Source organism: Scardinius erythrophthalmus (genome assembly GCF_964197995.2).
Source record: "Scardinius erythrophthalmus genome assembly, chromosome: 7".
Taxonomy (NCBI): domain Eukaryota; kingdom Metazoa; phylum Chordata; class Actinopteri; order Cypriniformes; family Leuciscidae; genus Scardinius; species Scardinius erythrophthalmus.
In genome coordinates this window covers 2896561-2968649 of record NC_138227.1, presented here as the reverse complement: position 1 = coordinate 2968649, position 72089 = coordinate 2896561, and the positions used below count along the sequence as shown (strand labels likewise).

At 39.3% G+C, this 72089-nt stretch overlaps 2 protein-coding genes across 5 annotated transcripts in view; both read left to right on the top strand.

Annotated features, from left to right (window-relative positions):
• Window positions 1–13347: 13347 nt before the first annotated feature.
• On the top strand, window positions 13348–52472 carry LOC308694109 (NLR family CARD domain-containing protein 3-like). Of its 2 annotated transcripts, XM_081371412.1 has the most exons (12): window positions 13348–13480; window positions 16007–16103; window positions 16459–16572; window positions 19831–19956; window positions 20242–20337; window positions 20538–22265; window positions 23196–23267; window positions 23749–23919; window positions 25680–25853; window positions 39239–39412; window positions 46030–46203; window positions 51793–52472. In XM_081371412.1, the coding sequence occupies exons 2-12, from the start codon at window positions 16054–16056 to the stop codon at window positions 51806–51808; spliced, it is 2895 nt and encodes a 964-aa protein (XP_081227538.1). In that variant the 5' UTR covers window positions 13348–13480; window positions 16007–16053; the 3' UTR covers window positions 51809–52472. The 2 variants fall into 2 exon arrangements, with proteins under 2 accessions (XP_081227538.1, XP_081227539.1); XM_081371413.1 differs by lacking the exon at window positions 46030–46203 and having other exon boundaries at window positions 51793–52471.
• A 13686-nt stretch (window positions 52473–66158) lies between these two features.
• LOC308694110 (protein NLRC3-like) overlaps window positions 66159–72089 on the top strand; it is a 54410-nt gene continuing 48479 nt past the window's right edge. The window contains exons 1-4 of one of the 3 annotated variants that reach the window (XM_081371414.1): window positions 66159–66439; window positions 69874–69970; window positions 70177–70290; window positions 70641–70754. In XM_081371414.1, coding sequence (XP_081227540.1) covers window positions 69921–69970; window positions 70177–70290; window positions 70641–70754 — 278 coding nt within the window. In that variant the 5' untranslated portion in view covers window positions 66159–66439; window positions 69874–69920. Of the gene's footprint in view, window positions 66440–69850; window positions 69971–70176; window positions 70291–70640; window positions 70755–72089 lie in introns of all 3 variants that reach the window. The other 2 variants (XM_081371416.1, XM_081371415.1) reach the window with 2 other exon arrangements.

Sequence of the window (72089 nt, the reverse complement as noted above, 5' to 3'; positions counted from 1 at the left end):
ACTCAACTGTTGACAAGGGCTCAAAGGGAGGACTTTGAATAGCTCTAAGAACCAGAGCTAGGTCCCAAGAGGGTACAGAGTGCAAAACACAAGGTGGATTTAACCTCCTAGCACCCTTAAGGAATCTGATGATCAGGTCGTGCTTCCCCAAGGACTTACCTTCTACTGCATCGTGATGCGCTGCTATTGCAGCGACAAACACTTGAGAGTGGAGGGAGACAGCCTTCGCTCCAACCCATCTTGCAGGAAGGAAAGCAGGACTCTGATCGGGCAAGTTCGGGGGTCCTCCTGAAGGGAGGACACCAATCGACGAACAGGTTCCACTTCAACGCATAGAGGCGCCTCGTAGAGGGGGCTCTAGCGGAAGTGATGGTATCTACCACTGCCTGTGGCAGGCCATCTAGAACCTCCGCGTCCCGTCCAGGGACCAGACATGGAGTTTCCAGAGGTCTGGACGCGGGTGCCATAGAGTGCCCCGTCTCTGAGAAAGAAGGTCCTTCCTCAGAGGAATCGGCCAAGGAGGGGCTGTCGCGAGGAGCATGAGTTCCGTGAACCAAGTCCTGGTGGGCCAATACGGCGTCACTAACAAGACCTGCTCCTCGTCCTCCCTGACCTTGCACAGAGTCTGTGCAAGAAGGCTCACTGGGGGAATGCATACTTGCGTAGGTCCCGAGGCCAGCTGAGAGCCAGGGCGTCCGTGCCGAGGGTCCCCTCGGTCAGGGAGTAAAACCACTGGCAATGGGTCGTGTCTGGAGAGGCAAACAGGTTTACCTGTGCGACTCCGAAGACACTCCAATCAAGCTGGACCGTCTGGGGATGGAGTCGCCATTCTCCTGGCAGGGGAGGCAACCGTGAAAGCTCGTCTGCCACACAGTTGAGCTCCCCTGGAACATGAACGGCACGAAGCGACCTCAGATGCTTCTGACTCCATAGGAGGAGGTGGGAGGCGAGTCGCGACATACGACGGGAGCGTAGACCACCTTGATTGTTGATGTACGCAACGGTCGCAGTGCTGTCCGTACGGACCAGTACATGCTTGTGTCTGAGAAACCCCTTGAGGCGACACAAAGCTAAACGTACTGCTAGCAACTCTAGGCAGTTGATGTGCCAATGCAGCTGGGGCCCCGTCCACAGACCCGAGACTGCATGCCCTTTGTACGTGGCCCCCAACCCATGGCAGAGGCATCCGTGAACACCACAGCATGCCTGGAAACCTGGACTAGGGGCACTCCGGCCCGTAGAAACCCAGGGTCCGACCAAGGGAAGAAGGTTTGGCGGCAGCGCGGGGTAACTTTGACCCGGAGCGTACCGCTCTGCCACGCCCACCTCGGGACTCGATCGTGAAGCCAGCGCTGAAGCGGTCTCATATGTAACAGGCCGAGCGGCGTTACTGCGGCTGCGGCTGCCATATGCCCCAGGAGCCTCTGAAACTGTTTCAGTGGAACCGCTGTCCTGCCTTGAAAGGACTTGAGGCAGGTGAGCACTGACTGGACGCGCTCCTCTGTGAGGCACGCAGTCTGGGCGACCGAGTCCAGTTCCATACTGAGATAAGAGATCCTCTGCACGGGGCAGAGTTTGCTCTTGTCCCAGTTGACCTGAAGCCCCAACTGACTGAGGTGCCAGAGCACCATGTCCCTGTGATCGCACAACATATCACGCGAGTGAGCTAGAATGAGCCAGTCGTCGAGATAGTTGAGAATGCGAACGCCTTGTTCTCTCATGGGAACAAAGGCCGCCTCCGCGACTTACGTAAAGACACGAGGCGACAGGGCCAGCCCGAAGGGTTGGACTTTGTACTGATACGCACGACCCTCGAACGCAAACCATAGAAACGGTCTGTGACGAGGAAGAATCGAGACGTGAAAGTACGCGTCCTTCAGGTCGATCGCTGCAAACCAATCCTGGGGACGGATGCATTCGAAAATGCACTTCTGCATGAGCATTTTGAACGGGAGTTTGTACAGGGCCCGATTCAAAACTAGCAGGTCCAGGATTGGCCATAACCCACCACCTTTATTGGGTACAATGAAGTATGGGCTGTTAAACCCGGACCTCATCTCGGCAGGAGGGACCGGCTCGATCGCGTCCTTCGCCAGCAGGACGTCGATCTCGTTCCGCAAGACAGGGGCACCCACTGACTGCACACAGGTGCAGTGGACGCCCCTGAACTTGGGAGGCCGGCGTGCAAACTGAATTGCATAGCCGAACCGGATGGTGCGGATGAGCCATCGGGACAGACCCGGAAGCGCTAGCCAGGCTTCCAGATACCGTACCAACAAGCCCACCCAAACCACCGGCGTACCCGCGGAGGGGCAGCGAGGTGGAAGACAGGGACCCGGCTCTGGTGGCATTGTAGCGACCGAGAGCGGGGTCTGGCGTTTTAACTTGACACCAACCTGCTTCCACCTGTGGGCAGACGGCAGAGAAGGCCCGTGGGCATTCTGCTGCGGGCTGCCCGGTGGCGAGGGGAGGGGGAGAGACGAGGAACGAGGCCCTGACTCCTCGTGACCTGGTCTCTGCGCCTCCGGGCCCAGCTGCAGACAGGAGCGACGCAGCCGAGGCTGTCACTGCTATCAGCGAGCTGGAGAGAGGGGAACGAGAGTGGCGCCAATCGTGGGCGGCGCGCACTGCCATTCTGACCCTCTCGGACGGAGGAGACTGGTCTTACTGGTCTGCCAGACTCGACCGTGAGGGGAAACGAGGAGCGAGGCCCGGGGGCATCGAGTCCTGGTTCCCGCCTCCTCACCCAGCGAGAGACGAGAGTGACAAGGCCGAAGCCCTCACTGTCATCTGAGCACTGGGGGCCCGTGAGTGACTCAGAGGAAGTGGACTGCTCAAATTGGGGTACCGCTGACTGGATGACCAGCGGCGGAACAGAAATGAAATTCTCCACCCGGCCCTCGCCCGGGGGACGAAGAGCAGACATCACATACTCCGGGTCGCTCCTCTCAGGGTCGTTTCCCTTACCCTTTGCGGGGGGAAACGAACTCCGAGCGGGCGGTTTTGAGGTGCTTCTGGACCACCAGTGTGGACATCGTCTGACTGAGGGCCAGCGCTGTGACTAATCACGGTCAGTCACTAAGCACAGCTCCACCCCGAATCAGAACTACCCACATGCACTGAATGTGCAGGGGTAGTGAGAGAGGAAAAACTTCAGCAGATTTAGGCATGTTTGGCTTGCCATATTGGCACCAAAATGCTTCCATACTACCAAAATTTTTCACACGCATCTAGGCACTTTAGACCCAGGAAGTGTGGCTGTCAAGTCTGAATCTTCAGCATGAGAACACACCATTACAGTAGGAACTCAGCATCATTTTCAGAGTATAACAGCCCTCTCTCCGATGTAGCGATTGACATCTGTCCTCCCCTGGGGCCCCAAATGAAATGATTGGTCCCTCATGAGAAGGACCAAAATCCCATTCAAAGCCTCGACGGCACACGGCACGCTGAGCGGCTCAAGCCTTTACGAGAAAGGGGAGACGAACAACGTGCCGACGTGGTCATGCACTCATGAGAGAACATGAACCACCCATGAACGCGGTCTCAACACACTGATTAGGCATGTGAAACAGCGATCATGGCCGTCAACCAGGCATGCAAGGCAGTGAACGTGGCCATCACTGGCACACGGCACGCTGAGCGTTCAAGCCCTCAGGCAAGACGAACAACGTGCCGACGTGGCTATGCTCTCATAAGAAAGCATAAACCACCCACGAACACAGTCTCAGCATGTTTGCGATGCGCTAGAGGAGTGAGTGGTTCGTGCTCACTGTAACCCTCAGATCACCAATGTTATTTGCCAAAGTAGCCCTCCTCTGGTGCACCAGAAGAGAAACTAGATCGGGAAATAAACAAAGGGACTCACCTCATAGAGGCACGCGAGTCTTGATCATGACCACGCATCTTGAGCGCCGAATGACGCGCGCTGGGTTGCCGTGACAACCCCCGCTGTCAACCGGCACTCGACGGCACACGGCACGCTGAGCGGCTCGAGCCTTTAAAAAGGGGAGACGAACAACGTGCCGACGTGGTCATGCACTCCTGAGAGAACATGGACCACCCACGAACGAAGTCTCACACACTGATTAGGCATGTGAAACAATGAACGTGGCCGTCATATGAGGACAGGAAACGATCGCATCCAGAAACACACGAGTGAAACGTCATCCTGAAAAGGACGCGATCTTCACTCGTGTTGCTCTTTCAGGAAGAAAGTACTCTCCCTATTGTGCTGAAGCACACAGGGACGCAACGCGGCAACACAGCGGGGAAACTGCAAGCCCGCTGTGCGCACTCAACTGTTTACCAGCTGTGAAAACAGCTTTTGAATTAACAAGTGTGTAGACGCAGCCGGCAGACAGGAAATCGCGCGGTCGCTGAAGCGCCGTCACGCCAACACAGAGAGAGATCTCTTCCCGAAACAGCAGACTCGTAGAGCGTAAGATAGATACAATCTTAACGCTCATTCACTCAAAAGGACACAATCGGTCGGCTCCGAAGCAAAAAGCGATGATGCAATGTTTGCTTCCGGGCTTTATACCCGCGCTTGGTAGGCGGGCTGCGGAATGCAAATGTTGCATGCCAATGTTCATTGGCTCGTTTTAATTCACTCGTAGGCAATTGGTCTCCCTAGCGTGATCCCAATTCGTCAGGGAACTCCCCCGACGACACGTTGGAGTTCCCAGGACGAAAGGGAACTGCATTTTTCCATCTTAAAAATATATCTAAATTACGTCATATGCTCTCATTGACAAATGCGGAACAATTAGTTCATGCGTTCATGACCTCAAGGCTAGATTATTGTAATGCTCTACTGGGTGATTGTCCTGCACGCTTAATAAACAAACTACAGCTAGTTCAAAACGCAGCAGCTCGAGTTCTTACCAGAACCAGGAAGTATGACCATATTAGCCCGGTTCTGTCAAAACTGCACTGGCTCCCTATTAAACGTCGCATCAATTTTAAAATATTGCTGATCACGTACAAAGCACTAAATGGTTTAGCTCCGCAGTACTTGAGCGAGCTCTTAACGCATTATAGTCCTTCACGTCTATTGCGATCTCAAAATTCCGGCCAGTTGATAATACCTAGAATATCAAAATCGACTGCTGGCGGTAGATCCTTCTCCTATTTAGCACCAAAACTTTGGAACAGCCTTCCTACCATTGTCCGGGAAGCAGACACACTCTGTCAGTTCAAAGCTAGACTAAAAACACATCTCTTTGACCTAGCATTCACATAATACATTATAGACTTCTATAATTCAATGTTGGCTTGGTTTGTAGGTGTGGCGAGGTGGTGGAAGGGCAAAAGTTACACTTATGAGAAAGTATAGCAGAATAAAGAGCAGACTACGCCACCTCGTTTCACTGAACGGGGAAATTTCACAAGAACACACAGGTTCGCTACTACAGAGGACAAGAGACGTGGATCTGAATACAAAAATACTTTATTTTCACAATAATAATTATTTTAAATATATAAAAAGCTATTGACTCCAGGGGAGACAAGAGTTTTACACCACTTTGGTGTGCATCAAACAAAAGACACTTTCAGGCTGAGGCTTACCAGTAGGGAGCTAGCTGGACAGTGAGTATCCTAAGACCACACCACACTCCACACAAACACTCTCACACTTAAGGCGAGACACGGCAGGCAAAAACATATTTTTTTTTTACTGGTCAATTTTGAGATTTTTGGATATTTGTCTTCAATAACATGTCTTCTTTCAGACTTGTGTTGAAAAAAAGTCCAAAATACACATTTAGGTCTTTATTTTATTACACTTTGTCTGTTTGCGTCTGTAGATTTCTCATAAATTCAACAAAAGTTCGCGTTCTAAATCAACATGCTGCTCCGCGATCTCTGCCGGCAGCCTGTCATCACAAGCACCGTTAGGAAGCTCTCTCTCTTGTGTACAATCCTGTCAGATCCAAATATGGTCATTTCCTTTTTATAAGCAACCAATCGTGAAAGTAAAAGGGCTGAATGCGCAATCTCATTGGCTTATGAAAAATCTTTAAAGCCTGTTTTCTCAAAATGACTGTTCTCTCATACTCCAAGTCCGAAATCTCCACTTCAGTAGCACCTATATACACCAAACTTTCCAGTCTTGTACCTAGTTAAATTATGAAGACATTTACAGAGGGATTTGTAAATATATTATTCCTAGCCTGATTTATATAACATTTTATTCCAAAAAACATGGTGAAAATAATTTTTTTAAGGCTATTGACAGTATTTTCTGATTTACAGGATAACAAAAGTAGATATCCATAAATCCCTCTGTAATTTTTTTCCCATCTAATATGTGAACACATTGAAAAAAATAATTTTTAACCTGGCTTTATCCAATACTCAGATTTCTGAGTAAAAAATCTGCGCCGCGAAGCGGTTTTCTATTATCTATCATTTCACTGTGTGGGGAATTGGCAAATTTGCGCCCCTGCTTGCTGAGAAGATGCCGTGCACAGAAACTTTGTTTGAGAAGGGGAAAGGGGAGGGGGCGCGGGCGCGGATGACAGTTCACCTCTGGGTCTCTCCCAAATGGAACGGACAAGGGGGGGGATCCATATAGTTATCGAAGTCAGTCACACCTCGACTTTCTTCCATATAACGCACATTTCATTTATAATATTATAAATACAGGCCTTTATATTTCCTGCACAGTTTTGTTTTTCTGAATGGTCTGAATGGCTAATAAAAATAGGTAATACAAAACGATTACTTGGTCACCACCACCCAGGTGAATTGGTTTAGTCTTGACTTCTGGTCGTGACTCGTGAGTGACAGTTATGGGGGGATCAGGGGATCTGTCGATTGTCAATGTCGAGTGCCAAATAAGAGATGGACAAGAAAGGTCAAAGCCATCAGGTGCCCAATTTAGAAACGAGCAAAAGATAAAGGTATGCAATGCAACTATGTTTTCTCTGTATGATTACGGTATCCATGTCATGAATGAAGGGGCAATATTAATTGGTGGGTATAACTCTTATTTGGTAGCCTTTTTGCTATGATTCTTGCTATGCTTAACAATAATTCGGGGGGAAAGGGGTCTCGCCCAGGGTGTAATTTAATGTAGAACCGCCACTGCCAACGGCAAAACACTCGGTGAAGGAAACACCACCACCAAAAAGGCACAAACAGCTAGCTTCCCTACACCGGGGGCCTTCAGCTTCTGAAAGAAACAAAAAAACACAATATAATTTCACAATTAGCTGCAGGCACATGTATTAACAAATTACAGTAGAACAAATTCTAACTATAAAAGAGGCCAACACTTGGCAATTTACTGGCCACAGAAGTTAAGCTGGCTAGTGTTTCCCAAGGAGTTCACATCAGATTGCCATTTTGGCATAAACAGAGCAGCCAAATGCTAGGCTATATAAAACAGAAAAATAAAGTGAAATAATACAAAATGAGAACAAATTAATTGAATCACAGAAAACAAATCCAAAACAGAATGTAGCTCACTTTTCACAGTCCTTAAGAAAAGCACCGATCAAAGAGCAAAATAACCAAACTGCTGGTGGCAATATAACCAAAAGGTAAGGGCTAAATTACATTGTTGCTAGTACATCTCACATTGAATGTGTGACGGACTGAAAATATTACAGTGAAAGATAAGAGTATTGAGTTATAATAGGTACCCCAAAATTATTATTTTTTTCTCTCTTTCTTCAGTTTAAGTATTTACAAGAGTCTAAAAAAGTTATTCTAATGTTATATAGATTTAAGTTTATTCTGAAATAGGCCTGTAGGTGGCGCATTGCACTAAAGCGATGAGAAATGACGTTCTGGTCAAAGGGCAAAATCATTAAAAGAAAGCGCCAGAACGCTGCAGACACTAATGTGTGTTTCTCATCATTTTATACAGGTTTGTAAAATGTTTGTATGGATCAATATCGATCAGTAGTGATACTTGAGACATTCATAAATGCTGTTAGACTCTGTTTGTTCAGTTTAACTGATTGTGAGTGTTCAGATGATTATTTTATGTGTGATTCCGTCGATGCAATCTCCAGCTGAGTAAACAGTCCAAATTCACGATGCTCGTAGAAAATGTGATGTGTAAGTAAGAGAATTTAAACAATTATACAACAACTATATTTCCTGTGTAATCTTGATAGATTTTCCAGGTTGAGTTGTATAATGTGCTATATTGAGTTAGTCACGCCATTTTGTTTATGTGGAAAAGTGAAATTCAAAATGATGTTTTCTTTAAAAATGTACACTAGTAAGTGTACAAAAACATATCTACATCAAGTGAGACTGTTAATCATTATTGATTGGTTATTCCATCGAAGTTATTCTGTTTGTTTCATAGAATGTATTCTGATTTCTCTTTGTTCAGAACTTCAATATATATGTAAAATAGATAAAGCAAAACTTGAAAGTGTTGAGTGGAAACACGGTGTGATGGTACAAGACAAAACACATGTAAAGTTGTATCCAGATGTTTATTGAAGTTGCTTAAAAGTCTAATATAGAAGAGAAATGGGCAAATATATTACATTAGCTGACTCAATGGACATACATTTAAATGCTGTGAGTTGAATTATGTATGCATGACCTGTTTTGAATGATTATGATGTGTCTTTTTGAGGTTTGTTTGGTATTTTGTATGTTTCTTCAAGCATTAAAAAAAAACATCTTACTCCAGGGCAGGGATGGGCAACTTCTGTCCTGGGGCCTATACCATGAAGCCGGTTTAGGTGGCTAGCCAGCTATGTTTCAGTTTAGTTTCCGCCAACCCTGGGTTTTAGGTACTATGAAAGTAGCTTGGCTTTAATCGGTGTTCGTTGCCATGGTATCTTATGCTGCACGGCTAACCTGCTCCGGGGCAGGTTATGTTCTGGATTCAAGATCTCAGACTGAAGTTTGACCAATCAGCTGAGAGCAAAGAAACATATAGGTTATGCAACTTATTCCCAGTGTCTGTTGCAATGACTTCACCTTTTCTTCCAAATCCTGTGACATCTCAGCGCAAATTGTTAGACGAGCACTTCGTAAAGAAAGAGTTTTTAGCATGACAAAATCCCCTTGCCTTTCCTGATAGTTATTTGTATGAAAGATACAGATTTTCCGTGGAAGGAATGTCTTATCTTTGCGAACTTCTTGAGCCGCACATAAAGAATTTAACACGTCGAATTCATGCACTTACTGTACCGCAAATATTGCGTCGTGTTTTTTTGCATGAATTACATGAATTTCATTAATAGTGTTCCCTGGACATTTATCGACCATGTCCATAAAAGAGGGCTTTTATAAAATTGCCGGTAAGATATATTGATAGGGTGACATCACATGAACACTTTTTTTTTTTTTTTTTTTTCAAAAAGCAAATTTCACAAATGTACTATACAATACATGTTAAGAATTATTTTAAATCTTTTTTTATTATTATTCTGTTAATCTTATGATAGGATTCCCTAGAGTCATTGCAACATGTATGCAGTCTATTGCTCCAATCTCCACTGCTCTAGGGGAACATGAGGCAGATTATGTTAATAGGAAGTCATATCACAGCCTTAATGTTCAGGTAGAGATGATGTGAATATGTGAGATGATTATTTTCTGTGAGATGAATCTTTAAATTAATAGTAACATTAACAGATATAACAATGATCTTCTAAACATTTCATCTGCAGACGACTTGTGGTCATGAACGTATGATCACAAGTTTGGATGCCAAATGGCCTGGCTCACGAATTTTCCGTGAGTCTTTGTTGTGTCAGCGCTTTGAGGAAAGCAAGTTAAATTTGGTAGCCTACAGTACAAAACACTGTTAATTTGAACTGAGATAGAAAAACCACAATAACCCCCTATCACGACCTTCAGACAGGGCCACAGCACCGCTTCAATGTGGCCCTCAGTAAAACCAAAGTGAAGATAGAGATGACCTTTGGCATCCTAAAGGCACGTTTCAACTGTGTTCGGCGCTTCAGAGTCACCAGATCGGACCACCCAGCTGGTGCAGATGTAGATGCAATCACCATACAATATTACACTTAATAAAAGAACATTGAAACTGCAGATAGGTCTCAAACTGTTTTATTGGTTTTGTGGGATGGGAGGGAGAAAGAGGGCAAGAGAAAGTTGCATTAATAAATATTCATACTAAAGTGCTACTTGGTTAAATAAGTTCACATACTGAGATCAGTTTTATCCAGCTGCATGTTTGATCTCCAATTTTATTTTTTTTATTTTTTGAGCCTCCTCAGCTCACAGTCCAATTCCTTTAGTGAACAGTCTAGTTCAAGTTTCCTTTAGTGTGCAGTCTAGTTCAAGACTCCTTTAGTGTGCAGTCTAGTTCAAGTTTCCTTTAGTGTGCAGTCTAGTTCAAGACTCCTTTAGTGTGCAGTCTAGTTCAAGTCTCCTTTAGTGTGCAGTCTAGTTCAAGTCTCCTTTAGTGTGCAGTCTAGTTCAAGACTCCTTTAGTGTGCAGTCTAGTTCAAGTTTCCTTTAGTGTGCAGTCTAGTTCAAGTTTCCTTTAGTGTGCAGTCTAGTTCAAGACTCCTTTAGTGTGCAGTCTAGTTCAAGTCTCCTTTAGTGTGCAGTCTAGTTCAAGTCTCCTTTAGTGTGCAGTCTAGTTCAAGACTCCTTTAGTGAACAGTCTAGTTCAAGTCTCCTTTAGTGTGCAGTCTAGTTCAAGACTCCTTTAGTGTGCAGTCTAGTTCAAGACTCCTTTAGTGTGCAGTCTAGTTCAAGTCTCCTTTAGTGTGCAGTCTAGTTCAAGACTCCTTTAGTGTGCAGTCTAGTTCAAGACTCCTTTAGTGTGCAGTCTAGTTCAAGTCTCCTTTAGTGTGCAGTCTAGTTCAAGTCTCCTTTAGTGTGCAGTCTAGTTCAAGTCTCCTTTAGTGTGCAGTCTAGTTCAAGACTCCTTTAGTGTGCAGTCTAGTTCAAGTCTCCTTTAGTGTGCAGTCTAGTTCAAGTCTCCTTTAGTGTGCAGTCTAGTTCAAGTCTCCTTTAGTGTGCAGTCTAGTTCAAGACTCCTTTAGTGTGCAGTCTAGTTCAAGTCTCCTTTAGTGTGCAGTCTAGTTCAAGACTCCTTTAGTGTGCAGTCTAGTTCAAGTCTCCTTTAGTGTGCAGTCTAGTTCAAGACTCCTTTAGTGTGCAGTCTAGTTCAAGACTCCTTTAGTGTGCAGTCTAGTTCAAGTCTCCTTTAGTGTGCAGTCTAGTTCAAGACTCCTTTAGTGTGCAGTCTAGTTCAAGTCTCCTTTAGTGTGCAGTCTAGTTCAAGTCTCCTTTAGTGTGCAGTCTAGTTCAAGACTCCTTTAGTGTGCAGTTTAGTTCAAGTCTCCTTTAGTGTGCAGTCTAGTTCAAGTCTCCTTTAGTGTGCAGTCTAGTTCAAGAGTCCTTTAGTGTGCAGTCTAGTTCAAGACTCCTTTAGTGTGCAGTCTAGTTCAAGTCTCCTTTAGTGTGCAGTCTAGTTCAAGACTCCTTTAGTGTGCAGTCTAGTTCAAGTCTCCTTTAGTGTGCAGTCTAGTTCAAGACTCCTTTAGTGTGCAGTCTAGTTCAAGTTTCCTTTAGTGTGCAGTCTAGTTCAAGTTTCCTTTAGTGTGCAGTCTAGTTCAAGACTCCTTTAGTGTGCAGTCTAGTTCAAGTCTCCTTTAGTGTGCAGTCTAGTTCAAGACTCCTTTAGTGTGCAGTCTAGTTCAAGACTCCTTTAGTGTGCAGTCTAGTTCAAGACTCCTTTAGTGTGCAGTCTAGTTCAAGTCTCCTTTAGTGTGCAGTCTAGTTCAAGTCTCCTTTAGTGTGCAGTCTAGTTCAAGTCTCCTTTAGTGTGCAGTCTAGTTCAAGTCTCCTTTAGTGTGCAGTCTAGTTCAAGACTCATTTAGTGTGCAGTCTAGTTCAAGTCTCCTTTAGTGTGCAGTCTAGTTCAAGACTCCTTTAGTGTGCAGTCTAGTTCAAGTCTCCTTTAGTGTGCAGTCTAGTTCAAGTCTCCTTTAGTGTGCAGTCTAGTTCAAGTCTCCTTTAGTGTGCTGTCTAGTTCAAGTCTCCTTTTGTACAGGGCCCTGACTGAGTCTGTTTCCACCTGAAACACAATTCCACCACAAACATGATCATTACAAGTTTTCTGGAGGCTCATCAAATCACAAAAAGTTCATTGACTTCCTACAAACACAGGACTGACTGTAATTTATGTCAAGGGTTTTAAATCCTTACCTTGTTCACATTTCTTCTGAAGCCCATTGAGGTAGAGGTCTCAGTGTCTGGGGCAGGTTGTGAAAAATCCTACAATAAAAGAGATGTGTAAGGGCCAGTCCCTTTTTTATGCCACACATTCAAATGTTTGCCATAATAAAAAGCCCAGAGCATTCACATCAGCAACTGTCTGAGAACACACAGAGTGTCTTCATTTCCTCCACCCTAATAAATAAAAATAGGCCAATGTAAAGCATAACTGTTGTAAAGCAGGTTATGTTTGGTGTTCTGTCTGCTGCACACTGACCTCTGTGTGGGAGACTGTGTGTATGTGTGCTGGCTTCAACAGGGACACTGTATTTCCCTGCAGAACATACAGTCAGCCATATTTAAAACTTAAAAAAAGTAGTAATGTATTGCACACGTATCCAGTGTTACTTGCTTAAAGGAGCCAGCACCAGGGTCAGATTGTACAGCACCTGTAATCCCATCCATAATCGTCCGTCCCTTATTGCCTACTCAGAGCCAACTCCTCCGCCGGTGTATTCTGGTTTTCTGAATTTAACTCTATTTCTGTTTGCTGCAAACAAGTGTTTGTGATAAAATGTTCACAAAAGTAATAAAAGGTTGTGGTAAATACTCACCACTTTGAATTATATTTTATTTTGTCTTTATCTGCTACCAAGAACATTTGGAGTTGGGGTTGCATCTAAAAATCAATGAATATTAATCTTTCTTAGTACATACATGCACATTTTTTATATATTATAAAAATAAGCTATAGGCTATATTACACATATAGGCTACACATACATAATTTTACATAAATATAGAACGTATTTGTTTAACTTACACATTAACAATCAGCAATCTTTCTCCAACAGTCTTCTCTTGCTTTGGCAGCAGAGACCGTATTGTTTCGAGCTTGAAATACATATTTAAATTCATCGTAATTCTGGTGATTTTTTTCAGGGTTGGAGCTAAACTCTGTAGGACAGTGGCCCTTCAGGACCGAAGTTGCCCATCCCTGCTCCAGGGGATCTCATTCAATCTTATCCTGTATTTTACAGAGTATGTGTATGTTTTGATTTGAGAACATGAATAATAATAATTTTTCCGCAGGATTCATGTGATTTTCAGGGACTGATGGGGCTGTTCTGTGGATTATTTTCTCTCTCCAGTCAAAGTAGGTCATGTGCCGAATCCAGAAAAACCTGTTAGACTACATACTCTTTTCTGAACACAAAGTTCAGTTCAACTGAAGGTGTTTTTCAGGATGTGCCGTGAAGGAGAAAACATGATATATTAACGAAGAACAAACGGCAAAATAGTAAGTACTTACTTGAAATATTTCAGTGCACTGGGACACATGGATCATATTTGCTTTCGAGGTGAAGTGAATGAGTGAAATTAAATATGCCTTGGTTTATAGATTATTACATTATATATTTAACATAGACTTAACATCATTCTCTGAGAGAGTCCATCATTTTTTATCTGCCTGTTTAATGTTGTGATTTTGAGAAAACAAATTATCTGCAATAAAATATAAATAAAAATGGACATAAATCTAGTAATACGGACATAAATCCAGTTACATGTGACTGTGTAATGCAGTGGATCTAAAAAAAAAACTGAAGAATAAACAAAAGAACAAAAATATATGGCAAAAAACAAACAAACAAACAAACAACAAACAAAAAGAGCACAAAATATTTTTTAAACAAAAAAAACTTTAGCTTGCAAGGTTCTCTCAAAGTTCTGATCAAACGTTCTTCCAGTGACATCATCTACTCCACATGATGACATTACACATGAAAACATCTTGGGGAGGAGTCCAAGATGGCATCATGCTAACTTAAATTTCGCAGAGCTCTGCTGAAAAACGTTAATAACGGCACAAATATCACTCCCTAAAGTTACTTTTTTGAAAAAACACCCACAGTTTTCTTTCCGCTTTCTCTGAGATTCGAAATATGAAGTCGACCGCTGACTAAAGGAAAGAAATCAAATCAAATCAAATCAAATCAAGTATATTTGTATAGCGCTTTTTACAATACAGATTGTATCAAAGCAGCTTCACAGTATTAAAATAAAATAATACAACAAAGTTTGTTTCTAGTGGAATTTATTGATTGATAGAATAAAATTAAATATCCCCAAAATATCCCCAACTGAGCAAGCCAAAGGCAACAGTGGCAAGGAACCGAAAAACTCCATCAAGTGACCTAATGGTGTCCTAAAACTCCATCAGGTGACCTAATGGAGAAAAAAAAAACCTTGGGAGAACCCAGGCTCAGTCGGGGGCCAGTTCTCCTCTGGCATTTATGAACTAGAGGCCGGATTGTAGTTTGAAACTGTGAGATTAACAATATTATATGAATGCCTGGCTGAAAAGATGTGTCTTTAATCTAGTTTTAAACTGGGAGAGTGAGTCCGAGTAACGAACAGTATCAGGAAGGCTATTCCAGAGTTTTGGAGCCAAATGTGAAAATGCTCTCCCTCCTTTGGTTGATCTGGATATCCTAGGTATGACCAAAAGCCTCGAATTTATTGATCTTAAAGAGCGCGATGGATTATAGGGTGATAGAAGATCCGTTAAATAGACTGGAGCTAAGCCGTTTAGGGCTTTATAAGTCAGTAGCAATACCTTATAATTAATACAGAACTTTATAGGTAGCCAATGTAGTGATGATAAAATCGGTGTTATATGATCATATTTTCTTGATCTAGTAAGAACTCTAGCGGCTGCATTTTGGACTAACTGTAGCTTGTTTATTGAGGATGCAGGACAACCGGCTAATAAAGCATTACAGTAATCTAGTCTCGAGGTCATGAATGCATGAACTAACTTTTCTGCATCAGAAACTGATAGCATATTACGTAGCTTAGCAATGTTTCTAAGGTGGAAAAAGGCAGTTTTTGTAACATACGAAATATGATTTTCAAAAGACAGGTTACAATCGAGTATAACACCCAGGTCTTTTACTGTAGAGGATAAAGTAACAGGACATCCTACGATGTCAAAGTTGTATTGTGAGAGGTTCTGTGGGCGGTTTTTTGAACCGATAAGTATTACCTCTGTCTTGTCTGGATTTAATAAAAGAAAATTACGCGTCATCCAATCTTTTATATCTTTAACACACTCTGTCAATTTGGATAAATTAGCGTTTTCATCCGGCCGTGATGAAATATATATTTGAGTGTCATCAGCATAACAATGGAAACTAATTCCATGTTTCCTTATAATGTTTCCAAGTGACATCATATATATTGAGAATAACAGAGGGCCTAACACAGATCCCTGCGGCACTCCATAGTTTACTGGAGTTATGATCGATTTTTCTCCATTTAAATAGACAAAAGACTGCTGTTGACAAGACTCGAAAGGAGGGAAAGAGGGCTCACTTTGTGGGAGGTTGTGCCTTTGTTGATGGGTCTGAAATTAATCCTTCATAAGCATGGTAAACCTGTTTATTTTAGTGGATGTACTCGTTCAGTTTAAGAACGCTTTTTGTGAGTGAATGCAACACAATCGCGAACATAAATGGACAACTTTAAAGGCAATTTTCTCAATGTTTAGATTTTTTTGCACCCTCAAATTCCAGATTGTCCTATCCTAACAAACAATAAATGGAAAGCTTATTTATTCAGCTTTCAGATGATGTATAAATCTCAATGTCGAAAAATTTACCCATGTGACTGGTTTTGTGGTCCAGGGTCACATATGTGTAAACATGAATGACTGAGCTTGAGTTAACGCAGTCACATGATCCTTTTGTTCACACACTCAAGATATGTTAAAATTATGACGGTTGTTTAATTTAATCTAGTGTGTGAATGTTTCTTCATTCAGAGTCAGTGGAGGAGATCAAACTCATCAGATTCTCCTGCAGCTTCATCATGGCTGATTCACAAGGATCCAGAGATGAAGATTTTTCTCCAGGATGCAGGTACTTTCAACAAACACTGTTAAATATTGTGTTACATCACAGAAAAAATATCAGAAAACACACACGCATGCACACACACACACACACACACACACACACACACACACAGAGAGAGAAAGAAAGAAAGAAAGAAAGAAAGAAAGAAAGAAAGAAAGAAAGAAAGAAAGAAAGAGAGATCAAATAAACATTTACAGAAAAAAATATTAATGTTTTGCCTGTTTTTGTTTCAAACTAACATGAAATATTAAATAAAAAATGTTTTAATGAAAGATGAATGTTTATACTATATGGTTCCTCTCATAAAGAATGAACACCGTAATCTAAAGGATTAAACTGAATCTGTTCTTTGTTACAGTTCAGTCCAGCAGAAGAGCTCAAACCCAGAGTCCAGCTGTGTGTCTATGAAGAGTAACTGCTCTATGGAAGAGCCAGAAAAGTTTAAGAGTGGAAACACACAGTCTGATCTCAGGTAAATGGGTAAGCGGGGGCACAACCTAATGCAGGGCTAGTTGTAACACACTTGTTTTAAATACTTCCACACATGCTAGCACAATGAAACTTGAGTGTATTTACTAGTTGCCATTTCAACACAATATAGAGAAAAAAACTGCACCAAAATTCAAAAATCTTTGGAAGATATCACCGAACATTTATTTAAAGGTATAGTGGAGGATTTTCCTGAATTTTAGAAAAGAACCGCCCTCTCCACTTTTTGAAAAAATGCACATGGGCAACACTCTACCTGCTCCCAAGAGGGAACGCCTATTAAATGGAAATATTCTCCCAAAAACACTCTGGTCTTGTTTCTTTCTTCAGAGGCCTTTCTCTTCTTGTCATACAATTCGTAGACACTTTTTCTCTTGCGACCCTCAGACATTTTGAAAAAAACCCAGTGAGAACGGCGAGCTTCAATGAATGGCTGAAACCGTAGCTCACCACACATATACACCTGAAAGTGCGCATGCGCAGAAAGCGAAAACTACCTAGGGACGAGCACGTACGACGGCCTTACATAAACATATCACCAGAATGATTGACAACTAGGACAACCAATAGTCTTGATGATCCACCCGGAAAAAGAAAATCCTCCACTATACCTTTAACCATAGCGGAAGTAAATTTCCATCTCCGTTTTTAGTGTATATACAGGGGTTATACAGGGGTTAAAGTGGGCCGGAACGGTCCGGAACTGCGTTCCGGCACCTCAGATAAATTAATAAATAAATAGATTAAAATCAAATCAAATATTCTCATCAAATTCAATAATTTTCATCATTCATCAAATCAAAACTGAATATCACCCCCTGGCCCCGCATTCTCAAACACGCTTCCCGACGTTATGTTCTCAGTCACGGTTCTCCTGTCTGATTTTAGTGCATCTAAGTTACACCGGTTCATGCCTCCCCTCCCCGCTGAACGCCAGCGATTACTAATGCGTGAATGCACTCATGGGGGTTGAGCACGGTAAAGTTAGTTTTAGGTTCGATATTCTCCGGACATTTGTTTTCCCTTGTAATATATTTTATTATTTATTATTATATTATATATATTATATTTAAACCTGAGAATGCTTTGACGCGTTTCCACAGCGCATGATGCCTAGGGAACGTCTGCCAATTCCACTAACTGCGTTAAACGTAGACAATAAATTGTATTATTTAAAATTACTTTTAACATTTAAAAACAGACGTTTTCAAATTCCAAAGCTTGTAGAAGGTTCCTATTGGCAATACTGACTTAGACTACAGCTTTCCTGGCAGCCTTGAGTAAATTAACTTGTCTCAGAAAATGACTCATAAAACATATAAATATCAGTTGAGCCTATGTTTACTTTCTTCACTGACACAGACGAAAGTGAAAAGACTATCAGTCAAAGTTCAGCTTTAGGAGGGGAAGAAATAGGACAGGATAAGAAGACTGAGAGAAAAAGAAAGATGAAGATGAGGAGAGAGCAGGTATTGACAAATAATCTAATGACAAGGTTTTAAATTGATACATTTCTTATACATTTTTTTGGCCTTCAAAAGCCCTAAATTGCACATATGCAGGTCAGAGAAATCCAAATTTTCCTCACATTTGAGTCAGTTTTGGACTTCCCATTTTTATGTTTAAATTTACATTGTGAAAAACAAGGTTGTGTTCCATATTGCGGTGTGATACTTGGTGCCACAGTGACACTCTTGTCCCAAAAAGTATTGCTATACCACGATACTCAATATGTAGTCCCACGTTAAGTCATTTTCCCCTGTTGCACCTACACAAAATTTGAGGGTTCCCCCACCTGCCAAATCCCACTTTAACCACTGTGTATATATATATTAGAAGGCAAATTTATCTCCAATCTGTTATTTGGCAGATCTAACCAGCAGAAGACACTATCCGGGTGTAAATCCCAGTTGCATAGGTGTTGTAACACTGCGTTACAATGAGCCCCAATTAGAACTATGATATTTTATGATGTTAGCAATATAAATCACATTAACAACTTTTATGAAATATATTGAGAAACCACAAGAAAAAGGTGAATAAAGACTTAATTATTATTATGTGTGGAACTATGCTGTAAACTGTGTTTTGCAGTGTGTACATTGTCAGACTCAAAATTGTGTTTATTTTTTTTATTATTAAAAAATGCCATTATTTTACATGAAAAAGGTAATAATTGTAGCCTGGATGCCAGCCTAACTTGGCCCCGCCCACAGTATTTTTAGGTCGGGAAGTTGATTTAGTTGACTTGATCCGTTGTGGAGCAATTATGCTCGAACCAGAGCTGTTCGGACCAATCAAATTGTCAGGGCGGGCTTTATATACGATGATGGACAGACGATCAACAGTAACGTAATCATCCACGTAACCAAAGAGCGTTTGGGTTGAATTCGTTTACAACAAAGATGACTGCCACTGGAGAATTGAAATTTCACGAGTTCACACTTACAAATAAGTCAGATAGAATAAATGCATATTTGGCGTGCTGTCCGAGGTGAGGCTCCGGGCTCTGTATTCGGCCCGAACCCAAAGTACTCCCCCGTATTCCTGGCTGTGGAAGAACAAGCCAAGAGTGAGTGGGGGGATGCTGAAAACTGTCAAGGAATGTTAGGTGAGTGACAGAGTTAATAAATATATGCTTCCTCTCATGCTGATAGGGTATACATGGTAATTGTTTGATGACAAGTTGATTGGACTGATTATTTGAACGTGCTCCTCCCGAACTTTGTTTATGAAACATCATGTGTAGATTCTGCCATCGCGTCTGTTATAGAAGATATCGACAGCGCATTCATTTTAAAAGAGGAACAGAGAACCGCGATCAAGGCATTTGTCGATCGGAAAGATGAATGAAGAACATACATCACTCACTCCATTGCTCTGATTGGTTGTAGGTCTATCCAATTGAGTGCAGAGGCATTTTCTTTCCTGGTTCGGTTGAAACACGCCTCATAATCACAGCCCAATGGAGCAGATCAGACTCACATTCTGACTAGAACCTGAGTATGACGACGTCAGGCTATAATAATTGTATTTTATTGACAAAATATTTTTAAGTTTGTTTGGTTTGTTGAAAGCTACACAGTGATGTTTCACACCAAAATAAAACATTTGCAAAACACCACTGAGTTACAGACGTTAATTCAGAAGTGTAACAACACTCCCTGGTCTTTCTTAAGACAGAAGATTCCAGTAAAAGTGCACAACATTTATAAGTCTGTATGCTTTTTATTTTACTTAGTTTTAAAATCAGTTCAGTCCAGCAGAAGAGATCAAACCCAGAGTCCAGCTGTGTGTCTATGAAGAGTAACTGGTCTATGGATGATCCAATAACGTTTAAGAGTGGAAAGACACATTCTGATCTCAGGTATATCACTTCTATGTTATGCTTATAGTATTTTAATTTTTTATGACATTATTATTAATATACTGCAGTTTAATGATCTGATCTGATTTGAGCTAAACAATTATAAGATCAAATCCTGCAAGTTTCAGTCAATTAATGATTATCATTGTGCTCTTGTGTAAAGCTCTATGTATTATTGTTAATATAATACACACTGTAAAAGCTGTTGGTCTGTTACTCAGTTAATGACACAATTACATCAATATCAGTGTGTCTGATTATTTACCCTCTTCATTCTGATTTAAGGTCAAATCTTCTATCCAGACCAGTTAAAAACAAAACTGTGTTCAAGCCTGTGATTCAACCACAAGACTTTAATAAAAGCATGTGTCCTGGTCTCAGGTAAAATGCAGGACTTTTGTTGTTGATTAATTGTAGGTGCTGCAATTCACATCACTCAAACACATGATTAATAATTAAAACATTTCAGAAATCCAATGATGTTCTGTGTCCAATAATACAGCAAACAAATAATCTATTTTGTAATTTATGGTTATTTAATTCTTTGACTTGTGTAATAATGTGGTATTTTAATCTTACAGCCATGACTCTAAACCTGCTGAAGTCCTCAACACATTGAGATCAAATCTGAGAAAGAAGTTTGAGTGTTTGTGTGAGGGAATATCAAAGCAGGGAAACCCAACACTCCTGAACGAGATCTACACAGAGCTCTACATCACAGAGAGTGAAAGTGGAGAGATCAATAATGAGCATGAGGTGAGACAGATTGAGACACAGTCCAGGAGAGCAGAAAAAGAGGAGACACAGATCAAATGCAGTGACATCTTTAGACCTTTACCTGGACAAGACAAACCCATAAGAACTGTGCTGACAAAGGGAGTCGCTGGCATTGGAAAAACAGTCTCTGTGCAGAAGTTCATCCTGGACTGGGCTGAAGGGAAAGAGAATCAGGACGTCCAGCTCATATTTCCACTTGCTTTCAGAGAGCTCAACTGGATGAAGGACAAAACACTCAGTCTTTTAGATCTTCTTTATGTCTTTTTCCCTGAAACAAAAGAAATGGACATATCCAGTGATGAGTATAAAGTGTTGTTCATCTTTGATGGTCTGGATGAGTGTCGTCTGTGTCTGGATTTTCAGAGCGATGTGAGGTTGTGTGATGTGACTGAATCAGCCTCAGTGGACCAGCTGCTGACGAACCTCATTGTGGGGAATCTGCTTCCCTCTGCTCTCATCTGGATCACCTCCAGACCAGCAGCAGCGGATCTCGTCCCCTCTGAGTGTGTCCATCGAGTGACAGAGGTACGAGGCTTCAGTGACACACAGAAGGAGGAATACTTCAGGAAGAGAATCAGTGATCAGAGTCTGGCCGACAGGATCATCTCACACCTGAAGTCATCAAGGAGCCTCTTTATTATGTGCCACATCCCAGTGTTCTGCTGGATCTCAGCCACTGTTCTAGAGAAGATGTTGAGTGAAGCAGAGAGTGGAGAGATTCCCAAGACTCTCACTCAAATGTACACACACTTCCTCCTCATTCAGACCAACATCAAACATGAGAAGGACTATGAGAAGAAAGTGAAAGATGAAGACATGATTGTTAAACTGGGGAAACTGGCTTATCGGCAGCTTGTGAAAGGCAACCTGATCTTCTATGAGGAAGACCTGAGCGAGTGTGGCATTGGTGAGACAGAAGCATCAGTTTACTCAGGATTGTGCACTCAGATCTTCAGAGAGGAGTTGGGCTTGTATCAGGGGAAAGTCTTCTGCTTTGTTCATCTGAGCATTCAGGAACATTTAGCAGCTCTATATGTGCATCTCTCCTTTATCAACAATAACATCAATGTGTTTGACCAGATTACCAAACCAACTAATGGAGACAAAGTTTCCCTATCTGATCTCCATCAGAGAGCTGTGGATGAGGCTTTAGACAGTAAAAATGGGCATCTGGACCTTTTCCTTCGTTTCCTTCTGGGTCTGTCAGTGGAGTCTAATCAGAGTCTCTTACAAGAACTAAAGACACAGACAGCAAACAGCTCTCACAACAATGAGAGAACAGCTGACTATATTAAAGGAAAGATCAGTGAGAATCCCTCTCCAGATAAATACATCAATCTGTTTCACTGTCTGAATGAACTGGGTGATCTTTCTCTAGTGAACGAAGCTGAACCTCATATGAGCCGTGGAGGATTACGTGATGTGAAACTCTCCTCGTCTCAGTGGTCAGCTTTAGTTTTTGTGTTGTTGTCCTCAGAGGAGACTATGCAGGAGTTTGACCTGAGCAGATTTATTGGAGCCAGAAATGATCAGTAAGTAACACTGAGTGCAATCAAGATAAACTAAGAGATCAGAGGTGTTTAAATCATGGAAAAAATTGATTTCTGGGATATTGTACATGTACAGGTGTTTCTCAAACCGTGGCTGTGTCCTAGTAAGGCTGCATATCTCGACTGCCACGTCATCAAGCGCCTCTGAAGGCCTGGTGGCCATTTAGTTCTTAGCGTAGCGGACAGGCACGCAGGACATATTAAATTATTGTTGTTAATATTATTAGGCTAATTTTATCATTACATTAATGTTACAGTTAATTTGCCCCGCAGTAATTTCATAGCGCATCATCGCATAACCTGCACGCTGTGAGGATAAAAGATTAGATTAGCTTACTTCTCATTTGAAAAACAACTTGTTTAACACAAAATACTTCTTGATTCATGAAAACACAATTTTTTTTCACTATGGGCCACAAGGGAAGTATTAAGAAAATAAATTAGATTAATGTCTCATCATCATTTTTCTGTATTACCAGTTGCTCGCAAAATGATGGACAATGATTGAAAATAGAAAAGCAACAAGCAAACAAACTCTTGTGCTTAAAATTTCTGCAAATAATTTGCTGATGCAGGTACAAAAATACTTTTTTCTTACCCCCTTCTAACCATAGCAATGGACAGGACAAAAATGGTTGTGTAAGTGTATAGTGTTGTAGTGTAAATGCAGACTAATAGACCTGCCACAGCAACTTTGGCAAGAAAAAGAAAAATGAATCTGTGTTGGCTGAATACGAGGCTTCTACTGTTATAGATACTAAAGCATTTTTTTAACATGTCCTTTATAAAGCAGTGTTTAATAATAAAAAAAAATATTTGAGGGTTTTTAGGAAGGTATAATATATTTACCTATGATATGAATTATTATTATTGTTAGCATTAATATTTAACTTGTTTTTTATTTTCAATTAGTGTCACACAAAACTCAGCAAATGAAGTTCTTCAGAAGCTGATGCCTGTGGTTACAGCAACTAGATCAGCTGAGTAAGTAATACTGAGAACGAGCATCACTGTTAAAAAATTATAACATTTCTTACTTAAACATTATAAATTAATGGTTTAGCAAAAAATATGAGTGTCATACTTCAGCTTTTGAACCCTCCACCTATCTGACCTGATTTGTGATCTACTTAACCATTTTTTATGATATTTGTGTGAGAAATTTATTTTTAAATGTATGCTTTTATAATGTATGTATATAAACATTTAATTTAATTTAAATGTTAATACATTTATATTTTCGGAAAAAACAGATGTATTCAATGTGTTTCATTTAATCAGTTTTATATAATCTTTCTCCCTCAGACAGAGACATAATCTCTTATAATAACAGTTAAACTTACTAATATATTGAATTAATTAAAAAAAAAAGAGAGATATTGCACAAATTATAAACACAATTAAGAAAAACAAAGATTTCTGTTTTGATCTGAGAGAATGAAGAGTGTGTCATTGTTCTCTACAGGTTGGTTGATTGTGGTGTCACAGATGAAGGTTGTGCTGCTCTGGCTTCAGCTCTGAGATCAAACCCCTCACACCTGAGAAAACTGAATCTGTCATATAATAATCTAGGAGACTCAGTGAAGCTGTTCTCTTCTGTACTGGAGAATCCTCACTGTAAACTGGAGATACTGGGGTAAGATCATACGTGACTGTCACATGAAACTGTCACTGTGAATTCATAAAGTATAATCAAAATGGAATTTTGTAGGAAATGTAATAGCAGGAAAATAACTATTACATTAATTACAAGCAAAGTTAATGATCAAATTCATCAAATTAATTTCACGTCTGTTCATATGATGTAAGAGAATTAATATTTTTCTGTTTGAAGCGTTTTCTCTATTTCTCCTGCTGCTGTGAGTTCATGTGTTTGATCTGTAAATGATTGAACACATGAGCTGCTCCTCATTAAGGTGATACTGAAGTACTGATAGTCACACACTTTGTGTACATAGAAAAAGTCTTAGATCATTGAGTTCAGCTCATGAAAAATGGGGGCAAAAACAAAAGTGTTGCGTTCATAATTTTGTTCAGTGTAGATATAACTCTCAGGCCCACTGGAGCCTCATCAATAGGGCACGCATGCGCTGAACACCTCTGGAGTAAACTGACCCTGGAACAGAACCTGCTCTGGAGCTGCTATGGCTACTGACATACCAAGTTACCTCTGTTTTTGGAACCGAAAGTTGAGGTTATCCACTTACTCACCCTTAAACATACCCGGGTATGTCACACAACCTGCTTTCTGGAATAACCCCTGGTTTTCTCGTTCTTGTCTTGCCCTCTGGATTTGTTTGTTTGTTTGGACTGATTTTCTGAGCTCTGACCTTCTGCCTGTTTTAATGTACTATGACTTTGGATTGTGCTCTCAATAAACTGCATTAGGTTCGTCAGTCGTTGTGCTCAGTGCTGTCCGCAACCAAATCATAACACACACACTGCTGTTCAAAAAATTTGGATCAGTAAGATTTATGTTTTTAAAAGAAGTCTCTTCTGCTCACCAAGGCTGCATTTATTTGATTAAAAATACAAAAAAAGCAATGTTATTAAATATTATGATAATTTAAAATAACTGTTTTCTATTTTAATAAATTTTAAAATGTAATTTATTCCTGTGATCAAAGCTGAATTTCTGCATCATTACTCCAGTCTTCAGTGTCACATAATCCTTCATAAATAATTCTAATGATTTTTTATGCTCAAAAAATATTCATTATTATTATTAGCAATGTTGAAAACAGTCGTGTACAATTTCTTTTCAGGATTCTTTGATGAATAAAAAATTACACTTTACTATATATTCACGGGTAAATTGCAGTCAAAGATTTTTTTTTTTAAATTGAGTACTTTAATTTTATCAAGTGGAATCGTGACAGTTCTAATTACATTTATAAAAACAATTGGGAGTCGACATAATTATCATTCATTAATTTTAATATTACATCTGTGTTAATGAAGAGCAATAAATAATATTTTTCTGTTCAATCTCTCATTCTTGAGTTGAAGTGATATTTAATGATTGATCTGTAAATGATTGAACACATGAACTGCTCCTCAGTAACCTGATACGATCAACATTAACACTCTATACTTTAAACACAATTTCAGCACAGTCAGGACTTTAGTACATTAAGAAAAAGATGAATTCATCCTTAATGACCATCACATCCATAATTTTCTGTGATCATCTTTACACATTATTTAATGTGATATAAATAATTTATATACGTTTTTATATAAACTTTCCCTCTCAAACAAACACACACAAATATCATGGTGAATCTCTCTTACATCAAACATGGTGATCTGTGCTTTTTTTAAATGAAGAAGTCTGTTGATTCGATCTGTGTGTCTGATCTGAGAGAATGAAGAGTGTGTCATTGTTCTCTACAGGTTGAGGAATTGTGGTGTCACAGATGAAGGTTGTGCTGCTCTGGCTTCAGCTCTGAGATCAAACCCCTCACACCTGAGAAAACTGTATCTGTCTGAGAATAAACTAGGAGACTCAGGAGTGAAGCTGATCTCTGCTGTACTGGAGAATCCTCACTGTAAACTGGAGATACTGGGGTAAGATCATCTCTACCATAAAGACTCGGAGTGAATAAGGATTAATATGTAGATAGTGTATACAATATATCTTTGGCGTAAGCCCCATCCAGTGGTTCAGTGACAAATTCCTGCTTGAACCGTCAGATCCTGCCGGTGGTAGAAGGCAGCGGTGAGGAGTCTCCCTGAAGAGGAACATTTACATCTTAATATATTATTATCCCCCAAAAGAAAGTAAAACTAACAGCTAAAAAAAAAAACGGACAAACTACAAACCAGACAACAGATGCAGGATACAGTGAAGAGGTTTTTTAAATCACAAATGTTTGATGTAAATCAACTTGCCTTGTAATGCTTGTGCAAACAGACCCTTGCAAAAGCGTGAGCATTTCCTCAAAATGTGTGTGTGCTGCTGAAAAGAGGGAAGTGGTGTGTTTCACCTGAACCAGGACTCTCACCATATCAGATTTATCACTACACGATTAGCATGGCCAGAATAACTCACTATAACAATATATCGCCATATCTATGTAAATCTTGAAAAAACATTATTATAATGCTATCGGTCAACTTCATCTTTACTCTATTTATTTTGTGTTATTTAAAAAAAAAAAGAATCACACTTTTGCATAAAAAAGGAATAATTCCACTTAATGACGACCAGTTTGAAATTATAGCGGCTACTCAATCCAATGATCAAACCACTGAGAGACTAAGACAGGGACTTTATGCACTTGTGATGCATAAAATAAAAACATAGTTGAAGAATAAACTTTTACTAGCTTTTTATTGCACAGACCGATGTTTCTTGATGGTACAAAGTTTAGTGGTCAACAAAGAATACATCGTCCCTGCTCACCCCCTCCTCCTATCTCAATCAGTGAACAGGTGACTAATATTCACATTCCTACAAAATCCCGTGACCCCCCCACCATGATCACGTGACAATCAAAAACATTACCTCTTTCATGTCTACTACATTCCAGCCCCTAATTATTATCAAATAATGATTACACTTTTATTAGAGACATGAAATTTTCAATTTTAACAATGCATTAACAACATCATATAAATGTCCATTTCTTCTTCAAAAAATGTTTTTGGAAAAATCTTGGAAAAAAGTCAAGCCAAAAAAAGTGTTCATACTCATACTCAAAGTATTCTTTCCAGTTTATCTTTGTCAAGCTCATAGGCCAATGTCAATGTCAAAAAAAAAAAAAAGTCAGGTAACAAGTGAAGTTATCCATCTTCTGCTTCTTGTAGAAGTCAGACCTTGGTTATCGGTATGTCCAGACAGCTGCTTTTAGTCTTAATTTGCACATGACGCACAAATCCTCTTCTGTCTGGAAAAGTTTGAATAATGCCTCCCATAAGCCAAGAGTTTCGAGGTGCTGTTTTATCCACTATAAGCACTATGTCTCCTGATTTAAAGTTGCGTTTGATTCTGGACCATTTCTGACGTTCTTGAAGCTGACGTTCATCTCTTCCAGAACAAATCTGACATGTACTGGACTTGTTTCCACAGTCTACGAGCATAAACATCATCCTTTTTTAATTCTCCTGGTGGTAAAGATGGTGAAGTCCTTAAAAGCAACAGGTGGTTTGGTGTTAATGCTTCCAAGTCACTGGAGTCTGTGGATGCTAAGGTAATTGGACGAAATTGCACTTCGCAAAGAACAGTGTGTAGAACTTCTTCATCTAGATTCTGCACCTTTAAGGTAGAATTCAGAACTTTCCGCACAGATCTAATTAACCTCTTCCAAGACTCTCCATAATGTGATCCAGTTGGGGGGTTAAACGTAAACCAATCTCATAATGCCCATCAACAAGTTTGGCAGAATGGATCACCATTTCCATGAATTTTTTATCTTCTTTTGAATAGCCAGTTTGTTCATCTTGGCTACATTCTGGGAAGTCCATTTTAAACTGCTGTTGCCATATGTCTTCCAAATTCACAACTGAAATTCTGTTGACAGTGACTTCTGGCGGAGCACCATCCATTTTGTTCTCACTGTCTCCAGAGAGTGGGCCATTCACAGTCCATCCCAACATTGTCCTGATTGCATAGGGTCCATCATTTACGCTGCGGATTACCTCCAATGGTTCCAATGCTTTAGGAACATTTGTCCCTATCAGCAGTTCAATCCCTGCCTCAATCTCAGGTAAATGAACACTCTTTAAATACACAAGAGAATCAATCTCCGCGCTAACAAGGTCACAAAACAAACCATGCTGTTTTGAGTGTTCGAGAGTTGTACATTGACTGGTTTCACACCAAAAAGAGCCCAGACTGGCTTAAGCTGTTTTTTCCAAATCTTGGAAAAAGTGTTCCAATAGGTCGTAATGTGAGGACAATTCCAAAACATATGTGCAAGAGAGGCTGGCCCTTGTAAACATCTATCACAAGAAGGATTAATGAGCACCTTGAACTGCAAAAGACCATGTCTAATACATACAGAGTTAGAATGAACATTTCTTTGGGCTTTTGACCATTGATTGTCTGTAATAGACACCCCTAGGTCATCCTGCCAGGCTCTTTTCAAATGGTCCAATGTAGGTGTTGTTTCTTCCTGTGATAGCACATTGTGGATTTTAGCAATTAGCCCTCTTTGAAATGGATTAGACAAAAACACTGTTTCCATTGCGGAGTTTGGGGGCTGATTAGGGAAAGACGGAAATAAGCCCTTAACAAAACTTCGGATCTGTGGGTATTTGAAGAAATCTTTACTTTCCAATCTGTATTTGCTCTGTAATTGTTTGAATGTGGGAAATATATTTTCAATAAATAAATCTTTTGTACATCGAATACCTTTATGTTCCCAGTGAAGAAATGTTATATTTAAGACTGATGGAGGAAATGTGTGATTATTTATCAATGGACTTAAAGCTGACATGCCCCTCCATCCATAATGCATCCTAATCTGGGACCAGATTTTAACTGAATGAGAAACTACTGGGTTCACAAGTTTTTGTTTTGAAATAGGCAAAGCTGAATAAAGTAATGCTTTTAACAAGGAGGGATAACAGCTTTCATTCTCCATCCTACTCCAATCAGCCCCCTGAGTGGACAACCAAAACGACATTGAGCGGATATTACATGACCAGTAATAACGTCGGAAACAGGGTAATCCCATTCCTCCCCAACAAGTTGGTCTTTGCAAGAACATTTTCTTGATTCTTGGAGTTTTTCCATTCCATATAAAATATGACAAGAGGGAATCTAGTTTATTAAAAAATGCCTTGGCTATCCAAATACGAATACATTGGAACAAGAACAGAAACTTAGGCAGAACATTCATTCTAATAATATTTATTTGACCTGCTAATGAAAGTGGTAGATTCTTCCATGTATCTATATCCTTTTTCGTTTGATCATATAATTTCAAAAAGTTGTGCTTAACCCTCTGGGGACCAAGGTGTTTTTGGGGCCCTTGGGATGTTTTGACATGCCCTGGCATTTGTGCTTTTTTCAGTTATTTATAAACATGTTAATGGCAAAGGTGTAAATTCACTCTATATAGCACAAACGGAGCTACCATAATATGTAAGTAACATGTATGAACATGTTTGTATTTTTAAGAGAATAATGTTTATGCGTGGTTATTGAAAAAAAAAATGAAAGTTGCTGAAATAAGACCACAAAACACATACTAAATATGTGTCCACAATACTTTTGACTAATGGATGTTGTCGCTTCGAGTTCTGGCTTCAAAATGATGTGAAAATCATCCTGCCTAATCGTTCACATAAAACAATACATTGATTTAAACATTGTAAGACAGTTTTTTTTTTTTGTCAGAAGAGGTTTATGCATGGGAGTGGTAATGACCTATCAATATTAATGAGATTCAGACCAGGGGTGTGACATAGACCCCCCCCCCCCCCATCAAGTGAGGCAGCCTGAAGAAAGAATGAGAGGACATTCAAAGGTTTTGTTTTTCAATCTGTTTTATTGTAATTCTAAATGTTGCTCTAAGCAAATTAAATGTGAGCAAAATAAAAAAATAATCAGTCGGCTATAAACAAGAGTCTGTGGAGTGTGTGGCGGAGCGGAGGTAGTGATGAAGCTACATTCCTTTTAAAAAAGTTGAAGAATATTATTACATAAATATAACTATAGCAGCATTAGTCTATAATGAATAACTGATGTACATAATTTTAGACGCGTGCAATAAGCCTATATGCGTGTCAATGGGCCATTACCGGAGAGGCACACCACAAACATTTGCGCACTTCATTAACTGGGTATATTTATACATTTCAGCACATTTACACACATTTACAACTGATATTTGCGAGCATGCATCGTTAATGATGAGGCAGCATTTAAACTAGTCAAAATATAATCTAAACACCTAGGCCTATTTTCTAAAATAATTTCTAAATTCTAGCTTTCATACATAATGATCTAAACATATCATTTACACATACAAATACAAATTTCCTAACCAAGGGGTTTACAGTGCGTAGCATATGCACTAAAAAAAATTTGAAATGGTACGAGATATTAAATTCATGGTATAGATATGCACTTTCATTAGATCGTGTTGAATAGGCTATAAGAAGATATCAAATGTCAATACTCTGAATGGCAAGTGGAAAATAGTCCACCCAGTATAATATGTAAGCTTCATGTTTATATTGAATAGCTTGTCAACTACTGCAAGTAAGACTAAATACTTACTCATCCGAAATTCTATCCACGGCTGGATCAAGTCACTCTTCAAAATACAAACGGTCGTCATCAGACTCTTCGTCGCTAGTATCCAGGACGAGCTGAAGGGCTTCTGCACCGGTGTATCGTGCCATCTTCCCAACGCGCAGGTGACTGAATGATGAAACTTGAAGCGTTTAATGCATTTGCTTGGGGGCGTTTACCTGTTTTGCATAGATGGCTTAACACATTTTCCATGTTTCCACATTTCCGCGTTTCAAATTGGAGTTCACGGACAGAGAGAGTGCAGAACTCGCATCATGTTAATTTTTCTTTATTTGGCAAAAAGCAAAACACTTTATTTTTATTGTGAGTACACAGAAAAAAATAGAAACTGAACAGGATCAATTGATGTATAACACGAAAATGAAAGTTCAAAATTAACAGAGCATTATGAACTTAATTTACATTGCTAAAAAAAAAAAAACGAGCAAAACGCATGGGCGCGTTTTTGGTCCCCAGAGGGTTAAAGAGGCCGTTATATTCCTGCGTAATATTTATCCCGAGATATTTAAATTCAGTTGAGATTGAAAAGGGAAAGATATTAAACACATTAGTATTCATACGGGCTTTAGAATTAATTGGAAATAAGGTACTTTTTGATAAGTTCAATTTGTAACCTGATATTGCTCCAAATTCCTTCAAAATTTCCATTATCACAGGAACAGATTTAACAGGGTTTGAAATATAGATCGTCCGCGTAAAAAGAAACTTTCTGTTCCGTTTTTCCCCTTTTAATCCCAATGAACTCCTCCTTTGCCCGTAATAAAAGAGCCAGGGGTTCAATGGCTATTGCAAAAAGTAATGGCGAGAGAGGGCAGCCCTGTCTAGTCAAGCGGCTGAGAGGGAAATAACTTAAATGCACATTGTTAGTCCGCACTGAAGCATTGGGTTGGGCATATAATAATTTTACCAAAGATATAATTTTTGGGCCAAATCCGAATTTTTACAGGGTCGAAAAGAGATAATCCCATTCGACCCTGTCAAAAGCTTTTTCCGCATCCAAGGAGAGTAAAATTTCAGGATGTAGATTTTTTTTATCCTGAGTGTGAATTATATTTAGTAATCTTCTAATATTAAAAAACAACTGTCTGTTTTTGATAAACCCAGTTTGGTCCTGTGAAATTATTGTCGGCAAGATTGTTTCCAGTCGTGTAGCTACAATTTTTATTGTCCACGTTGAGTAAGCTCACCGGTCTATAAGACGCGGGGTCTAAGGGGTCCTTGTCTTTTTTGTGAATAAGAGAAATGCTTGCATGGTAAAATGTTGGCGGTAGAGAGCCCCTATGTAAGGCTTCATTGAATACATCTAACAGCAATATCGAGATCTGCTCTTTGTAAAATTCTGAAGTGTAGCCGTCTGGACCAGGCGCTTTAAAATTTTGCATACTGTTTATAACTTGTTCAATTTCTTGTTTTGTTATGGGTTTTTCCAGTTGTTCTAGATTTTCTAAACTAATTGTTGGAATAGACATTTTATCAAAAAACATATCTATGAGTGTTGGGTTCTTCTTGGATTCTGAAGTGTATAGTTTTTTATAAAAACATTTAAATGTATCATTTATCTCCTGTAGGTCTCTTGTAACTTGGCCTGAATCCATGCAGATTTCCGTAATCATCCTTGATGCAGTTTGTTTTTTAATTTGTTGAGCCAAAATCTTGCCCATTCTTTCCCCTTGTTCATAATATCTATGCCTTGCTTTGGTCAACATTTTAACTGTTCTTGTAATGTATACTAATTCCAGTTCTGTCTGCAGAGCCAGCTTTTTCTTATGTAGAATTACTGAGGGACTAGATGAATGTTGTCTATCCGTTTCTGTTATTTCTTTTTTTAGTTGAGTTTCTCTTTCCCTTTGTTGCTTTTTTTTTCAGGCTTTTCCATGAAATTACTTGGCCTCTAATGAATGCCTTTAGCGCTTCCCAGAGGGTGGATTTTGTGACGTCTGGAGAATCATTAAATGATAAATACAAATTTATGTGATTTTTTATTTTTATTTTTTCTATTCCTTCTTTGCTTGATATTATGCTGTTATCAAACCTCCAAATCCTAGATGTTTGATTATATCCGAAAGTTAAATGCAGAGTTAGAGGACTATGATCTGACAACATTAGTGTTTCTATCCAGGTCAGAATCAAGCACTAAATTTGAACACAATGCACAATAAAATTTCCCCCAATTATCAGTTGATGAGAGTCCATGTCAGGTATTTTTGATAACAATGAGTTTATAAATTGTTCGTCATCAACGTTGGGCGCATATACATTTACTAATGTGATCAAATTATCATAAAGTTTACCAGTGACAATGATGAATCTGCCTTGAGAGTCCGGTATTATCTTTGAAGCAATAAACGGTACTGTTTTTTTAATTAATATTGCTGTACCCCTACTCTTTGCACCGAAATTAGAGTGAAATATCTGTCCAATCCATTTATTGCGTAATCTGTTGTGATCTTGATTTTTCAAGTGCGTTTCTTGTAGAAAGCAAATATCCATGTCTAGTTTTTTCAAATGTGCTAAAATATTACACCGTTTTATGGTTCCATTAAGCCCTTTGCAATTCCAAGTCACAAATTTGACCAAGTTGTGCGGAATTGTTTTAGCCAACATGGTGTTAACATTGGTCATATTTAATTAATGCATGGCAGTGAAAACTATCTTGTGTGATATCCTCTGAAGTAGAACAAAGTCTGAACATATGAACTTTTTCAACATCCCTAAACTAAACGTGCTAGGGTAAAAACAAAGAACAAAAAAGATCTGCATAAAGACCCCTAAGTTCCTAATCCCTAAGTCCATGGACACTTGACTTACCACTTAACTCCTAAAGTTGTATACTATATACTCCTGGGTCAGATCACTTGTAGTTGTGGCCCACTCTTATTAAACTTAGTAAACGCAAATCAAATCTAGTATAGTAATTAAATTTAACTCCTTACCCTCTTCCTTAAACGTGAAATTTAAATCAGATTGTTGTCCAATACGCATAGAAAATAGATAAATAAAAAATAAAAAAATAATAAATAATAATAATAATAATAATAATTAACCAACCTTGTAATAAACAAAACTTTAAAGGGGTAGGAGAAAAAATAAATAAAATACAATAAAATAAATATACGTATGCATATACCTACATACACCCACGCATCTACACACACCCCCACACCTCCAGCTATTCCACCCGTCAACACATAATTTTTCTTCCCCCTCCTTTTCTCTCTGTCAAATCAACCTTACTCCAATATACTCTAAACCATGTGTTACAGGCAAAAGAGAAGTGTCTTTTAATATGTTTTCCTTGGTGGCATCACAATTGTATGTTGAAAGGAATACTCAAATGCCTTTAATCCGCTACTACCTGTGCAGTTGGGGCCTGGGTTTTGATAAAGTTTTCAGCTGCCCGTGGGTCAGTGAACGAATGTTTGGTGTTGTCCATCGTTATGATCAACTTTGCCGGGTAGTACAGACTGTAGGGTATTCCAGCGTTGCGTAGTTTCACCTTAACCGGGTTGAAAGAAGCTCGCAGCTTGCTGACCTCTGGACTCATATCCGGAAAAATATGTACAGGTGATCCTTTGTAAAATAGGTTGCCTTTGCTCCTGGATAGTTGCAGAATCTTCTCCCTGTCGGTGTGGTAATGTAGGCGAGCTATCATCGCTCTCGGGCGCTCTCCTGCTCGGGGCTTAGGGGCCAGGGTTCTATGAGCTCGATCTATTAGGATTGGTGATTCAAAGTTTTCTTCGCCAAGCACTTCTGAAAAAAACTCCGCTATGAAGCGGCTTGGGTTCCCTGCCTCTATATCTTCGCTAATTCCCACCACGCGTAGGTTTTGTCTGCGACTTCTGTTCTCCAGGTCCATGTATTTTTCCTGCAGTTTATTGTAGTCCTTCTGTAAGGTTGTGTGTGCTTTGTCCATGGCGGTTATTTTGTCCGAAACATCACAGAGAGATCTTTCCATCTCTCTCTGTGTGTCTGCTGTTTCAGTGTGGGCCCTATGCAATGTTTCTATTTTCTGTGAAAGTTCGTTTCGGAGCGTGTTGATTTCCGCTTTAGCTTCCTCCCATAGCGATGAGATGTCTTTGCGTATATCTTGATGCATAATCTCGATTTCCGCTTTAATATCATTCTTTAAATTTCCGCGGTAGGCACGTAGTTCACTTCGAAATATTCCCACAGAGAGAGGTGTTTCTTCTTCCGCCATTACGCCTTCCTCTTGTGAGCAGGCCAGAGCTTCACTAGCTGGAGAAGTGTTAGCCGAGGCTTTGTCAGCCTGTGCTGCAATAGCATTCGCAGTGCCGGTTGAGGCCTCGTTAGCAGAGACATCGTTAACCGGAGCAGTTCCAACCGGTGCGGGTGTGGCTTGTAGAGTTTTTTGTGTGTATTTCCGAGTCCCCTTCATATCAAATATTGTCCTAAATTATTTTTATAGGTGAATTGCTGACAAAGGGCGATGTTCGTTGACCCAGGATATTTAAATTGTTAAGACGATCACAATTCAATCTGCGTGCAATCCAATACTGCACAGCTGATTAGAACAAAGCCCAGCAGGCTTACGTATGGGTGATTGTTTGCTTGCTTCTCTTCGGAACCTTGCTGATCAAGTTTCACTGGTGTTTCAACTTCTGCGGCTGTAGAATTTATTTCTTTTTAGTTGATCAGAATCCTATACTCTGTGGTGCCAAGTGGGCTTAATCCGTTTGGCGCGTCCGCTGAGAATGTTCTTTGTTGACATAATATAGCGGCTACTCAATCCAATGATCAAACCGCTGAGAGACTAAGACAAGGACTTTATGCACTTGTGACGCATAAAATAAAACATTGTTGAAGAATAAACTTTTACTAGCTTTTTATTGCACAGACCGATGTTTCTTGATGGTACAAAGTTTAGTGGTCAACAAAGAATACATCGTCCCTGCTCACCCCCTCCTCCTATCTCAATCAGTGAACAGGTGACTAATATTCACATTCTTACAAAATCCCGTGACCCCCCACCATGATCACGTGACAATCAAAAACATTACCTCTTTCATGTCTACTACAGAAATAATGGTAACACTTTATCCCAAATATACGGTAACAAAACCCTTATAAATAAGGGTTATAAATAAGGTTGGGGAGAGCGTTCCACCAGCATGGAACCGTGAATGAAAATGTTCTGAAAAGTGATTTTGTGGCTGTGAACCACGAGACGTCGCTCGTTGACCGATCGTAGGCTTCTGGTAGGGATGTAGGCTCGTTGGAGTGAGTGAAAGTAGGACAGAGCTGAGCCTGAGATAGATCTGTAAGAAAGCGTCAATGCCTTGAACTTGATGCGAGCAACGAGTGGTAGCCAGTGCAGAGAGATGAACAGAGGAGTGACATGGGCCCTTTTTGGCTTGTTGAAGACAAGACGAGCTGCAGCTGAATCATTTGTTGAGGTTTAGTTGCACATGATGGAACTCCAGCCAGAAGAGCATTGCAGTAATCAAGCCTAGAAATGAACAGGGCCTGGACGAGAAGTTGTGTTTCCTGATATTGTGCAGTGCAAACCTGCATGATCGAGCTGTCTTTGAAATGTGGTCTGTGAAGGTCAGCTGGTCATCCAATATTGCTCCAAGATTTCTGACCGACCTTGATGGGGTGATTGATGATGAATCTAGCTGGATAGTGAAGTCGTGCTGTAGAGACGGATTGGCAGGGAGGACGAGAAGCTCAGTTTTTGCCAGGTTGAGCTGCAGGTGATGTTCCTTCATCCATGCCGAGATGTCTGCCAGACATCTTGAGATCCGTGGAGCTATTGTGGGATCATCTGGTTGAAATGAGAGGAAGAGCTGTGTGTCATCAGCATAGCAATGGTAAGAGAAACCATGTGCCTGTATGATGTGTCCCAGTGATGTGGTGTAGACGGAGAAGAGGAGGGGTCCAAGAACTGAAGGACCTACCTGTGAGATAGGACTCAAACCAGTGGAGAGGAGTACCTGTGATGCCCAGTGATGAGAGGGTGGAAATAAGGGTCTGATGATTCACAGTGTTGAAGGCAGCAGACAGATCCAGGAGAATGAGAACTGAAGATTTGGAAGCAGCTTTTGTGATCCGTAGGGCTTCTGTGACCGACAGTAATGCAGTCTCAGTTGAATGCCCTTTCTTGAAGCCGGACTGGTTGACATCCAGCTGGTTGTTCAGAGACAAGAAGGAAAACAGCTTGGTTGAAAACAGCTCATTCAAGTGTTTTCCCAAATGAATGGTAGGAGAGAGACAGGTCTGTAATTCTCTACAAATGATGTGTTTAATGTTGTTTTTTTAAGCAGTGGAGTTACCTGAGCCTGCTTGAATGCAGTAGGGAAAATGCCAGTCTGGAGGGATGAGTTGATGATGTGTGTGAGTGCTTGTAGAAGTGTGGGTGAGATGGCTTGTAGAAGGTGTGAGGGGATAGGGTCTAGAGGGCAGGTGGTAGGATGACTGGAGAGAATAAGTTTAGATACTTCTTCATCGGTTAGTGGAGAGAAGGTTATTGGGTGTGGGAGAGGTTGGTCTGGGTTCTTGTGTGTGTGGAGCTGAGAACTGACTGCTGATAGTTGTTGTTTTGTTGAAGAAGTTAGCAAAATCATCAGCCGTTAAAGAGGAGATGGGTGGTGGTGGAGGTGGACAGAGGAGAGAGTTGAATGTCTTGAAGAGTTGTTGTGGAAATATGAAGATTTTGCAGCATGAACATCCACAGAAAAGGAAGAGAGGAGAGACTGATACATACTCAGATCAGATGTGTCTTTTGATTTGCTCCATTTCCTCTCTGCTGCCCTGAGTTCGGTCCAGTGTTCATGAAGAACCTCGGATAACCAGGGGTTAGAGGGAGCAGCGCTTGCAGGCCTGGAGGAGAGGGGGCAGATATTGTCTAGAGAAGTTAGAATGGAGCATAAGGTATCCTTTGTGGTATTCACATCCAGAGATGAGAATTGTGAGGGTGAGGGAAGAGAAGAAGACACGGCAGAGGAAAGATGGGAGGGAGAAAGTGAGCGCAGGTTTCGTCTGAAAGTGACTGGTGGGGTGGTTGGTGGTGCACGGGTAGGAAGGTGTAGATTGAAAGTAATGAGGAAATGATCTGAAATATTGAGAGGTCTCACCAAAAGGTTGTCTGTGATGCAGTTGCATGTGTAAACCAGGTCCAGTTGGTTGCCTGATTTGTGAGTACCTGTGGTGATGAGTCATTTGAGATCGAAAGACGCTTTGAGAGAGTTGAAGTCGGCTTCTCCAGATGAATGTTGAAATCACCAAAGACTACAAGTGGGGTGACGTCCTCAGGAAAAGAGGACAGCAGCACATCCAGCTCCTCTACAAAGCTCCCTACCTGACCTGGGGGGCGATAAATGACTACAATATGGATCTTATTGGGAGTTGTAAGTGTAATAGCATGATATTCAAATGAGTTGTTATTGCATAGAGAAGAGAGCGTTGAGTATTTCCAATTGTTAGAAATGAGAAGCCCCGTACCCCTACCCCTCCCAGACTGGTGAGGCGTGTGAGAGAAAGAGAAGTTGTTAGAGAGGGCAGCAGGGTTTGCTGAGTCTTCTGGACGAATCCAGCTCTCAGTCAAGCCCAAGATATTAAGAGTAGAATGAGATGAAAAGGCTGGAATAAAGTCAGCTTTATTGACTCCTGACTGACAATTCCATAGACCCACAGAAAGAGAGGTGTGTGTGAGGATGAAAGAATGGGACGCAGATTAGCAGTATTGCGCTGCCTTCTGCGCGTGATAAAAGAGCGTTGTCGAGAGACAACAGGAATGTATTGAAAGCACATGTTGAGTAAGGGTAAATAAGATAAAAGTGGGAAAGGAAAGGGAGAAGAAGATACTTAAGTGCCTTCCTTGTGTCCTTGCTCGGTGGAGTCGCACAGGTAGAGTCGATGGTCTTTCACAAGGAGGCTGAACACGAGAGCTGAACGCTTCCGCTGACGTTTCCGCGACAGCGTGCAAACTACAAAGATATAATGCTTTCACCACTGAGTGAGGACAGCTGTCTCGGTCCAGCAATTAGCACAGCAAAAGCAAATAATCCGAAAATGGGAGGAATCGAAACTAGCTGTTGGACAGCGCTGTACTTAAGTGTAATAAAATTCAAACTGCATTTCTTTCAGACGCGGCTGTTATTTAAAGTAGGAACGCGTATAAATAAAATACAGATTTATGTGAAGGTAAAAATTAAAAATAAGCAGAGAATCGTAAATAGCCTTACCTTGAGTCAAATAGTAAACTGAACAACAGGAGAACTGATATTAAAAAAAAAACACTTGCACGCTCTTGTCGTTTCCACAGACTGACCGCTTGTCCACACACATACACGCACGCGCACATACATACACGCACACACAGACACACACATACATACATGCACACGCACACACAGACACACACACTCTCTCTCTCACACACACACACACACACACACACACTAGGGCTGGGACGATACACCTAGACCATGTACACACATGCACACATGTTGGGTTTCCATATTTTGTGGGGACTTTCCATAGAAATAATGATTTGTATACTGTACAAACTGTATAATCTATCCCCTAATCCTAACTGATGTATTTTAACAATGTGAACTCATGAGTATTTTATATATTTCATATTGACAGCATTATGTTATTTTATTTTTTAAGTGTTATGTTTATCTTTGGATATAGGCTTAATGTGTGTCATTGTTCTCTACAGGTTGGAGGATTGTGGTGTCACAGATGAAGGTTGTGCTGCTCTGGCTTCAGCTCTGAGATCAAACCCCTCACACCTGAGAAAACTGGGTCTGTCTGAGAATAAACTAGGAGACTCAGGAGTGAAGCTGTTTCCTGCTGTACTGGAGAATCCTCACTGTAAACTGGAGATACTGAGGTAAGATCATCTCTACCATAAAGACTTGGAGTGAATAAGGATTAATATGTAGAGCACAGGTGTCAAACTCAGTTCCTAGAGGGCCACAGCCAGAAAACTGCAGCCCTGCTTCAACACACACACAGCTACAGTTTTCAAATATGCCTGAAGGACTTGATTAGCTGATCAGGTGTGTTTGTTTAGGGTTGAAGCTAAACTCTGCAGGGCTGTGGCCCTCCAGGAACTGAGTTTGATACCCCTGATGTAGATAGTGTATTCAATATATCTTTGGCGTAAGACCCATCCGGTGGTTCAGCACAGATTCCTGCTTGAACCGTCAGATCCTGCCGGCAGTAGAAGGCAGTGGTGAGGAGTCTCCCTGAAGAGGAACATTTACATCTTCATATATTATTATCCCCCAAAAGAAATAAACTTTTTAAAATCACAAATGTTTGCTGTGAATCAACTTGCCTTGTAATGCTTGTGCAAACAGACCCTTGTAAAAGCGTGAGCATTTCCTCAAAATGTGTGTGTGTAGCTGAAAAGAATGAAGTGGTGTGTGTTTCACCTGAACCAGGGCTGTCACCATATCAGATTTATCACTACATGATTATCATGGCCAAAATAACACTCAATAAAAAAATATCACCATATCTATGGAAATCTTGAAAAAGTAATAATAATAATGCTGTCAGTCAAATAAAGTAAAGATTAGTTTATTTTGTGTTATTTTTGAAAAAGAATCACTCCATCACATACAAAAGGAACAATTACACCAGTTGTGCCACCAGTTTGAAATAATAGTAACACTTTATCACAAGTATACAGTAACAAAGCACTTATAAATTATTTCCAAACTATTAGTTTATAGTAAGTGAATAGTATATAATAGTATATAAGCTGTAGTTAATATATTAAGAGACTATATACAAATAGTGAGTTCTTCGTTCACTGTTACTGTAATTACATTTACATTTACATTTAGTCATTTAGCAGACGCTTTTATCCAAAGCGACTTACAAAGTAGGACTAGATTAAGCGAGTCATCATGAAGAGGCAAAAAACAAAAAGCAGCGCAAGAAGTGCTCAAGATACAAAGTTCAGGCATTATTCAGAGTAGCATAAGCCCGATAAGTGAGGTTTAGAGGGAAAGGGGAGTTTTTTTTTTTTGTTGTTGTTTTTTTTTATGAGGTTAAGTGCTCACGGAAGAGATGGGTTTTCAGATGTTTTTTGAAGGTTGTCAGGGATTCTGCATTCCGGATGAGGGTGGGGAGAGCGTTCCACCAGCATGGAACTGTGAATGAGAATGTTCTGGAGAGTGATTTTGTGGCTTTCTGGGATGGAACCACGAGACGTCGCTTGTTGGCCGATCATAGGCTTCTGGTAGGGATGTAGACTCGTAGGAGTGAGTGAAAGTAGGAGGGAGCTGAGCCTGAGATAGATCTGTAAGCAAGCGTCAATGCCTTGAACTTGATGCGAGCAGTGAGAGGTAGCCAGTGCAGTGAGCTGAACAGAGGAGTGACGTGGGCCCTCTTTGGCTCGTTGAAGACAAGACGGGCTGCAGCATTTTGGATTATCTGTAGGGGTTTAGTTGCACATGCTGGAAGTCCGGCCAGAAGAGCATTACAGTGGTCAAGCCTAGAAATGACCAGGGCCTGGACGAGAAGTTGTGTTGCATGCTCAGTTAGGAAAGGCCTGATCTTCCTGATGTTGTGCAGTGCAAACCTGCATGATCGAGCTATCTTTGAAATGTGATCTGTGAAGGTCAGCTGGTCATCAAACGTTACTCCAAGATTTCTCACCGACTTTGATGGGGTGATTGATGATGACTCTAGCTGGATAGTGAAGTTGTGCTGTAGAGACGGATTGGCAGGGAGGACGAGAAGCTCAGTCTTTGCCAAGTTGAGCTGCAGGTGATGTTCCTTCATCCACGTCGAGATGTCTGCCAGGCAGCTTGAGATCCGTGCAGCTACTGTGGGGTCATCTGGTTGAAACGAGAGGAAGAGCTGTGTGTCATCAGCATAGCAGTGGTAGGAGAAGCCGTGTGCTTGTATGATGTGTCCCAGTGATGTGGTGTAGATGGAGAAGAGGAGGGGACCAAGAACTGAACCCTGGGGAACCCCTGTGGTCAGCTGATGTGCTCTGGATACCTCGCCTCTCCATGCGACCCTGAAGAACCTACCTGTGAGATAGGACTCAAACCAGTGGAGTGAAGTTCCTGTGATGCCCAGTGCTGAGAGGCTGGACAGAAGGATTTGATGATTCACAGTGTCGGAGGCAGCAGACAGATCCAGGAGGATGAGGACTGAGGATTTGGAAGCAGCTTTTGCGATCCGTAGGGCTTCTGTGACAGACAATTAATTAAAGTGTTATTGTTTAATTAGCTCTTATGTAAAGAGTTAGATAATGCTTTATTAACTGTGAATTAACTATAAATAGTTCTCACTTTAGATTAGGTCATGGAAAATCAGAAAATGCCATTAAGTGCTTTAATACAGCCTTTATTGGACATTAATTACATTAATATTAAGAGTTACATAAAATGTTTACAAATACATTAAAGGGGTCATGACATGGTTTTTGTTTTTGTTTTATTATGTTCCCTTAGGTGCAATAATAGTATTAATATAGTTTTTTGGACAAAAAACTTAAATTTTAGTGATTTATGACCTTTTCCCACCCTGTTTCTCATCCTCTGGTTCAAACAGTCTGTTTTGGGGGTGTTTCCCCTTTAAGAGTTCAGTGTTAACGCCCACTGTTATGATTGGCTAACTTCATTGCCCAAAAGTAGTTTTAAGACGAAATACATTACTTACAGTTTGCGGCGTCGTTGTTGGGCCCAGAATAGTCGGCACGGCCTGATTTTTAAGCAAATGTTTTCTGGCAAAGCCAGCATCATACTGCAATTTGTTCTCAAAACAGTCATCCTTGAAATGTACAGAACACACGCTTAAATTAACACTGCCGTGACTAGGACGTCTGCAAAAAATAAACTGCATCCATTTTTCCCTGACGTCTGGATCGTTCGGCAGCGTTTTCAAACAATTTGTTTGTCCACAGCCAGGAACAGCACATCTGCCTCATCGCAATCTTCTTGTAAACAGACGCACTCGCTGCACGTCGACTGAACACCTGTGGGCGTGACAACGATGCGATGATGCAAAATGAGGCGTAGTTGTCTTGCACTGGAGGCGGTCATATGCAAACGACTGGTACATCACTTCGTACCGTGACATCACTTCTTACCATGGATCCCCAACGAGCTGTTATTAGAGCTTGATTAAATAAATGCTTCGTTTATAATGGGGAGGACGTCTTAAGCTATGAAACTTGCAGGAAGTTTTAATGGTACAAAGACCTCTTACATACCAAAATATCAAGGTAAATTTGGTTTCTCATGTCATGACCCCTTTAAACACACACACACACACACTCTCTCTCTCTCTCTCTCTCTCTCTCACACACTCAAACACACTCTCACACACACACACACACACACACACACACACAAACACACACACACACACACTAGGGCTGGGACGCTGCACCTATCTCCCGTTTCGATACTATCACGATACTTGGGTGCCGAAACGGTATGTATTTTTTAAAAATTGTGATTCTACAATATTGCGATTCAATGTTGCAATGTATTGCGATTTGTTTTTAACACTTGACTATGGGGAAAAGTTAAATCCTACAGTTATACAGACTGTACATGATGTATAAGATTCATCACATCTTTGAGTTTTATTTCAGAAGCATCATACAGTACTACATTTTCTTGAATAAATAATTCAATAACAAATACATTTTTTAAATCACTTGTCGCCACCTAGTGGCAAAACAATGTAATCGATAAATGCGTTATTTTAAGCGCAAAGTTTCAATCAAAAGCTAATTTACTCTATTTCGATTGCTACCGTAGACATCAGTGTTTATATTTTAACTTTAAACTTTTATCCCAGTACTTCTATGGTAATTTGAAATATTGTATCACAGAAATAATGATACTATTATGATGTTGAATAGACCTTTTGTGAAGCTGTTCCATGACATCTTTTAATCATGCAGCTCTACTATCTTATATCTCTCTCAGCATATGAGTAGCGCGAGGGCTTTTCAGTGCATTCAGTCTCACGTCGCTTCCACTCGTCCACTTGAAATGGATATTATGACCAGTGTTGTGCAAGTTACTTCCAAACTGTAATACATTATACATTACTTGTTACTGTTATTTAAAAGTAATTCTTTACCTTACAATAATACTGTCTCAGAATTGTAATGCGTTACATTACTCCTGCATTACTTTTGAGTTACTTTCACCAAAATAACTACAGAAGTAGAACTTAACATTCTAAAATGACTAGGCCTTTAACGATATGCGATATGAAACCAAAATCGCGACACTCAGATCCACGAACCTGTGTCGCGGTGTGAGAAGGCAGAATCGCGACACGTCCCTTCCAACTCCAACTCCCAGAGTTATCCTTCCCGTCCAGATCTAATGCTACCACATCTTTAAATTACTATTAGTATTATTTTAAGTTAACATTATAAAATACGTAGACCTACACCACAAAACTAGTTGAGGATAAATTCTTTAAAATTCCATGTGACATTTGCAGTAAAAACTTGAAATATAAATTCTCAGAAAATGCATTTAATACCAATATATTGAAACGTCTGTTTATATATCCATAGCCTACTTCCTTAATAAAGGATTTCAGACATTAGAAAAATATCAGTCTACACATGCGTTTTATATTTAATATGAGGGAAATAGACATGCATGCATGCGTGACACAAAAATCTTAATTTTAGGTAGTAAAATATTTTTTAGTAATTCTGTGAATTACACTAAGCAAACCAAAAGTTATACTACCCACCGGATGAAGAAGGGATGGCTCTCCATATAACATAATATATTCATTTTAATTTATTTTTCGTATTCGCATTTATGAGGAAAAAACAATGTTATGGAGGTGTTAGTTCTCAGTTTCGCATGTGACCACTTTGAAAACTTTCACAGAGACCTCAAAAAGAAAGCACAAAGCCTTTCTTTGAAGTGAATTTCATTTTGTATTAATTGTATCTTAATTTTAATCAATGTTTCATCAACCAATTGCCTGGATTTAATAAATAAGATTTAATAGATTTAATAAATATAGTAGACAAGAGATAATCAGGACAAGGAGGCGCCGGCGCGTGACATAAACAAACCCAAACTCAGCGTATATGGTACTTGCCTCACAGACATATCTACTTTTAAACAGAACAATTTAAAACGAAAGAAAACAGACTGCTCTCTGCTTATGTCAACTTCATCTTTGCAGCTGACACTGACACAGAAAACACTTATTTATTAATAAACAATTAAAATGTCTCCTTGCTATATTTGATATATTCATAATCATAACTTTTGCCGGTTCTTTGTGACAGCTTTTAGGTGCTTTTATTGGCAGCGCCACCCTTACATTTTACATGAACGCGTCACCACCGCATCAAAAACATGATTGCGTGATGAAAACATCATGAAAAACACCACCTAAACATAGCCTAACTGTTTAGAAAGAAAACACCGAACAGAGTAATGCGGATACGTCCATCTCGCGAATGTACAGTCTTCTACCACATTCTCCCATTAGCCACTTTTCCACTGGCCAGTGTGAGCACAGAGACCGAAATCATGCCTCGCGGCACTCCTGTAAAACCTGTCCTAAACACGCCTTTACACGCCTTTACTGGACTGTCACACAATACAAAGGTACACCAGCAAGAGGGAGATGAATGAAATAAATCGCCATACAAATATATCAGAAGCTGTCATTTAGTCTTTATTTACAAACTTGGACACCACACACGGCTATTGACTGACCACGAACAGGTAATAACTTGCATTTTTCATTCGTTAATGTCTCGCGGTGTTGCTGTTTTTTTGTTTTTTTAACAATTACATTTTGGGCTAAAAGTGTGTTTTGTGTGAACATGTACCGAGTAAAATATTACTGAAAATTGATTAGTAATGCCTTACATTAATGCGTTACAGCGAAAAGTAAACTGTAATGCATTACTTTTGTAACCTGTTTCTCCCAACACTGATTACAACACTAACAACACATTTCATCCTTTGTTGGAACAAGAGTGGCTAACTTCTTTCAACCTCATCTATATGCAAGGACAAAAATGAAGCAATTTAATTTTTATCAATATCAATTAAAAAAAAACTTTTAAACTTTTTTTTTTTTTTTTTGATAGTTAGGTGAATTGATTTTTTTCTTCCTTTTTCTTCCAGCCCTAACACACACACACACACACACACACACACACACACTCCTTAAAATTTTTACAAATACATTAAACACACACACATTCCTTAAAATGTTTACAAATACATTAAACACACACACACACGTTAGGTTTCCATGTTTTATGAGGACTTTCCATAGAAATAATGAATTTCATACTGTACAAACTACATTCAATCCCCTATTCCTAACTGATGTTTTTTAACAGCATGAACTAATGAGTATTTGTATATTTTCATATTGACATTATTTATTTTTTAAGTGTTAGGGTTAGGGTTAGGATATAGCTATATCTCTGGATATAGGTTTAATGTGTGGCATTGTTCTCTACAGGTTGTGTGATTGTGGTGTCACAGATGAAGGTTGTGCTGCTCTGGCTTCAGCTCTGAGATCAAACCCCTCACACCTGAGAGAACTGGATCTGTTTGGGAATAAACTAGGAGACTCAGGAGTGAAGCTGCTAAAGGATCTGGAGGATGATCCACATTATGAATTGGAGACACTATGGCAAGAATAGTTTTTAACGATTTTCATCATCATATTTTAATTTAAAGTTAAAAATGGTTGTTTTACTCGTTGAGTAAATGGACTTAGAGTTCAGTAACACTGTGTGTGTGCGTGTGCGCGTGTGTGTGAATATTTTGTCTGAAATCATCAGATAATGAGTCTTAAATTCAGCCACAGTTTCCGTAGGTCTCTTTTCTTTAAACTGTGTATTTAAAGGTGCTTTAAGTGATGTTGGGTGACGTCACTTCTTGTTGACGTTTAAAGTATTGTCAAACAAAACGGAGGCTAGCTAGACACTCTCCCCTCCTCATCCACACACTAACCCCCCAAACCCCACCCCAAATCATTCTTGTCGGTTATTGGCTGGAACAGTTTATGTTTCGTGGTGCAGGTTAGCCCAGTTTGTTTTTGTTGCCGTTTGTGGAGCCTGGGGTGTCTACAGAGACCGCGTTTTTTTACAGTGTGTTCCAGGGACAGGTAGCTAGCGGATGGTGAGGAGATGTTTGCTGTATGTGACAAATGTTTTGGCCTAAAAAACGCATGACTTCGCTAAGAGCACCTTTAATATGAGTTTAATTCTGCTCATAGTGTTGTGACTGATTGTGAAAATAATATTAATGTTATTTTCACCTTTTCCCTTTAACTTTCTCTATAGGCATCTTTACACAGCTGAGTTTACAAAGCTGCTCTAAAGCGGCTCTGTGTCTGCTCAAAGTTCTGTGTAAAAACACAATGCCGCATTAAAGCAAACTTAAAATATGACGGGTCTGACCCACCTCAGCCCCTAGTATCAAAGGCGACTCTGATATTGTTTTGGATCTGTGTAAATGAATGCAAACTTGTGCTGCTCTAAACTACATCAATGTCATTGTCATGACAACCAAACGCATGGCATGAGAATCAAGAAGCGGAAGACTAAACATATAGGCCTAGCTCCATATTGTTTTAGCCAAATTAAAAAATGTCAGCCAACAAGGGACAATAAAATAAAAGTGTCCTGTACTCGCATCGTGAAGCAAACCACCAAAATAACAGAGTTGTCATGTCTGTAATCAATTGGCTTTAGAGCGGGGCTTCAAGCCCGACTTTAGAGCAGGGGTTCCTTTAGGGGAGAACGGCCCAGAGCTTATGGGCCCTAGCCTGCTACTTTAGTGGAACCAGTGTCAACCCCCATACCAGGGAGGATATCATGCTTATTGCTGAAGCCAACAACCTGTTTGGGTTTTTCTTTACTCTAGCCAGAGACGATAGCTCCTTCGCTGTGCTATAGGAAGCGGAGGCCTCAGCAGGATGACTCTAAGAGCAGAGGAGGCCTGCGCCACTTACACCAATGTGGTCTCTAGAGCTTTTTCTCATAGAAAAAATTCATAGTGAATTTCAAAACATCAACACAGAGCTCAGGGAGCAACGGGTCTAAGAGCTACTCATGATATGACAAAGAACCCCTTTCATGCTCTACCTTCCAAGCTGTACGTATGGAGGCCTCAGCAGGATTACTCTCGAAGGAGAGGAGGCCTGACGCATATAGTTAGGACAGCTAGCTCGACTACCACTAGAGCTCAGGGAGCGAGGGGCCTGAAAACCCCTCCTCAGAGAGAGAGGGACCACTTCTCAAGCTCTACCTGGAAGGCTGTTTGCGTGGAGGCCTCAGCAGGATGACTCTCTTAAGGGAGAGGAGGCCTACTATACCTTTTAAGAACCAGCTTAGTTCTAATGATGCACAACACAGAGCTGAAGAAGCGAAGGGCCTAAACACAACTCTCTGAATTAAAGAGAGAAGCCTCTTCCTTATGCAGAGACCAGATCTATCTGCATGGAACTCTGGAGGATGGAGGCCTCAGCATGACATCTCTCAAAATAAGAGGAAGCCTACGACATCCTTATGTGCTCAGAAATATGGCCGCTGGAGACATACTCAGCATAACAACCCTAGACTAAAGGGGAGTACTGGAGTCTGCATTTGGGGCGGCCTGGCCGTATAAGGGAGGCTAACACTGGAAGCCCGAGAGGCGAAGGGCCAAAAAAACTCTCTGCCATTTAAGAGAGTGACCCCTTATCTACCTCTACCTGCAACAGGGCCAGGCTGCCTGCATGGTGCTCTAAGGCCCGGAGGCCTGAGTATGACGACTCTAGCATGAGAGGAGACCTGAAAAATCCCTAAGGAATTATAACTTATAGACACTCTGTCAAGCTCTAGAGAGCGGAGGCCTCAACAGATAACTCTCTGTAGTGAGAGGAAGCCAAACTAACCACGCCTATAAGAGATGCCACAGGGAGGCATACCTACTACTAGAGCTGTTCCGATACCATTTTTTCCCTCCCGATACCGATTCCGATACTCGTGCTATGGGTATCGGCTGATACTGAGTACCGATACCAGTGTGTTAAAAAAGAAAGAAAGAAAGATCATACTACACCTGCATGACTGTGATATGATTATCATTCTGGTAAGGCCTGGCTCAGGTTAAACCCTTTGTAAAACATGAATGAATACAGCAAATGGAAGCCATTTATTTTTATATAGAACAGTATAAAACAGTAGTGCAACAGCAACTTAAATAAATATAGGAATAATTATTTTTTAAAAATGAAAGTGCAGCCACATTATTGTAAAATAAAAAAGGCATTTAAATTTTTAAATAGTACAGTATTTAACAATAGTGAAAATAACAAAAATACAAATCAAAAGAGCAGCAGCTACACAGTAAACAAAAAATACTTTAAAACAAGTAGGCTACACATTGCAGTAGCATTTTAATAATTTAGTATTGCTCATAATTTCAAGAGCAAAGGCAGATTGTTCTTCAAGAAGATGAGCACTTCAAGCTGCTCTTTCTGCTGCTGCTGCTGTCTAGCTGTGCATCCATACATGGAGCGTTATGGGGGTTTTCTGGCACTGTTTCTGCTCCCTCAGGTGTGGTCCTGCTCAGTAACGCCTCCATCTTCTCCACCTCTCGAGTCAGAGCATCCTTGGCATGCTCCTCCATAGTAGCTTTTAGTAGTAACATATTAATGCAATAGTAATCAATAATAATGCAATATCTAGTTATCCAAAACACCATTTCAAAATGTTGTTTATAATATAGACATTTATTATAAATATTAGACATACCTGTCTTTGAATCGTGGGTCTAAAAGAATGGCAACTGCATACAAGGGCTCATTCTCGATGGTCTTGAATCTTTTCTGGACAGCCTCAAGAAGGGTTGTTTTCATGTTTTTTATACCCATGTCCCCCTCGTTCTCCCGAGCAAGCAGGCGTTTCAGCACTGTGACTGAGGGGATGACTTCAGTTGCAGAAGAGGTGGAGGAGCTAATCTGTCTGGTCAGTTCTTCAAATGGTGTCAGAACAGTGATTATTTTCTCCAGTAAAGCCCACTGGTTAGCCATAAGGGTCACTGGCAGGTCATGGTCACCTCCATATGCTGAAATTGACCGCTTCTGCTCCAGTAAACTCTCGACCATATAGTAGGTACTGTTCCACCTCGTTGCTACGTCTTGGTGCAGACATTTGGTGGGCATTTGGAGATCTTTTTGAATATCCTCCAGGCGTGTAGTAGCCAGTGGTGAGTGTTTGAAATGCGCGACTATCTTCCTACCATTCGCCAGTGCATCACTCACACTTCTCTGTGACAGTAGCCCTTCATGCACCACCAGCTGGAGAGTGCGGATGAAGCATCCCAAACTTGGTACATCCATCTCGTCCATGGCTTTCTTCATGTTGCTAGCGTTGCTCGCACAAAACAACATGAACGTTGGACTTGGGGATTTTCCACTTTACTAGCATCCCCTCAATTGCTTCGGCAATTAATGTGCCAGTATGTGACCTTCGGAACTTGTTGGCGTGCAGCACCGCACTTCGAGGGGTAAATTTTGATTCTCTGCAGCCTGGCTTCGTTCGTTTTAGTTGGAGGAGGCACCTAGTGCCAACTACTTTGTCAACGGTGCTGTGAGGCTACAGGGGTTGTTTCTCACTATGATCAATTGTTGTTTTTTTGGTTGGTCTCACAAAAAAGGCCTGAGCCAGACCGTCAGAATGGATTATCATCATCGGTCCAGCTCGTTGGGCCTGATGTTATAGGCCAAGGGTGAAAGATAAAGATGAGGATGTACACAGGGAAGGAGGCGATTATCTGCCTCTGCTTGTGCCAGGACACTCACGTCTGGCCTGAGCTACTTCCCTGCCACCCTGCTTCTTCCTCCTGGACTCGTGCCACCTCGTTGACCTACTCCTGCCAGGAGGAGGGGCACGAGAGGCAACTGAGTCCCACTGCGATCCTCAGAACAAGACGGGGCAGGACCCCCAGGCTGTCGAAATGCACCTTCGCCTCCCTGAACTTTCCGACCACCACCTCAACGGAGGTCCTGAAAAGCTCAGAGGGCGAAACTGGGGCATCGAGGAGAAAAGCCTTCTCTTTCTCCCCGATGCCTGCCAAGTTAACCCACAGATGCCTCTCTGTGGCTGCCAACGATCATCCGATTGCTGCAGCCGTCTGGTTGGTGGCCCGGAGGTCTGTGGTGCAGCGCAACTCAGCCACCGCGCCTGGGGCTAAAACCCTGACCCTGGTCCTGGTCAGCAGGTCAGCCTGGTACGCCTGCAACACTGACATTGTGTGCAGCGCAGCACCAGCCTGACCTGTCGCCGCGTATGCCCTGCCATTTAGACGAGACGTGGTCTGAAGTGGTCTAGATGGCAGGGTCGGAGCTCTTAGTGTCGATGTCTCCCCTTGCAAGAGATAGCTTGCAAACGTCTCCTCAATGGGAGGCATCGACACATACCTGTGCTCTTGCATTCCTTCCACATTCGAATAACTGGAATGCTGGAAGTAGTGAATGTGTGGCTTCCCTGCCACGCCGCCATGGCAACTCAAGCCTGGCGGTGGCGCGCTCCATCACCACCAGCTCCGCATACGTGGAGGGGGCTGGAGGGGGCAGGGGGGCTCTTCATCCGGGCTCGAAGCCAATAGAGCACCGGCTGCTGTACCAGAGGATGCCTCAGAGAGCACATCCCCTCCCAGCAGATTCACCCCCTTCACCCAAACTCGTCGGCGAGCTCCCTCTGAGATCCCCACGATCTGAGTCTCCTCTCGGCCTCAGCACGAGCAGGACCCGAACCATGGGGCAAAGATGACTGTCCATCTTCCCTCGAGAAGAGCGACAGACGAGAACGGAGCGTTCTCATTGAGAAACGCTCACAGTTAGCGCACTCCGCCCCATAAAGGTCATGGCTGACACCGGCCAATGCGATTTTCGTGATTATACAGTGTTTCAGTCATCAGTAACGCCGAGGCATTCCCCTAGCGCTCTGACGCAGTCCAGACGCATCCCTTTCGAAAGGGAATTCACAATTTCTTTGTAGCATTTGTTCCATCTGGAACAATTTTCTTCAGAAATAGAAAAGTTGAAAGTTTTATTTCTTTGTTTTATTCCTTTTGATTTTGTAAAGTGACTTTGAGCATCAGATAGAAGCTATTTTATCATGTTTGAGAATTAATTAATATAGATTATCTAGTTAGTTTTCTTATGAAAAGATGTGACAGATGTAATATCTCAAACTGCATATGTGACTGTTTGTGTGTTTTATTTTAGGACTGGCCAGTATTAGAATGAACTAATAGATGACAATCTGATCTTCTGATGATCATCTGATGGTGAATAAGGATCCACTACAGAGACTCACAGTCAACAGAATCACCAGAGACTGAAGATACAGTGACTTCACTATTATAAATTAAGACTTCATTTAGATTTAAACAATCCTCTGACAGACCTGATGAGGCAGCAGTGAAACACCTTTTATTTCACAGCAGCAAATTACAATTTCTCATTCATAGATTAACTATTTTATGTGTGTAAATGCACTGTATAAACTCAAAAAAGAGTTTTAGAGGAAATATAGAGCCTGAATGTGTTTGTGTTGTACCAGCAGAGGGAGACAAAGACTAATGAAATTTTAGTTTTCATAATTATGAGAAAAAAAAAAGTTTAAGCTCACTTTTGGAAAACAAACAATGGAAGCTTGAGTGAATACATCATGTTTTTAATCATAGTTATATTACATTTGTATTAATGTATTAGAGTCATATAATGCTTTTTCATATTTTTATTTTTATTTAGTGTGTTATGCAGCTGTTTGTGCATGTATAAGATCTACAAACTTACAAAGTCAAATCATCTTCATTTATATAGCGTTTGAATATATATGTGCGCATGCGTGTAGTCCTTTACAAATCAACCCTCAATAAACTACTTGTCTGGCCTTAAATTATAATACAGATTTTTTTATTTTATTTTTTTCGCGTCTGCGTAGCCATGTGAACAAGAATTATCCCAACATTTTATCTGTACTGAGGTGAAGGGAAGGAGGCCTTCACAGGGGAGGGACTGGTTGACACTTCAGGACTGCGTTGTCATCGTGTCCAGGCGCAGGTCTTTCATCAGATCTGGATACGGCAGACTGCAGTAAACCTTGGATAAACAGAGACTAATATTAGCATAGACGCCATCTTCTTTATGATGTAACAAGTACATTAGGATTTATGGGGAGTGTTCCCAGTTCAGGCTGACCTAATCTATGCAGTCTGACATTGAATTATAGAAGTCTATAATTTGTTGTGTATGCTAGGCCAAAGAGATGTGTTTTTAGTCTAGATTTTAACTGAGTGTGTCTGCATCCCAGACAACGTTAGGAAGATTGTTCCAAAGTTTTGGTGCTAAATAGGAAAATAATCTACCGCCAGCAGTCGACTTTGATATTCTAGGTATTATCAACTGGCCGGAATTGAAATCGCAATAGACGTGAAGACTATAATGCGTTAAGAGCTCGCTCAAGTACTGGGGAGCTAAACTATTTAGTGCAAGTAATCAGCAATATTTTAAAATGTATACGTTGTTTAATAGGGAGCCAATGCAGTGTTGACAGAACCAGGCTAATGCGGTCATACTTCCTGGTTCTGGTAAGAACTCAAGCTGCTGCATTTTGGACCAGCTGTAGTTTATTTATTAAGCGTGCAGGGCAACCACCCATAAGAGCATTACAATAATCTAGCCTTGATGTCATGAACGCATGTGTCGGGTTTAGAGAAGACCCAAACAGGTGAGTATTGTAAGACTGAAAATACTGGTTGGGGCCTGGTCTAAGGGACAAAATGGCCCTGCTGGCTAATTAACATTCGACCTCCCCCATACAGCCTTTCTTCCCCTCAGAAACAACAAAGAACTCACACAAGAACATGGTTTAATGTGAATGTTTATCATTGACTGTTATGTTTTTGGTGTCATTTGAAATGTCTCAAAGTGAGTGGTACAGATATCTCATATCCAGATAGATAAAATAAAAGGAAATAAGGTTTATAGAAGTTTAGAGAAAACTGGTCCAGATAATGTCACCCCCCTTTTGTTGAATAAGAAGCCATTTTGAGGGTGGCCTCCCCCATCCCCCATGTCACCTGGTCAAGGGGATAAAGGAAGGTGTGCTCTGGCTCTCAGGGCCCTTCTTTGCTGGTCACGAATGGAATAGGTGGTATTGGTATGTCTCTCTCTCTCTCTCTCTCTCTCTCTCTCTCTCTCTCTCTCTCTCTCTCTCTCTCTCTCTCTCTCTCTCTCTCTCTCTCTCTCTCTCTCTCTCTCTCTCTCTCTCTCTCTCTCTCTCTCTCTGGTGCAAGCTGGGTAAGATTATTTGGTGTAACCAATGTATAACCATGTACTAGATATTTGAATTGATTGTGGAATTGATCTCTGATATCTGAAATATTAAATTGTAACGTGATTATTCTAACTGATTTTGATATTATTTTCATTGAAGGGTTAAACGGAATAGTCAAACATTCACTCATGATTAATGATCCACAGATATCATTAAAACATTTCATTTATGGAGTCAGATGAAATAATGAGAGAATACATAACTAAATGTATTGCAAATTTAACCAACCAATACTTTGCATGAGTGAGGACAGAACACGTGATAACCTTCCCCGTGTATTGGCGAACCGGCAATTGGACCAGTATAGCGGGACTTACAGTCTATATAAACAATGTTTATTGAGAACAGAAGCACAGAACCAGCAGATGTAATGGTGAGTAGGTCATGCAAACTTGAGATGAAGATAGCACTTACTGTAGCTGAATAGTAATATGAATGTCTTTGCAGGTGGAGTGGAAACCATAGTGGAGAACGGATGATGAAGATGATCAACGGAGAAGGCAGATCGGAATGAAGAGGAGTATCTCAGGTTGGTAGATCAGGTTGGTAGATCAGGTAAGTAACAGGTAGTGAATCTTGTGTGTCCATGTAAAGACAAGACCAGACACTGAACAGAAGGTGAAGGGTTGTATATAAAGGGAGTGAATGATGAGGTGATGATGAGGTGCAGGTGTGGTGAATCAGTATTCCGGGGAGAGTGAACGAGTGGGCGGAGTGTGCAGATCTGGTGGATCCCTGACAGCATGAACTAATTGTTCTGCATTTTTCATTGAGAGCATATGACGTAATTTAGATATATTTTTAAGATGTAAAAATGCGTGACACGTGACTTTCAAATGAAAGATTGGTATCAAAGAGCACACCCAGGTTCCTAACCAATGACGAGGACTTGACAGAGCAGCCATCAAGTGTAAGACAGTATTCTAGATTATTACGTGAGGAAGTTTTTTGTCCAATAATTAGAATCTCTGTTTTTTCAGAATTAAGTAGTAGGAAATTCTTAGTCATCCAATTTTTTATATCAGCTATGCATTCCATTAATTTTGTGAATTGGTAAGTTTCGTCGGGGCGTGAAGAAATGTAGAACTGAGTATCATCAGCATAAAAGTGAAAACTAATGCCATGCTTCCTAATGATATCTCCCAAGGGTAGCATGTACCGAGTGAACAGCAGCGGTCCTAGTACTGAGCCTTGTGGCACGTCATACTGAACTTTTGATCGATGAGACATCTCTTCATTTACTGCTACAAACTGATAACGGTCAGATGATTTAAACCATGTTAATGCAATTCCACTAATGCCAACATCATTTTCAAGTCTATTTAAAATAATGTTGTGGTCGATAGTATCAAATGCAGCACTAAGATCGAGTAACACTAATAGCTAGATACAACCACGATCGGATGATAGGAGCAAATCATTTGTGACTCTAATGAGAGCTGTCTCGGTACTATGGTACAGTCTAAATCCTGACCGGAAATCCTCGCAGATATCATTTCTTTCAATAAAGGAACATAGTTGTGAGGATACTGCCTTTTCTAGTATCTTTGACAGAAAAGGTAGATTCGAGATCTGCCTGTAATTGACTAATTCTGAAAAATATCCAACTGTGTCGGATATGGGTGCGGGTCGGGTCGGACACGGGGGAAACACGGGTCTAAACACGGGTTTAAAACAATCACATGCAAACGTAAAAATATATGCATATTTTTAGGAACACATCCACAAAAATATACCTGTATTTCAAGTTGATAAAATAATTTAAAATCCACATCAGTTTATTTGTGCCCACGCACCACGCCCTCCCGGGATCTATAATGTTACCTAGGCTACTTTCACTTTTAAAGATTCATCATAACCGCGCGCGATCTGCAGTCCTCGAGATGGATGCTGAGGAGTTGAAGAAAAGAATAGCTACCCAGTCAGCAAATTACCTTTGGCAAAGATGTGGGCCAGATAAACAGCTGAGCTGTGGCCCAGATTAGTTTGTGTTTGCCGGCCCAGATATGGCCCACATCTCCTTTGCCAGAACTGAACCAAAGGACTGCCATAACTCCACCAAGCATGAGCCAAATACTACAATTTCATGTGGCCCATATGTGAGCCTGGTATGCAACTTTAGTATGGTTGAGGTCTGTTAAAATCTAACGGCCCTTATGTGGCCCACATGCAGCTGACAGTATTTAAAGTCTAATTAACTCACAGGTAAATTAAACACTCAACAACAAATGTACTCAAAACTATTTATTTTGACAAGCATTTAAATAATTACAGCTAAAGTGTTGTACTTAATTACAGTAGTATTCAGTTGAAAACATTTCATAAAAATAAATATAATCACAGCAACAGAGTTGAATTGAATAATTACAGCAGTATTTAGTTGAAAACATTTAAGAATACATAGAATTACAGCTACTCAGTTGTACTTATTTTAAGTAGAATTCAGTTGAAAACATTTAAGAATACAAATTAATATAAATAGCATTCAAAGTTAATTTTTTATACCAAAGTTCAAAACACTCGATCAAAGCGTGTATTAATGTTATGTTCAATTAGTCTAATGAGAGTAATACAAATAAATCACAGTAACTTGGTAAAGAGAACTTTAAAGAGAAATTGAGAAAGTTAAAGCAAACTTGAAAGGTAAAGAGTTGAGAAGTGTGTTGATGTGCAGAGAAGTCTCCAATGAGGGTCGGCAATGTGTTGACCTTCTCCAGTAAGGGGATTCTGCACCTGCAATAAAGAAGAATTTAAATAATGTTAGCAGCAATACAACCTGGAAGCTAGAGCTGCAGGATAATGAAAAAATATATATTTTAATATTTTAATTGCAATTATTAACAAATTAAACACCTCTGAATTACCAGTGTATGAAAGTTTTTTTCCAGTAAATTTTCAAAAGGAATTGCAAATTGTATTTTTCAATATGTGGGCCAGAATTATACCATAATTCCTTATGACAAATTATTTAGATTTTTAGAATACTTTTGCACCAACCGGTTAAAATTAACAGCACTGCATGTATTCTGCTTTTTTTTAAAAAATACATGCACACTCTAATGTAAAAAAACACCAACACAGATAGCATTAATGTCATGTTTTAGTCCAAAGACAGAGTACAAAAAGAAGTGTTTTTACTAACACAAAATAAACTCAAGATAATCCGCAATGATGCGAGACAATTTGGAAGCAGAAACACACAAACAATAATGGGCCATGTACTGAATGCAAGGAGGAACATAAAGGGTTAGTTCGCCCAAAAATGAAAATTCTGTCTGTAATTACCATCAAGTTTTTCCAACTTCTGGGTTGTACGTCAGAGCGTAGACTCACTATTGGCCGACGCTGGTCATGTGTGGGATGCTGGCCAATCGTGAGCCTACGTTCTGACGTACAACACAGAAGCGCTGTGCTGTTACACTATGTGAACTCACCTAGAGGAAAATGAAGAGTTGAATAAAGTCGTTATTTTTGCTTGTTTTGCGCACAAAAAGTATTCTCGACACTTGATAAACTTAAGGTTGAGCCACTGTATTCTTGGACTATTTTAACAATGTCTTTACTAACTTTCTGGGCTGGCAAGTTTCAATAACAGAGAAGCCTATGGAGGAGTGAGACAGATCTCAGATTTCATCATAAATATCTTAATTTGTGTTCCGAAGATGAACGAAGGTCTTACGGGGTGGAACAACATGGGTGAGTAATTACTGATAGAATTTTCATTTTTGGGTAAACTAACCTTTTAAATACACAGTGATAATGAACTAAATACAGATAGTTATAGGCATGCGCTGGTATGAGACTTTGACAGAATGATAATCTTATATTGTGATTACAGCTTTAAAATGTATGATTGAAACGATATGATTCGCAATATATAAAAAATAACTTTCTTTAAAAACAAAACATAAAACTTCTAAATAAAAAAATGCAGTTACTTAAGTGAGCCACGGATGTGATCAGGTAATGACAAAAAAAAGAGGGAAAACCAGAATAGCTAACCCCATCCCCTGTAATTATTATTAAATAATAATTATAAATACTGTAAATAATTTTTATTTATTTATAATGCATTCATAATAACAACAACATTACAATAATATTTCGATTGCTTCTGATAAACAATAATACACTTCATCCTTACGCATCGCTTTCTGTGAGGACTTTTACATGCTTTTCCCAAATCACTGAAGTGACCTCAACGTCCGTGTTAGCAGTAGCATTCGCCGTCAGGCAAGTGTTATTTAAATAAACTCCTGATGTACTTACAAACTTTCCAATGCCTCGTTTTTTGAGTACAGAAACTATTTGTACTACTGTAGAAGTTTGGTACCATTCTGGGCATTATTAGTGGGGTAATTTACGAGATAAACCTGGAGCCGTTAGCGCCTGCACTAAGTCATATGGCATGAATTTGTGACTATTACTATTACTGAGATAACAAAAATAAAAATACAATGTTCTGTAAAGCGGTTTTGAAAAGTTGTGTATTGTGCAAAGTGCAATACAAATAAAAGTGACTTCTAAAAAAGGTCTCACCAATGACAACTTCCTTTATAACCAGGCCTTGGACACCAATCTTCCCATTGACTTCTCTCCAATTCATCAACGTGCCAAAGCAGTTGTAAAAGTGCCTTTCAGCACTCTCCACACGGTGTTATCCAGGTCACAGCCACCAACCAGACCCAGATAGGTAATCTGATAGGAAAAAATATGCATTTAAATAGACCACCCTAAAATGAAAGTGCTTTTATATTCAAAAATGAACTATAAACTATTACTTACTCCATCTGAAACCATAATTTCTAGGTTTTTAATATGGAAATTATTGTCATTGCCCCACCCATACCGCACATTAGGGCTGGGCGGTATGACAGTATACCATAGCATGGTATATAATCTCTATCGTTAGAAATCAGAGTAATTATAAAAATTTCCTGCCTCTTCCAAGCTTTATAATGGCAGTGAATGGCCGTTCAATTAATTGATAGTTAACAGAAATACAGCAATTCATTGTTTGTTCATGTTAGTTCACAGTGCATAGGCCTACTAAAGTTAACAAGTACAATTTTTGATGTGAATGTGTTAGTAAATGTTGAAATTAACATTAACACATATTAATATATGCTGTAGAAGTGCAGTTCATTATTAGTTCATGTTAACAAGGTATTTTAAGGTATTGTATCTAAAGACGTTGCAACCTTAATTTTAAAGAGGGAAAAGTCATGAGAAAAAGTCTTGGTTGAATAATATCATTTCAGAGTTAGATACATACAAAGATAAAAAGATACATACAATAATGCACACATATTAATGTGTTTATTCTTGGCATTTTTATATTATTATGATTAGTTGAATGATTGTGAACACAAATTAGGATTTAGGTTTTTTGACAAACAGTAACACCGACATTGGACCACGTCGCCTTAATTCACAAATAGGCTACTACACATGACAAACTATACTATTTTATATGTGTACGACAGTGTGCTGTTGATTTATAAACAAAAACATCTTCATTTAAAACGGCAAACCAGCGAACTGCTATAGCCTAAGTTAACAGTTACCTTAAACGGTAACACTTTACGGTAAGGGTACATGAATTATCATGAATTCATGTATAAATTCATGCATGAAATATGCATTAATTCATGCATTAATATCTCATGAATCATCAGGAACTAACACGAGTTCAACGTTTTTCATTCATGACTTCATGGATGAACAACACCTTAATTAAAACATTAACTAAGATGAGTACATCATCATGAATTATGATTTATTACGCATGATCATGATGTTTTCTTTGTTCACACAAAAAATTGGTCTTTACCACCCATTGTGGACAAAGCTATGGTTATGGTACATGAATCATCATGAATTCATGCATAAAAAAGTATTTATTCATGCATGCAAGACTACTCTTCGAATTATTAAAGGAATGTACAAAAATCCACATTATCTAATGCATGCATACAGGCTAGAACAGTATATCAATTAATGCGAGAACTTTTTTTCTGAATTATGATCTGAGTTTCCAAGCATGTTCATGTCTTCTTCATAGCCTGCAGGTAAATGGACAGACCCCAAAATTGGCCAATCACAGCACATAACATACGAATTCTGTTGGCATTCAAATACACTAGTCATCATTAACTAAGCATTATTTATCAATGACTTCATCATGTGTGTGGCCCCTCAACTAAAGTGGTGACTTGGTGCTTTGAAACACTGATGAACAATGTGGCATAACTGTGAAATGACATGAATATGAACATGAAAGTTCAAGTCTTTGCAAACAATGTACTGTGGACACAAATGGACTTTAATCTTAACTTGCAACGTGATCTCATGAGAATACGTGTGTATTTTTACGTAAAGTGTAGTTGTACCATACGTACATTTATTTACGTTTTATACACACAGAAACGTATAATACTGACAGTGGACAGCACAAAAACGTAATTTATTTACTTATAAACAACTTATACAAACAACGACGTACAAATTTGGGCGTATTCCTATTTAACTTATGCATATTAAAATCGTGGCATTAATGTTTTGACTCATAATACACTAAAACACAACATAAATTCACAAAAGAAATCAATTTTATTAGCTTAATGTGATCCAAATCTTTAGAATCCATACGTTGTTTGCAAGAAACAGATCCAAATGCAGCCCTTTATCATCAATCTTCATCTCCATTTCTCATCAGAGACCAACGTCAAATCCCGCGCTCGTGGTGAATTCAAATTCAAAAATTGCGCCCGAAGAGTTACGACATGTTTTACGGCAGTGATATCAAACGCTCATTGGCTCTCGCATGCTTCGTCACAGATTGCGACATGCCGTGTTTAAGTTGTGTACTACATTTGAAATGGAGAAGCGCGCGCGCCTTCACAGAGTGAACAGCAAACCGAAACCGGATTAACATTTTCATGGATTAATAACTTAAATCAATGTAACGTTACCTCATACAAAACTATTATAACGTTACTGCCAGAGAGGACTGCGACACATCGTCATGTGAACGACTTTTGGTAACTGGCATGAAGTTGGTTTGACGTTGGACGTTCGATATTCGCATATTTAGGGACCGTCTCAAAATTACATGCGACATTGGTATAAACGTTTCTAACTTCAATAGCATTTTAAGACAATGAATTACAGTCATAAAACAAGCTGTACATTGTTCACCCAGGTCTCAGGTATGATGCACACCTTTTAGATTTTTGATATTTATGACAATAAACTGCTAAATCATATGCAAATATTGTTATGTATTTCACTACTGTATGGGGTCATACACAAAATATGACAATATTTAAAGCTCAATAGCATTTGAAGACAATGACTTACAGTCATAAAACCAACTGTACATTGTTCACCCAGGTCTCAGGTATGATGCACACCTTTTAGATTTTTTATATTTATGACAATAAACTGTTACATCATATGCAAATATTGCTATGTATTTCACTACTGTATGGGGTCATACACAAAATATGACAATATTTAAAGTGCAATTAAAAAATGATGATACAAAATATCTTAATATATCAAACATGTTTATTTGTATTCATTTTATTTCCGTCGGAAGCCAACAAGACTCTTTTTTGGCCTTTGACTCTTTTTTGGTACTTGTAGGGAACTGTACAAATACCAGTGACCAATCCACAACTATTTGCATAGGCAGCACTTCCACTCAACCTTCTGAACTCTCTTGAACTCCTTTTGTGACATAGAAAGGCATGCCCCATGGAACCACCTCTTGCAGCGGTGACATTCAATCTGTTAAAAGATAATAATAACCTTATAATAATGCTCAGTAATCAATTACTTCATCACTCAATTCCAATTCAATTTTCTAATGTTCCTAATCTAAAGTGAGAATAATTTACTCATTACAAAAAAAAAAATTTCTACGAGCTGATTAAACAATAATAATTGTGTTACAGTGACAATGAATCAAAAACTTACTATTTTGTATATAGCTTATTAAATATTAACAATGTAGAGACTACATAAACTATGAATTGACTATACATAATAAATAAATAAAATTGTTGTTAAGTATGTACTTTATTACTGTATACTTATTATAAAGTGTTACCAAATTGTATAATCAGTGCTACATTACCCACCCAAAATGTTTCAGCACCACCACTGGGGGGTTTTGAGGCAGCACATAATGAGCAACAATGTCCCCTCTTGAATACTGAAAACACAGAGTTAGCTGTGTTGACAAATGGTGCATACTGTAAATAGCATAACATACATTACCATATGTTTACTACTTAATTTTTACAGATCTTGTATTCCTCATGTAAAAAAAGAATAGTATGGTGTTACAAAGTGTGTGGTTTAATGTGATAAAACAAATCTACACTTTATGACAGGTGTTTTTGTACAAGAAATAAAAAACCTGAGCCTTTCAGAAGTTCCTCTGCCATCGTCAGTCGCATATGTTTCATTTGCTCCCTGGCTGAGTGTATTGCAAAATGGCAAGGGATACTTGGGAAAGCACCAACAACCTCTTTTGCCATCTACATAATTCAAGATAAGTTAAGGGTTTTTTTATTTTCCAGGGGAGATTGTTTCACCACATCAGCAACACATACAAAAAAATACATACAAGTCCATAAATCATATTCAGTAGACTATTTGGATCATCTTCATGTACAGTGACTAAATTACTAAATGTAAAAATCAACATTTTGCACCACAAATTTATACAAAACTGTTAGAGTTTATTATAAGAATTTGTTTTCACAGTTTATTGAGGAAAACCAACCTGCATTACAAACACTCCACAGCTGTACCCGTCTCGTTGCTTGGAATGGCTAATTAGTCCTTCATTCCATTTTATGTCCACCCAGTCATTTTTATTGAGACAGATTCGTCTCATCTTGAAGAACTCTCTAATGTAAATAAAGACAATCATTAACATACACATTAAATGTAAACAATCTTTGTGTTTGTTACCACTTTGTCGAGTCTAAACCACAGGTGTCAAACTCAGTTCCTGGAGGGCCACAGCCCTACAGAGTTTAGTTCCAACCCTGCTTCAACACACACACACACACAGTTTTCAAATAAGCCTGAAGGACTTGATCAGATGATCAGGTGTGTTTAATTAGGGTTGAAGCTAAACTCTTCAGGGATGTGCCCCTCCAGGAACTGAGTTTGACACCCCTCGTCTAAATGTAGAGAAAGGTGCCAAATCAGTGACAAATCAGTTTCTGTTGTTCTACAGTGAGGGGATGTGTCCTGGATCATAGAGTATTTTCCTGATCAAATCCCCACTCTTCTACCCTATATTGTTTTGTCAATTCTCCATTATCCCTACCCCAAAAAAACAACAACAAAAAATACACTTTTCTTTTTTTTGTTTATGTTATTTTGATGTCCTGCACCTGAGCCCAATCTGGGTGTTTGGGCTGTGCATACCAGTTTTGTATTTTTCATTCTACGGTATATAACAAGCAAAAATCTAACCGAAATTTACTGGCTGCATGCATGGATTTTGCTTGTTCATCATGTCCCTTTGGGTCTATGACAAACACCTGGCTGGATGCTGCGTGGAGATACTGTGCAAGATAAAAAAAAAAGATTAAACTAAATAGATAATAGATAATTAACAGATAATAGATAACTAAATAGCTAACTAAATTTCATACATGAAACTATGAAACTAAACTTTATTCATTCATTCATTCATTCATTCATTCAACTAATCCAGACTCTTGTGTGTGGTGTAGACACAGCCTTTGTTTGTTTATATTTGAATTATGATGGCTGGTATTTGAAGTCTTGGCTCATCTGAATTATGAACATCCTCTATAGAATAGAGTAACTATGTCTAATCATAATGTATTAAAAAAGGACCATAAAATGTATTCACCAAAAACATCCAATGATTCTCGTCGACATTCAGGAAACTTATAATTCCCTCGTAGTCATAAAAGTCCACCTGAAATTTCATTGATACATTTCATTGTTTTATAACTGTCTTAATTTTTTAATTATTAAAGAAAATAAAAGATAAAGATTATGTTTACCTTTGAGAGAATGTTTCTCCGTACTTTTTCTCTTTCGTCATTAATTATCACATTTGCTGTGTAGTGATCTAGTACATAAATTCTATGTCCCTGGTCACTGTTATTCACTAACACATGCAAATAGCATTGGATTGTCTAAGATCAAAAGAGAAAAAAATAAAGGATAGTTGCTTCATTCAGTGATTAATTGATATTGATAACATTGTCATCTTTAAATTTCTATATCCTGTTCACAGATTATTTTTCAGTTGCAAAGCATTTCCCAAAGATATGATTTTTTTTTTCTTACCTCCCCCATCAGCCATTTGTGTGGCTGGAGTGTTTTCATTTCTGAATGATGGAGGATGTAAGACCTTTTTTTGTCTTTTGACTGTATGATGGCAACAACTATCTCACATGCTTTCTTAGACCACAGAGCTTTGACCTGAAATGGAATATTTGTATATAAAATAAATACTGAGTTACTGTAGTGTAAGCAAGTTTTATTTTCAAATTAAAAATTAAAGATCCACACTTGCTTGTGTCTTTTTAATAAATTACAAACGAGTATGAACAAATTTTTCGTTCTTAATTTATTTCTAAATTTCGATCTTCAATTGCAATTTAAAAAAATTACAATTGCAAAAAAATGTTTCACTGATCTTTTCATCTGATGATAGATCAATATTTTGAGTTACAGTTTTTCTCAGTCGCTTTGGTGCATTTCTCACATCACTATTTACATTTGCACAACAGTTAGTTCAACCTCCACAACATTTAGTCATTTGTGCACATCATAGTAGCAGTTTCTCATTCCTTCCAACAAACTGCAAATGCTTTTGGACATGCATCAATTGCTTTCATACAACTCTCTGCTGTTTTATAACATTATCATATGCTTATGTCATGTCAGTCAAAATTAACTATACCTGTGAATGCTGAATAGTCATTCCATATAAAACTAATAGTCCTCATTTCATTGCTTGAGTCATTACATACAAAAATGTTGAACTAGTTGTCAAAATCTGTCAAGCAAATTTTACACATTTTTTAAAATCTTTTTTTTTTCTGAAAATGTCTCCTAAATTAAACAATTTCTCTCAGGTGAATCTCAGCTCGTCTGGATGTGCATGAATGATTACAGTACTATGTATGTTGTATGTTCAGTTCCAATATGTACTGCAATATTGTTTGCAGTTGAGCACAGCTCTACCCAAAGGGTGTTTATGTTTGTTGTAAATAAGGGTGTATTTTTTCTTTTGCACAATGCTGTGAACAAATTTAGAATTGCAAAGAGCATATGCAGCAAAAATGTGAAACATACATATTCAGTGTCTTTTACTCAGTTTCCTCACTAAATACAGTAATGTGTAACTTTACTGTTTTTTTCAAATGGCTGTGCAAATAGTATATAGTGCTGTCGTGAGCATTTTCAGTCACCAAGATCTGACTTTTTTGCATTGGAAAACATTTACAGAGTAAACTGTCATAATGAAAACATGACAAAGCCATTTGACTATCTTGTTCATAAACGATGGTGCCAGGATTTTTCATATTGATGACACTGACACTTTCACTGACATGAATACTTGCTTTTGAGGAATGAGCTCTCCATTTTGAGCAAGTGACACGCTTTTGCAGGTTATCAACTAGGTTTTGCAGTTTGTAATAATTGTTTTGAGAACTGCATTAACTGTTGTGCAAATGTAAATAGTGATGTGAGAAATGCACCAAAACGACTGAGAAAAACTGTAATATGAACAAAAGCTTTATGGTATGATTGAGAATTTCACAATACCTGGGCTGATGTGACCTCTGACTGACCCTCAGAAGTTTGCTTAGTTTTGCTTCTTTTTGATTTTGGCACTATGTCTGGTGGATCAAAATCTGATTTTTCAGATAGGGGCCTCTTAGCCAATTTCTCCTTTAGTTTGTCAATGGTCTGTTGCTCTTGAGATGCAAGATTATGCACAATCTGATGATTGATAGATAGATAGATAGATAGATAGATAGATAGATAGATAGATAGATAGATAGATAGATAGATAGATAGATAGATAGATAGATAGATAGATAGATAGATAGATAGATAGATAGATAGATAGATAGATAGATAACAAGCTAAAAAACTTGCAAACTAACGTTAGTGAAGCAGCCAGAGGGATCGTTCTGCCACCACCTAAGCTCCGCCCACAAAAAACGACACCATGTTTACCAACTGAAAATTGGTCTATTCACATCTCTCTCTCTCTCTCTCTCTCTCTCTCTCTCTCTCTCTCTCTCTCTCTCTCTCTCTCTCTCTCTCTCTCTCTCTCTCTCGCCACACATAGAAAGTGAAAGTAAGTTCTCCTGTGGCCATTTTGAGCAGGCGAAATATGTATACGATACGGAAAAAAACGAGCAGGTGTTTATCAACGTTTAAGAAGGAATTTTATGACGTTAAAGCCGGAGGATTTGAGATCCTGTATCTTGTAAAAGTTTGATCAAGGTGAGTGTTCATGTGTGGTGACTTCCTCATATTAATTTGAATCTCTGGAGGACATTTTAAGTGATTGTTTGTTTGATATGAAATCTTAAAAATTCTTATATATAATATTATATAGGCCTATATATATATATATATATATATATATATATATATATATATATAACACTGATATATAATATAAATAATATAATAATATATAATATAATATTCATGTCTGTTGTCCTGGTAAACCCATGACCAAGGAATTCTTGAATTTATTTGATTCCTTTAACTTATCTCACTGTGTCTCCGGACCAACACACGATCATGGGCACACACTTGACTTGGTGTTTTCTTTGGGGATAACGATAGAAAATATTTGTGTTGAAGAAATGGCCATCTCGGATCATATGGTTTAATTTTATTTCTGCAACAAATGGACCTCCATCATTCTTGTCCAGGGTTGTCACTACTTCTACACATAGTGCATTCTCAACTGCTTTTACTGAATTAGCCCTTCAATTCATACTGACCCTACAGCATTGCCCGTTGTGGGACCTGATGAATTGGTAAACTCTTTTAATCATGTTTGCTCTGAGATCTTGGATAATGTTGCGCCTTTTAAAATGAGATGTCAAGAAGTAAAAAAACAACCGTGGTTAAATGATGTAACACGGAATTTGAGGCGGGTTTGTCAGCATGCAGAGCGTAAGTGGCTGAAAGATAAATTGCAAGTAGGCTATCTTATGATATTCTTAGAGAATCTCTATCAAACTATCAAAACGCTGATAGAGCCGCTAGATCTTCATATTTTTCGTGAATTACATCACATAATGCAAATAACCCGAAGGTATTATTTTCAACCATAGATACTGAGTCCGTCTATTAATTATTTTCCTTCCCCGTCTAAGGATCTGTGTGAGAGTTTTTTTAAATATTTTATTGATAAGGTTGCTCTTATTCGGTCAAATATTTCGCCTGTAGGTAATGTTGTAGCCGATATAATGAATCCGTTTCGTTGTTTAAGAAAAAATTTGAAAATATTACATTAGCTCAGTTGGAAAAGATAATAATGCATTTAAAGCCGACTACCTCACTCTGTGACGTTCTCCCGTCGCGATTGTTTAAAGAGGTTGTAGATAGCCTACTATTGGTCCCAGTATATTATTGATTATCAATAGTAGTTTATTTTATGGAACTGTACGAAATTTTCTTTTCGAAATTGCCTTTTATGAATAAGATCTTAGAGAAAGTTGTCCATAATCAACTTACAGACTTTTTGATTGTAAATAACATAATGGATATTTTTCAGTCTGGATTTAGGACCAAACATAGCACAGAATCAGCATTATTAAAGGTTACAAATGATATTTTAAGTATTGACTCCGGAAAAAGTTTTGCCTTAATGATGTTAGATTTAAGTGCAGCCTTTGATACTCTAGATCTTGCAATTTTAATAGAATGCCTTAGAGATTATGTAGGGATCAATGGTGTAGCCCTTAAGTGTCTTTCCTCTTATTTGCATGACAGGACATGCTCTGTTAAAATTGGAAACTATGTCTCTGCATCCGCAACTATTTCTTGGGGGGTTCCTCAGGGATCAATCCTTGGTCCGACTCTGTTCTCGTTATACATGTTACCGCTGGGGTCCGTCACTTGTATGCTGATGTTTTACAATTGTACTTTCCTTTGGAGTGTGATGGCTGTACATCAGGATAAGACTGAGTTTATTATGTTTGGGAACAAGGAACTTGGGAATGGTCTGGCTGGAAATAATGGACTATTGTCCAACAATATGCAAAGTTATGTAAAGAACCTTGGAGTATTTTTTCGTTTCTGAAATACGCTTTGAACGTCATGTTAACAGCGTTGTGAAATCATCTTTTCTTCAGTTAAGAAAACTGTCTAAACTGAAACCAATCCTTTCATACAAGGATTTGGAGATTGTTTTGCATGCCTTTGTTTCGGTTAGACTATTGTAATGCTCTTTATCTAGGCATAAGTGAATCACTGGTTTCTCGTCTTCAGTGTGTCCAAAATGCTGCCGCGAGATTCTTAACAAATACCAGGAAACGGGATCACATAACACCTTTATTGATATCCCTTCACTGGCTACCTGTTAGATACAGAATACAATACAAGGTGTTAATGTTTGTTTTTAAAGCACTACATGATCTAGCTCCTGAGGAGCTTGATATAAAGGACATCTTAATCCCTTATCAGTCTCAACGTCACCTACGCTCCTCTCAGAACATGCTCCTAACCATCCCACGGTCTCACTTGAGGCGTAGTGGACCTGGGGTCCATTTTTAAGCAGCATATAAACTATCACTTGCATGCTGATGATTTACAACTGTACTTTCCTTTGGAGTGTGATGTCTGTAAAAAAATGTGTAATTTTTATAAGTGCTTGACTGAGGTAAAGGGATGGCTAGCAAATATTTTTTTTACAATTAAATGAGGATAAGACTGAGTTTATTATGTTTGGGGACAAGGAACTTGGGAATGGTCCGGGTGGAAATAATGAACTATTGTCCAACAATATGCAAAGTTATGTAAAGAACCTTGGAGTATTTTTCGTTTCTGAAATACACTTTGAGCGTCATTTTAACAGCGTTGTGAAGTCATCTTTTTATCAGTTAAGAAAACTGTCTAAACTGAAACCTATCCTTTCGTACAAGGACTTGGAGATTGTTTTGTATGCCTTTGTTTCAACCCGGTTAGACTATTGTAATGCTCTTTATCTAGGCAAAAGTGAATCACTTAATGAACTGAATACTCGTCTTCAGTGTGTCCAAAATGCTGCAGCGAGATTCTTAACAAATACCAGAAACATAACACCTGTATTGATATCCCTCACTGGCTACCTGTTAAATACAGAATACAATACAAGTCTCGCTTGAGGTGTAGTGGAGATTGCGCTTTTTCTGTTGCAGCTCCTGCACTTTGGAATGTGTTGCCATTATCTTTAAAATCCTCGTCAGGCATGGATATTTTTAAAAAGGAATTGAAGACTTGTTTATTTTATCAAGCTTTTGGCGTTCGATTAGGTCTGAGAACTGTGAGTTATTTGCTGTTTGATTCTCTTGGTGTCATGTTTTAATGTAATTTTATGTTTCTATGTATTTTAGAGTTATTTACGACTTATGGACAGACCTTTGGTCCATTCTAATGGCTTTGAAAGTGCTTTATAAATAAAAGTTGAGTTGAGTTGAGTTAAAGGGTTTCTTTCACTTCAATGTTTCTTTTGTGTTTGGCGGGTCGGGATTTGTTTTCTTTTTCACCCGACTGAACATGTTCAATCAGCGTTTCTCGGTGTCAGTTATTTAATCATTTGTCTGTGAATAGGCCCTATGAGTTTGAGTTAACACAGTCACATGATCCTTTTTCTCCCACACTAAATTATGAAGGTTGTTTAATCATTTAATTTAGTGTGTGAATGTTTCTTCATTCAGAGTCAGTGGAGGAGATCAAACTCATCAGATTCTCCTGCAGCTTCATCATGGCTGATTCACAAGGATCCAGAAATGGAGATTTTTCTCCAGGATGCAGGTACTTTCAACAAACACTGTTAAATATTGTATTGCATTACAGAAAAAGATCAGTTTTTGACTAACTAACATGAAATATTAAATAAAAAGATCATAAAGTTTCCTCAAAGTGATTTAAGATGAAAGTGTTTATATTAATATGGTTCCTCTCATAAAGAACAAACACAGAAATCTAAAGGATTAAACTGAATCTGTTTTCTGTTCCAGTTCAGTCCAGCAGAAGAGCTCAAACCCAGAGTCCAGCTGTGTGTCTATGAAGAGTAACTGGTCTATGGATCCGCCAGAAGTGTTTAAGAGTGAAGACACACAGCCTAATCTCAGGTATATTATTCTTATAAAAAATGTACTTATTGTATGACACTTTTGAATTAGATGCATCATTTATCTGATGCATCATCGTTCACCTGAGTTGAATCAGTCTATAATTCTATAGTTGTTTTCAATTTGTTTGTTTTGAGCTCCTAATTCCTAATATTACAGTTTTTCTCTGTCGCTTTGGTACATTTTTTGAATCATGATTAACATTTGCAAACCAGCAAGTTCATTTCTCAAAATAATTATAATCAAAGTTTGAGCTAGTCCAAAACACCATTGAGTTACAGATGTTAAAGCCAAAAGTGTTACAACACACCCTGGTCTTTCCTTTTTTTTTTTTTTTTTTTTTAAATCAGTTCAGTCCAGCAGAAGAGCTCAAACCCAGAGTCCAGCGGTGTGTCTATGAAGAGTAACTGGTCTATGGAGCAGCCAGAAGTTTTTAAGAGTGGAGACAAACGGCCTAATCTCAGGTATATAATTTCTATAAAAGTTATGCTTATAGTATGACACTTTTGAATTAGATGCATAATTTATCTCAGTCAGTCAGTCTAGTACTAGCAATGACATCACATAAGTGTAAGATGATGATAGAAGTTTCCATCTTTATATAATGGAGTAGGTGTAAAATTGAGTGGATTTTTCTAACAGCTGGTTCAGATTTGTTGAAAGCTTCACAGTGTCTGGTCAGTTTCACAGCAAGAGTACAATTACTAGAGTACAGTAAGGTGGTTTGTCTTTAAAGGTCAGCAAAACATTGGTCTCTTTAGTTGGTAGAGCCTTCGTCCTTCATTGTGCCTTTGAAAAGAGTCATGTGATCGTCGTTGTGATGGCTAAGGCCACACTTAACCCTCTGGGGTCTGAGGGGTTTTCTGGGCCATGGAGGTGTTCTGACATGCTCTGACATTTGTGCTTTTTTCAGTTATTTATAAACATGTTAATGGCAAAGGTGTAAATTCACTCTATATAGCACAAACAGGGCTACCATAATATGTGATCAACATGCATGTATATGTTTGAATTTTTAAGAGAATAATGTTTATGCGTGGTTATTGAAAAAAATAAAAATGAAAGTTGCTGAAATAAGACCACAAAACACATACTAAATATGTGTCAACAAGACTTTTGACTAATGAATGTTGTCGCTTCGAGTTCTGGCTTCAAAATGATGTGAAAATCATCCTGCCTAATCGTTCACATAAAACAATACATTTATTTAAACTTTGTAAAACAGTTTTTTTGTCAGAAGAGGTTTATGCATGGGAGTGGTAATGGCCTATCAATATTAATGAGATTCAGACCAGGGGTGTGACATAGACACTCCCCCAATGGCTAATGGGCCATCAAGTGAGGCAGCCTGAACAAAGAAGTAGAGGAGATTCAAAGGTTTTGTTTTTCAATCTGTTTTATTGTAATTCCTCTATGTGGAGGAACTAAATGTTCTAAATTTGCTCTAAGCAAATCAAATGTGAGCAAAATAAAAAAATAATCAGTCTGCTATAAACAAAGCAATTGTGAGCGATAAACAAAAGTAAAGGCAGGTATCTCACAGTAAATGCTTATGCCCCGTTGATGCGGGCTCTAAGCAAATCAAATGTGAGCAAAATAAATAATCCTGAAAAAACTATCACAGGTTATAAAAAAATATATATTAAGCAGCACAACAGTTTCCAACATTGATTTTAAAAAATAGTCATCATATCAGAATGATTTCTGAAGGCTGATGGTTAGTGGAAGGTGGTCAGCAGAGCACACACATCTGAACACAGTCACACATCTTTATGCCACTCTTGAAAACAGTTCCTGTT

What these genes read in the sequence shown, in the direction of transcription:
- LOC308694109 (XM_081371412.1), top strand. Translation starts at nt 16,054, where the DNA reads ATGGCTGATTCACAAGGATCCAGAGATGAAGATTTTTCTCCAGGATGC. An exon ending in AAGACACATTCTGATCTCAG is followed by an intron (nt 19,957 to 20,241) that starts GTATATCACTTC and finishes TTCTGATTTAAG; the next exon opens with GTCAAATCTTCTATCCAGAC. An exon ending in AGCATGTGTCCTGGTCTCAG is followed by an intron (nt 20,338 to 20,537) that starts GTAAAATGCAGG and finishes TTAATCTTACAG; the next exon opens with CCATGACTCTAAACCTGCTG.